Genomic DNA, 69,024 nt, shown 5'->3' on the forward strand with positions numbered 1-69,024 from the left:
GCCCACGGGAAATGAGAAGGTTGGAATATTTAGGGGAAGTAGCATCATGCAGCTGACCCTCAGTTCGTCCCATGAAGGCAGAGGCAGACATGAGTGTTCTGATGGAGAAGGAAGCACCAGCCAAGACCGCCCCATAAGTGCAACAAAAGGGGATCAAAAGCAATGGAGAAGCTGAACCTCACCACTGAGATCACCAAGAAATTGATGTTTTAGCTGAAACCTTCCCATCCTGACTTGCTAGCAATCAGCACAGGCTCTGTGCAGTATTTCTGCAGGGCTGTGGATATATTCCAGCCTCCTGAAGAGGGTCAGGAAGGAAACCATTGATGATACCTGATTCTGCAGTGAGACCCGTCTCTCTGAGTGACATGGGGACAGGTGCACAGCCAGCTGTGACTTTTAGATGCCTCCTGCCAGCCACCTCTCTGCCAGCTCCTCTTCTTCCTGTCTGCCACCACAATCTCCCATCAATCAATGAACCAGATTTTCCCTTGAGTGCTGTCTGGCTGTGCCACTGCTCCCAGCAGGTGCCCTTGGTCATGTTCAGTGGATTCCTACAACTGTAGCACCCTGGGAGAGCAGCCAATGCTGCCCAGAGGGGCTTTGTTTATTCCTCTTGGGACTCTCCTCCTCCTGAACTCTCATCCCACATTTCAGCTGCATCTTTTACAAAAACCTCTCATCTGAAGTGAACAAGGACAGCTTCACCTGCAGAGGGATGGATGCACAGCCACAACATTGGCAGAGGTGCCTCCACGTGTCCAGCTGAAGACCTGAGCAGGAGACTGTTCATCTTGACAAACTCAAGATGTCAACCACCCTTGGACCACATTTCTGTGCCAACCCTCTGTTGGATCCCATCCCAGCAAGTCACAGACCTGAGCACCTCATGCCCAGATTCATCTCCCTCTCTTGTCAGAGCCAACAGGGAGCTTAATCTCAGAGCCCTGTGGTGCACCAAGCCACCCTGAACTCCAGGGGCCTAGGAGAAGCACACAGAGCTCATGGAGACACCCTAAACACTCTTGCTGACTGCTCCATGCCCAGTCCCAGAGTCTCAGCCCAGTCCCAAGCTGTTACCCCAAATTGCAGGCCCCAGCACGCCAAGGACCCCTTCCCTGTCCCTGCAGTGGCCACCCCACCTGTGCCTGCCACCTGCCTTCCTGGAAGAAGATGGCACATGTGCTGAAGAGCTTCCCTTGAGCACAGCCACTGGATTGCTCTCCAGGTGACTGATTTACACCCTAATTGGTGTGGAAACAAATGCCAGAAAGCGCTGGAATACTGAGAAGTGAAGCTCTCCATCTTGGTTTCCTTCAGGGAAATGGTCTTAATTAAGTGTTTTGCAAACAGAGATAATTCCCAGCTACATGTTGAAGCAGGAGCCAGGGTGGAGGGTGCAGATGAGACTGGCATCTTTTTCTTGCTGGATCTGCTTGGCCATTGCAAAGCTGTGGATTCCTCAGACCTCTGTGTCTCCAGGGCCCAGCCAGACCTGCCTGGACCTGCAGGACATCCCCATGGCTTTTGCACCTCCACTAGTGTTCCTTAGTCCCAGGAGCACCTTCCCATTTTACCAGCCCATCCTGTACTGACTCCAGGGGAGTCGACACCATCCCTATGATTTCCACCAGTATTTATGTTATGATTGTTCAAGCTTCATGTCACTCATTAATCGACCTTGAGCTTTCCGCTGGGGCTCCTTCTGTGTGAATTTACTCTGGACAGGCAATTCCATCCCCACTCCCCATGGTGGGTGGTCCCAACCATCCCACACATCTGGCAGCCCTTCAAGCCCTGCCAATGGGAACACGCCAGGAGGGGTTGCACATGCCAAGCAAACTGAAGTGGCCTCGTGTTGCTTTGCTGGGCATGCTGGAGCCCATGGCAATGTGCCAGCACCACGGGAGACACCCAGCAAGCCCTGGCACAGGTGGGAAAGGGACTCTGGAGATGCAGTCTGCAATGGAGAGCTGCTGGACCTGGTACTGCTGTCTTCGGAGCATGGCTGGCATTGAGATGCCCCAGCCCCTTCCCCTTCCCCATGGCCTCGCTGTGCACAGCTGTTCCCTTAGAAATAGCTGTTGCCATGGTTTTCCCAAAGAAAACACATCTCCCCCCCCCTTCCCCACCACCACTCCCCACCGCCTTAACCTTGTGACAGCAGTGATGACGCGGCTCCCTAAGAAAGGCCACTTCACGTAACTATGGTAACAATTAGCTTTCTCTTGGTTTTACCTCGGGGGTGATGCTGGGGAGAAGGGCCCAGAGCTGCTCTCCTGGAGCAGGTGCTTCCCCTGGCCTTGCACCCAGAGCCAGGGCTGGCAAGTGCCCGCTCACTGCTGCAGCATCCCAGGCAGGAGCGTCTCTCAGACACAGGGGTGTCTGCTCCCTGCCTTTATCTCAGGTGCCGGGGACAATCCCCCTGTGTAGCTGGATGCACCCTGGGACCCTACAGGAGCCCTAAAAATATCAGCAAGGCTGTGCTAGCCTCCAGCAGTGGCTGGTGCAGGGAGATGGTGGGAAGCATCTCCCAAGGCACGGGAATGGTGGGAGCATCTGCATTGCCTGGGCTCACTCTAAAAGCGTGGGGAAAACAAGAGTGGGAGGCAGCCGGTTGTGCTGGAGAAGGATTGGGAGCCAGCTGGGATTTTGGGGCTGGGAGCGTGGCAGGGGCATCCACAGCCTGAACGGGAGGTCTGCAATGGTGCCTCTGCTCCCGGCAGCGGGAGGGTAAACACGGTGCAAAGCCGCTCCTTAGGTACATACGAGTCACAGCTGTCGACTGCAGCAACTAAAATAAGCATTTTCCTGCTTTTTATTCCTCTGAGCCCAGCAGAGCCCACTCAGCACCAGGAGAGGAGCTGGAGTCTATTCTTAGCTCTGCAGGGAAGGGAGCAGGAGTCCCTGCGCTGCTGTCGTGCAGGGCTGGGGGCTGCCACATCCCATCCCCTCAGGGTCCCCAGGTGCCTGGCCTGACCCCAGTGTGGCATCAAGGCAGGAAGGACGGCACCCCAACAAGGACAAAGTCCTACTTTTTAGCCAAAGAGGAGTAGGGGAGACAGTGGGAGGGAGGAAAGCCCCAGCACCTCCCTCAGCATCACTGCAGGATTTGGCATCCCTGAAGGAGAGGCTGCAATGCAGGTGGCTCTGGAAGGAGTCCCTGCTTTTGCAAAGCTGCTTTTCTGCCTGGGCATGGGGAGAGTGGGGGACCTCAAGTCACAGCTCCTGCTGCCTCCAGGGATGGGAGTTTTGAGGGGAGTTGAGGAGTCTGAGCTGAGAGTCACCCATTGGCCTGTGCTGTGCCAGGGTCAGACTTGCTTTGCCCAGCCTTAGCCATGAGATGCTGGCACTACCCACTCCAACACTTCCCACCCCAATATTTCCCACTGTTTTCCGGCTGCAGATCATGGTGGCTAGGGGGTCAGGGAGCCACTGGCCACCAGCACTACACCATCGCCACATGGCAGTGCGGGTCCTGCTTCAAGATATGGGGGGATTTGGGGTGACCTCCAAACCAGCCTGCAGGAGCAGCAGGCACAGTGCAGGGAGGAAAGCCTCCATACTGGTCACACTGTGGCCAGTGCAGCACTCAGCTCTGCTCTCCATCCAGCTCCATGAGGATCAGGGTGGGATGGGGGACAGGCAGGGATCCAGCTGTGCATGGGGGACCATGGGGAAGAAGCCCCAGCTCCATAGCAACAGGTACTCTCCACGTAATGGAGTCCTTTCCGCTTGGCCACTGCAGCCGCCAGCCTTATTCACATGGCCATAAATAATTCAATTTTCTCATTCACACACATGAATGCTGCGGGCCGGGACTCTGGGTGCGCTCAGCCTCCATCTGTCTGGGGGGGAAGGGGGAGGCAGGGCCTGATAATAGACTCCAGCATTTGTTTAACATGGATGAGTGTGGCCAGATGGCCTGGGGACAGGAGGAGGGGATGGGGAGGTGGGAGGTGCTACTGGCACCCTGAGCCTCCCCTGGATGAGAAGAGGAAGAGAGCAGGGGACTGTTGTGGGGACAAGCTGTGGCACCTCAAAATCAACTCTGGGACCTCCAAACCAGCTTTGGAGTTGTAGACTTTTGGGCTAAGAGTGGTTTCGGCAAGCTCAGGCAGACCTTCCTCTCACTGTGCCTTTGTTGCATTTCCAACAGGGAAGAAGAAGTGCTGTGCTGTGCTGAGGATTGCCCTGATCCCTGGTGAGACTGGGAGCAGGGGCATCAGCCCATGACTGAGCTCATTTAGCAGGCAATGGTGAAGGGCAAGGGGCAAGGGATGCTGCCAGTCACCATCCTGTCCCACACTGCCAGACAAGGGCCAGCAGTCCCCAAAATAATACCAGAGAATAAATAACAACCCCGGTGATGGAGACACGTGGCTGCTTGCTGGTGCAATTAGCAGGCTCCGGGCCATCCCCTGGCAGAGGGACAACAGGCCTGGCAGGAGAACACAAGGGAATTAGCAGGGTTAAGAGGCTGTGCTGGAAAAGCCTCGGTGCCAAGGAGCCAGTGTCTGCTGCTTGCACAAGCTGAGCCAGGTTGGGAGGTGAGGGATGTTGGCGACTGCCTGGTGGCAACAGTTCCTCACCTTTCCTCCCTGTGGCTTGGGCAGAGTTCAGCCTAAAGCATGCCAAGGATTTGATCAAAGCTGGCACCTTCATCCCCTTTCTGTGTTTGACACAGGCTGTGTTTGTCACTCTGGCACACAGCAACATCCTGAGCCTTGGGTGGGCTCAGACCCGACCGGGAAACACAGACCAGTAAGAAACCTCGAAGGTGGAATTGGTCACTTCATCCTAACTCTCCCATGCCCAAAGGGCTGGGCTGAGCAAGGTCCCAGCTTCATTCCCCACCCAGAGAAATCCCTGTTGGAGATCCCATCCTTCTTTAAGACCCTGGCAAACAGACATTTAGCTTCAAGCTCCTGCACCAACTCCAACTGAAGCTTACAAAGCTGGCAGAGGGAATTTGGGTGATGCCAGAAGGAGGGTCAAGAAAGAAGCCCGCGCTCCGGCAGCGATATCCATCAGCAGCAGCGTCGGAAGAGTTTTCCCTGAGGGAATGGGGGAGGTGGAAGCGCTGCCGGGGGGGAGCTGGGAGCGTAACCAGCTCATGTGCTGGCATTCCCCGGTTCCGCGACGTATTGGGGTAGGACACGTGTGTGTATGTGTATATTTGGGTGCCCTCGCACACAGGCAAGAGTTCCCTCCTGGTTACATGCTGCTCTCGCAGGATTTCGAGGCAGTAAAAGAACGTTGGCTGCATGGCACATCCCTGGATCATCGGGCACAGCCGGCAGCTACTCCACAACTCCTCCCGTGCGCCGTACAACCCCCGCCTGCTCCGTGTGTTATCTGCACGAACCAGACCCCCCACCCCGCGCCTGTTCAGTTCTGCTTGCACCTTTTAGATACACTGGAACAACAGGCAGCCCTCACCGTGCCCATCTAATATTAAATTAGCTCCTGCTTTCCGTGGCTGCTGCTCCAGCAGCGCCTGCCCACACAACCTGCAGCAAGGGGGTGAGCCTGACCTTGGCAGCCAGCCCCCCAACAGCTCTCGGCTACAGACCCTGCTCAGAGCATCTTCCAGGGAGCTGCCCACAGAGCAGCAGCCTCAGCTTCCCCAAAGCTCTCCAAAGGCAGGTGGGTGCACCCGGGGCTGCCCTGTGCCACGCTGGGGTGCTGAGCACAGCCACAGCTCCCCAGTTCTCTGGCTGCACCAATAGCAGCAGGGGGGCCAGAAGTGACAGAGCATCACAGGGGGCTGTGGGTGTTCCCCCCAAATCTCCCAGGCCGTGTGCCAAGAGGTCCAGGCTGTGTCCCTGCACTTCTGCTGCTGCCAGGTGGGCAAACGCCAAGACCTCCCAGGCAGAAATTTCCACCTGTCAGACAATTCATATTTTGCTTCTTCCACTCAAAAACCAGGCCCAGCCTGAGCCCTCTGCATCTTTTGAAGGATGGATGGCAGAAACATGCTGCTGCTTATTCCTTCAGCTCCCAGCAGGAGCAGGATGTGGATAGCCTGGCTCCAGCAGGATCCCAGGGGCAGCTGCATCACTGGATTTGCTCAGGTCCTCAGGGATGGACCACAGAGTCACTGGAGCACTTCCCCACCTGCCCCATGTGCCCAGGAAGGCTGCAGAGGCAGCGTGCTGTGGGCTTTGTCCCAGTTGTTTTGCTCCCATGACAGCCACCCCTGTGGGACCAGGGACTCTGTGGCTGCTGGGGGTCCATGCAGGCTCCAGTGGATCTGGATCTGCAGGCAGCTGTGGGCTCAGAAAGACCTTCCAGGACTGCTTGGTGGGAGCTACCGAGGAGTTTGGTGACTTGCAGGGTCACCAGTGGAGTATGTCCGGTGGGAAGGGACACAGTCTTCCTGTCACTGGGAATACACACACCAATCCCTGCATGCACATCTCCACCCTGCTCTTCTCCAAGCCTCTCATACGTCCCAGACCCTTTTTCTGCCTTGTTCACTGCCTGAACATCCAAGTGACACCGAACAGAGGCACTTACCTGATGCTTGCCTCATTGGAACTGGAAGGACAGTGGGACAAAGCCCTTAGGACAGGGCAGAGTTGGTCCTTTTTCCCCCACCCGGTGAGGAGGGCAGCTCCTCTCCTTCTCTTGCCTGCTCCCTCAGCATGCACCATGGCTCCTGGCATCACCAGGGCCCTTCAGGGCTTGGCCATGGTTGTTTTGGGTGCACGGCATGGCACCAGCTCTCAGGGTCCCCTTGATGAGGACCACAGCAGGGACAAGCTTTATTCCAGGGAGCTGGCATAGAAGCAGGCAGATACCCAGTGCTGGGCATCTTCTGAGGTGGTCTGGGAATGCTGGCTGGCAAGGGATGAAGACACTGCAGACCCCCACACCTCCCAGGCAGGAGCATCCCTGCCCCTTCACGCAGGGAGGGACCTGCCACCTCCGGGGGTTTGCTGTCCCAGGGGCGGTTCTGTCGTTCTGTCCAAGCTGGGGGCACCCATCCACGCTTTGGATTCCCAGGGGTCCCTTGAGGCTGCAGCCCTGGACACTGCCAGCGGCATTTGGGGCTGCAGCGCACCGGGGTCCCCAGCGGGACGGGGGGACACGGAGCGCAGCCTTACCTTGGAGGAGCCGCTACAGGGAAGGGACACGGGACCCAGCTCGGGACGCCCCGGTCCCGGGAGAGCTGCAGTGGTGGAGGCAGGGGATGCAGGGATGAGGTGACACAGACGGGATGGGATAGGATGCGGCGGGTGGGTGGGTGGATGGATAGATGGATGGATGGTTTGGGGGCTGCAGGTTTCCCCGCTCTCAGGTGCGGAGACAATAGCCAGGGCTCCTGTTGCAGCTGCAGACTGTCTCTTTAAACCCCTCATCAGCCCACAGGTGGCCCTGTCACCACCGTGGTCATCCATGACGTCATCGGGAGGGAGGGAAGGGGAGGAGGAGGAGGAGGGGGGAGAAACGCGATCCCCCTCCACAGCAAAAGTCCCTGAGCGCCCATGGCAACAGATTGCAAATGTCACTGCGCATCAGCCGGGAGGAGGCTGCCGGGCTGCCCCCCACGGGCGGCACGACGGGGGGACGGGGCTGTCACGCCACGGGTGGCACGGGGGACGCGGGGCTGTCACCCCCAAGGATGGCACGGGGGTGGGCAGAGCGGTCACCCTGTGACGGGTGTGTTGTAGGGGACAGGGTTGTCGCCCCACGGTGGCACGGCGGGGACAGGATGGTTCTCCCGTGGCTGGTGTATGGGTGGGGACAGCGCTGTCACCCGCGCAGGGACCTGGCTGTGGGTGAAGCAGGGGGGCAGCTCCAGCTCTCACCACGGGGTGTGCAGCCCTTGGGGGTCCCCCCAGCCCGGACACTGCAGCAGGGGTAGTGCTGTGTGCCCCTGCCCAGGAGGTGCTGTCACGGCTTGTCCCCGTGTCCCCTGGGATCCCCGATCCCCAGCAGTGACAGCCACCCCCAGCCATCCCCTGGGCACCCCGAGAGGACCGGGCAGCCCTGTGAGCTCCATCTCCTGCCCCTCTGGTCCTGCCTGGGCTCTGCCCCTACAAGGGGCTGTTTTGCATAAGCCAGGGAAATTTTGGAGGGTGTTTAAAGCAGATTTTGCCTTCAAGCAGAGACAACTGGTGTTGTGGAGCAAGAAAAGGGGGCCCAGCCCTGAACCCACAGGTCCCAGACTGGATGCCAACCACATCCCAGCGGTGGTGATTCCATGAACAGCCCTCCAGTTCCACTCCAAAATGAGCCTCTGACACCAGTTAAAACCAAAGCAAGGGATGTTTTGGTGACAAATAAAGATTTCCTTAGAGCTGTGAAGGTCCACCAGTGCTGCATCCTGCAAGCTTGGCTTTGATGGAGCCTGATCCCAGTGAGACCTGCCCAGTGTGGGGAGAGGGGGGCCCAAGTCCTGGCTGTGCTGGATAGGACGTGTTCACCCTCTATGAAAATGTGTGAATGTGAGCATGAATCTCCCTCCAATGCCGGCCCCAAACGCTGCAAATGTGAATAAAGTCACTCCTCAGGCGTGGGGAAGAATCAAATATTTAATTACACCCTTGTTTTATTGGAGAGACGAGATACACCCAAGGACTCTCTCTGTTTCCTTTGGTCTTTTCTCACACCAACAAGGGTTTTCCCTCAGGTGGTTTATGTAATGATCCTTAGGATCCTTCACCCTAAGAAGGACCCCATGGAGGCAGCCAGTTCCCACAGAATAGCCTGACTTATCCCTGCATACCCTGGGCTACAGGGAGCACCTCAGGGCTGCAACATTCCTTCCCTACACCAGGATCCTGTGCAAACCTCACCCTCTTATTTCACATATTAAGAAAAATAAAAAAAATAGGGGTAATTTTCTTTTCAGTTGCCCTCAGCTTGATGAAGAAGTTGACAGCCACCAAGAGGTGGCTTGGCTCAGGACCTGGAGGGTTTTCTTCCTCCACAAGCATCCCTGTGAGGAGATGGTCCAAGTTTTCCCCCAGGGATTTTGTGTCTGGCTGGGGGCAGCCAGGAAGGGAGCAGCCCACCCCTGTGGCCTCCCCAGCACCTTTCTCCTCACACGCCCTCTCCAGTCCTGGGAAAACAGCCACGGGATCCAGGGATGGGAAGCTCTTGAAAAACAGCCAAAGCAACAACAGCAGAAGGGTCCTTGCTTCAGGAACAGGAAAAAAACATCCAAAGCAGCCCAAATGAGCTGCATTATATTATTATCTTTCTTTCTTTCTTTTTTTTTTTTTAATGTTTAACCCATCTGCTGGCTCTGGAGAAATCATCTGGAGGTGGATGTGGCACTGGCATGGCACTGGTGGGGCTGGCGATGCCGAAGGCACGGAGCATCTCTTTCCTTGGCACACTGCTGAAGGGACTTCCACCAAAGCAGCGTAGTGACATCCAGAGCCAAGGACCCAGAGTGGCCCTGCAAGGCTGGAGGAGCCCTGCAGCCCCCTGGGCCAGCCCCCAGTAGCCAGGGACCCTCAATGCCCCAGGAGCATCCACACCAGCCCCAGGATCAAAGATCGGGGTGTTAGGCTGGGGCTTGCCCCGTTCCTCTGGCTGGGGATGGGCAGAGGGACACCCCACCTGTGGGCCAGCACAGGAGGATGGGCACAGCCTTGTGACCTCCATTGCTGGACCCCAAAGGGTCCCACAAAACGCTGTGGGAGGTGGGAAATGCCCCAGGAGTCCTGAGCCCTCAGCAACCCCCTGGCTGGGGGTCTGGCACTGTGACCCCACATCTCCTGCCTAGCCCCAGGCCGAGATAAACCAGGACTAACTTCGTCCCCAGCCTTGTGCCTGCACTGAGATTTATTGCACGGGATTCCAATCCCTACCACTGGCTGGAACCTCCCCAGACCTCCCCAGCGAGGGTCTTCCGACCCCTCCCCAGCAGCGGGAGGGGGCTGAGCTGTGAGCAGGCTGTGGGATGAAGTTCTCAGCTCTGGGAGCACCAATTGCTGCTGCATTAGCGGCTCTTTTGTCCAGCGAGGAGCTGCCTTTCCGTGGGGCCGCTCGTTTTCCTGCCAGCTGCTGTGTGCTTGGATGTTCTCCGGTGTTTAGCTTGATCCTATTAAGGTGGATCTCAATTAATTAGGCAGGAGGCAGAGAGACAAAGAGGGACGCCGGGGCCATTCGTTTTAGCCTTGCCATCGCGCCCTGTGCCACCGGCAGGCAGGGGGACAGCGGGCAGGGTCGGGCTGATGCTGCTGGGCACTAAACCACTGGGAGGTGGGAGCGGGGCAGGCAGCTGGGGTGGCACTGGGGTCACCCCCAAGGTCCCCGCTGCTCAGGGGTGCCAGGCAGGCTGACACCCCACAGGAAGGCAGCTGGAGCCACTCAGCTCTTATCCCTTGGGGCAGTGGGGTCTGGCTCTGTCCCAGCGCTGCTGAGACCCTAAAGCATCCCATAAACACACGGGGATCCAGCGGTGTGAGCTTTGCCGCAGCACGGGCATCCCCTCTCCATGCAGGTGACACCGTCTGGGTGCTGCTGTCACAGCCCTGCGAGGGAGCACAGCCCCGGGATGCAGGGATGGGATCCGCGGGCTCCCCAGCACCCCGCTCCGAGTGTCCCACAGCAGAGGGAGCGCAGCCCCGGGATGCAGGGATGGGATCCGCGGGCTCCCCAGCGCCCCGCTCCGAGTGTCCCACAGCAGAGGGAGCACAGCCCCGGGATGCAGGGATGGGATCCGCGGGCTCCCCAGCGCCCCGCTCCGAGTGTCCCACAGCAGAGGGAGCACAGCCCCGGGATGCAGGGATGGGATCTGCAGGCTCCCCAGCACCCCGCTCCGAGCGTTCCACAGCAGATGGAGCACAGCCCCGGGATGCAGGGATGGGATCCCCCGGCTCCCCAGCACCCCGCTCCGAGCGCCCTGCCCCGCTCCCCGTTCCCGCTCCCACGCCTGACGCTGGAGTGGCTCCGAGAGCCCTGCGTGGGCTCAGCCCCGGCGAGAGGCCGGCAAATGGATCTCAAGGGCCGCCTGACATTCCTGCTTCCCTGCCTTTGAAGGAGAAGAGCCCCTCAGAGCTGCCCTCGGCGCTAATGCACGGGGCGGAGGGGCGCTGCTAAAAGTCAAAGCTGGCAAAAGGCTTTCAAACCCTTGGGAAGGCCCGAGAGGTGCCCGGGGGTGACCCCAGTCTCTGCTGTCGGTGTTGGGGTGTACCCCAAACTGCTGGAGGGAGGTGTGGTGGTGTCCCATGCGGTGTCCCCCTGCTGAGAGTTGGGGTACAGGAGGTGCAGGGAGTAGTGGGGCCGTGCCAGACCCTTCCTGGGGATGGAGGAGCCCGGGATGCTCCAGGCATGGAGGGGTTCAGGGGGTTCAGGGGCAGGGAGGGGGTGAAAGGTAACGTAGGGGACTTGGGGATGGTGGATGGCATTTGCAGAGCGTGCTGGGATGAGGTGGCTGGGGTGGAGGAGGGTGCAGGATGGGTCTAGGGGGGTACAGGAGGGCAGCAGAGGGTGCAGGGTGGGTGAAGGCAGTGCTGGAAGGGCAGGGGCTGCATGATGGGTGCTGGGGTTCAGGATGGGTTCCAGGATGCAGGTTGGGTGCAGAGTGTATGCTGAGGTTGAGAATGGATGCAGGATGGGTTCTGGGATACAAGATGGATGCTGAGGATCCAGGAGGGGTGCTGGAGTGCAGGATGGGTGCAGTGTGGATGTAGGATGGGCATTGGGATGCAGGGGGGGAAGGGTGGGTGCTGGGGTGCAGGATGCATGCAGGATGGTTTTTGGGGTGCAGGGGGGGGTCAGGGTGAGTGCTGGGGCTCAGGATGGATGAAGGATGGGTTTTGGGGTGCTGGGATGCAGGATGGTTGGAGGATGGGTTTTGGGGTGCTGGGGTGCAGGATGGATGAAGGATGGGTTTTGGGGTGCTGGGGTGCAGGATGGATGAAGGATGGGTTTTGGGGTGCTGGGGTGCAGGATGGATGCAGGATGGGTTTTGGGGTGCTGGGGTGCAGGATGGATGAAGGATGGGTTTTGGGGTGCTGCGGTTCAGGATGGGCGCGTGCGATGCCCCGTGCAAGGGTCCTCCCTGCCGCCAGGGGGCGCGCCAGGCCGCTCGCGGCACTCTGGCCCGGCCAGCCCCATCTCGCTGCTGCGGAGGCCGGAAGCGGAAGTGCGGTGACGCCCTCCCGCCGCTGTGCCGTGGCGGAAAGATGGCGGCGGCCATGGCATGAACGGGACCCGGCGCGGCCCCAGCGGTGAGAGCGGCCGAGACCTCTCCCGGTCTTACACCGGCGCGGAGACCACCGCGGACCCCGGTCCTCTGTGTCCCTTTACCCTTCGGGCCTGAGGGAGATCCCCAATACCTTTGTTGGGCGGGCCCTCAGCTGCCCCCGGGCTTCCCTGGAGCTCAGTCTCTCCTCAGCCCGGGGGACCGGAGCTTCCCTCTCGGCAGGTGGGCCCGGATACATCGCGGGTGATCCCTCCTGTGCCCCCTCGCCCCCAGCTCCCTCCGTTCTTTCCAAGCTGTACCCTGTGCCTGCTGCTTGTCATGTTTGCATTTATCCCTGGCTCCCTGGGCTCCCTTCCCGATGTATGGAAGCTCTCTTTATTCCCTTGGTGTCCAGCTGTGCATGTGCCCTTTCCTGTCTCCCTCCTTCCCCTCCTAGTTCCCCGCTGTGTCTCTGTTCAGCAGGCAGCACTGCCCTGGAGGCATCTCTGGACTGCCCTGGTGCCTCGCACTGAGATCCTTCTCCCAGTCCCTCTCCCTGCTCCCGGTGTCCTCCCGTGCTATTCCCCCCCTCCCTCTGTCCCTTTTAGCCAAGCCCCTCTGTTGGGTGCTGTGGGTCCATGTGAGTAGGTTCCCCGTACCCTGAATTCCACCCCAGTCCCAGGGCACGTGTGCTGTCCCCGCAGGATGAAGATGAAGTAGAGCTCTGACCATGGACCATGAGGCCCCCACCATCAGGCCCCGGCGCATCCAGAACCAGAACGTCATCCACCGCCTGGAGCGCCGCCGGATCAGCTCGGGCAAGGCGGGCACCCACTGGCACCAAGTGCGCGTCTTCCACCAGAATGTCTTCCCCAACTTCACCGTGGTCAACGTGGAGAAGCCGCCCTGCTTCCTGCGCAAGTTCTCCCCCGACGGCCGCTACTTCATCGCCTTCTCCTCGGACCAGACCTCGCTGGAGATCTACGAGTATCAGGGCTGCCAGGCGGCCGAGGACCTCCTGCAGGGCTACGAGGGGGAGATCCTGGCCAACGGCAATGACCAGAGGTCTGTCAACATCCGGGGGCGGCTCTTCGAGCGCTTCTTCGTGCTGCTGCACATCACCAACGTGGCCTCCAACGGGGAGCACCTGAACCGGGAGTGCAGCCTGTTCACGGACGACTGCCGCTACGTGATCGTGGGCTCGGCCGCCTACCTGCCCGAGGAGCCGCACCCACCCTTCTTTGAGGTGTACCGTAACAGCGAGTCCGTGACCCCCAACCCGCGCTCCCCGCTGGAGGACTACTCCCTGCACATCATAGACCTGCACACGGGCAGGCTGTGCGACACGCGCGCCTTCAAGTGTGACAAAGTCATCCTGTCTCACAACCAGGGGCTGTACCTGTACAAGAACATCCTGGCCATCCTCTCTGTGCAGCAGCAGACCATTCACGTCTTCCAGGTGACGCCTGAGGGGACGTTCATCGATGTGAGGACCATCGGCCGCTTCTGCTACGAGGATGATCTGCTGACCCTGTCTGCCGTGTACCCCGAGGTGCAGCGGGACACGCAGACGGGAATGGCCAACCCTTACAAGGAGCCCTTCATAAACTCCCTGAAGCACAGGCTGCTGGTGTACCTGTGGAGAAGGGCCGAGCAGGATGGAAGTGCTATAGCAAAGAGAAGGTTCTTCCAGTACTTTGACCAGCTGAGGCAGCTCCGCATGTGGAAGATGCAGCTCTTGGATGAGAACCATCTGTTTATCAAATACACGAGCGAGGACGTGGTCACGCTGCGGGTGACAGATCCTTCCCAGGTATAGAATCACACAATGGTTTGGGTTGGAAGGGGCCTCAAACATCATCTAATTCCAAGTGCCCTGCTAGGGGTCTGCTAGACCGGGTGGCTCAGATACTGCCTCCCTCTTCAGGCTGCTCATTGTTTTGGGACAAGTACTCAAGCATTACAATGCTGTGGGCTGTTCCTTAATGAGCCTGTAAAGGTTATATAGGATCCCTAGTACCTGAGTCTTTTTTAGTGCCTCCGATATTGAATAACTTCTGTATCTTCTGTTTTCTTAATTTCACTACTTCCTTCCTTCTCACCTGCAAAATGAGAAAGATCTGATGTGTTAGCAAGTTCCTTTCTCCAAGGATTGTTCCCCATGTTCACAGATGCTGTTCAATCCTCTTTCCCTCCCGAAATTCCCAAATGAATTTAATTTTAGCTGATATTTTATATAGTCCATTTAAATTGTAGAGATAGTCTCTTCCTTTTCTCATGTATCTTCAAGCATGTTTTTCAAATATAATAGTCTTCATTTTCCCTGGTACAATTACCATTTCTGTTCTGCCTACGTACTTAGTCTTTCAAGCTCCAGTAAGAGGTAGTATTTATGATCTCTCCAAATTGGAGTAGCAGCTTTTAGATCAGGCTAATGGGCCAATTGCTTCTCTTTTCAATTTATTACTAAAGAAATGGAATTAGAGCAAATGTAGCTCAGTCAGTGCTGGGTCCCTCCAGATGTTTCACAACCCTGCATGTTGATCATCTCTTTTTACTACTTTTAGAGCAGTTGGTCACGTTTTGAGCCCTGTGAAACTAAGATTTTTTTTTAGCTAATTTTTATTCCCTAATCAGCTTGGTTTTATTCTTTCGAAAGTATTTAGCAAGAATTTGTGATAAATCTCCAATGCAGCATGTAGGTCTGATTGTTCCCCAGAGGTTTATTTTCTCTCATGCACTTCTCTTCCCCGCATCTTTGCCAGGACTTAGGTCCTAGAAGAAATAAACAGTAGCTCTTCGTGTGTTGATTTTGTCAAGTTCTTCCTAGAAGATGTCTCTGTTTTGTTTTGTTTTATTTTCCTCTTCTGTGGTGTTTGTTTGGGGGAGTTGCTTTGGGAAGAAATAGGTGAGGCTTTATCTAATCCATGTTGCCCATTGGTGTAAAGCTGAATGTCTTGTCTCAGAAATACGAAGGCTCTGTGGAAGTGGCCTGCAGGGTTCTGCTCATTGCTGGTGTCTGGAATGAGCTCCTGGCCCTGATATAAATGTTTGTGGCTGGCTCAGCTCTGCACTCTGCTGTGGTTAGTAGGGTTCAGTGCCAGGTTTGCTGCAGGGAGCTCTCCACTCTTTTCACCCCAGGGTTACTTTAAGACGTAGTTTGTAGTTTGTTTGCAGTGTGCCTCAGCCGCTGGGTTTTGTGCTGGGGGAAGAAAGTGCCTCATTTCTCAGTTCTTCCAGAGATAATTCCAGATGTGGAGCAGTCTCCACAGACGTGTCTGAAGGTAGGCATTGTGTTAGGGCTTCCTGAATAAAACTTGGCTCACAAAATAACTACAGCTCCCATTTTTCTTCAGTCTGTCAGACAAGGAACGTGAGGTTTCATCCAGTTTCAGGATCCTTTCTCCCCTCTGGCTTCTTTACCAAGAAGGTTGAGGAGTTGCTGTTCATGGTTGTGAGTTATGTGGTTTTTGTCTGGGTCTGCACTGTATCCTTTGAGATCTTTAAGAGTGTGCTCTGCATAGGTAGCTTGGGGGTTTGTTGCTGTTGTAGGCTTGTGTTGATAGGCTTGACAGCATTGCTGTGTGGTTTTTGTGGCACTTAGCTGCTGCCTCCCATGCTGTCATGATGTTTTGGTGGTGTTACAGGTGTTGCAAAAGCAGTGAGAGTTTTCCTGCTCAGTGACATCCTGTAGATGTATCTCTATGCTAACCTGACAAAGAAATTTTTTTTAATTTAAAGTTGGAGGATACTTCCTGCAGTCTTCAGTGATTTAAATAGTTTTTTCTTCTGCTGTCTTCTGTTATTTTCTCTCTGCTCCAACCCTTTATTTCAGAAGGGCTTCCCTTTCCTCAGGCAGTATTCTAGTGAGTAACCTCATCTTGTGTGTTTCGTTTGGACATTTTGGGGGCTGGATTGTATTATCATAGTTTATTTTGGGGCTGTAAAACAAACAAACCTTGTGATATTTGCAGGTGAGTAGGGTGGGCAGAGTTCCTGCCATCATTCCTGAGCATTGTTTGGGAGCAGGAGGTGAAGCATTTAGGAATTGCCTCTATTGACAGAAGATTCAATCAGATGCCACAGGAATTAGTTCCCTTTGAAGAAGGGGACAGGTTCTTTGGGGTGCCAGCACTTCTGTCTCTAATGAAAGTTACTTTTAATGATGAAGAATTAAATATGCTCTTTCACAATGGGATGGGAATGTCATCTCCCTTTGATGTAGCTGTGCTGACACAATGTCACCTTTTTTCCCAATTTCTCGCTCGTTCATGCCAGGATTCATTGCCATTGCCAGTCCACAGCATGGTACAAGGGCCATCTTGCATGAGAATGTCAGCATTAAGAAGTCATCAATGTCTTTCAGATTTTCATTTCTGTGTTGACAGGATACCTGGAGGGCACAGCTTTTTGTGGGCAGTGATGTAGTGCCCAGTTAATAAAAAGGCTCATTTCTGTGTGATGCAGATATTAAGAAGGGGAAGAAAATAATATATCTGTGCAGAAGTAAAAATAATTTAAGGTCAGCTAGCATTGGATTTGAAGTAATTTTTTCAGCAGGAATGAAAATTAAGTTTGGCACTTGAGTAAGTGTTTTGGGTTTGGTGGAGGACAGAGAAGAAGAGAACAGAGTACAGTTGCATCCAGCTTGAGTTGAAAAATTGGAAGCCCGTTAAGTTTTCTTAAATAATCACAGCTGAGAGGTGGGTAATTGGGTACGTGTTGAAGCATTCCAATAGGAGAACAGATTAGTGTGAGGATGTAGGATTCTCCTGTGCTGTGGAGAAATTTGGATAGGGTCTGTGGTGTGATGTAGGGAGAAGGAAGGGACAGCTTCCCCGCCTGTGCTCTCCTGGGTAACCTCTGCCTCTCTCCCCAGCCCTCGTTCTTCGTCGTGTACAACATGGTGACCACGGAGGTCATTGCTGTGTTTGAGAACACGTCTGATGAGCTGCTGGAGCTGTTTGAGAACTTCTGTGATCTCTTCAGGAATGCCACCCTGCACAGTGAGGCTGTCCAGTTTCCCTGCTCAGCTTCCAGCAACAACTTTGCGAGGCAGATCCAGCGCCGGTGAGCCATTCGGAGCATGCTTTATTCCGTATAGACACACGCTCAGCCCCGTCCGCTGAAGGCCAGTATCAAATACCAACCTGAGAAAACCAGTTCCTTTGGCCCCCTTTGCCAGGTGGTGCAAGGGTCAGGACTATACATAGTTCATCTTGCAGCCTGATGCATCTGATTTTATATTCCACAGCATTTACCTTGTTAGAGGAAGGAACAAAGAAGTTGCAGACTGCTGCTTAGAAGAAAGGAAAGGAATTTTGTGAGAAAGATGTTTCTGTCTCTCCTTGAGCAGAACTCTTTTGGAGGTTATTAAAGTGTTACTGCCCAGTAACTTTGGTCCCTGAAGATAGGATTTGTCAAGATGCTGGCATGATCCAGTTGTGTGTATTTTGCCAAGTGACATTCTCTGAATTTAGCATGTACCAAACTCTGTTCTACAGCATTTTCTCAACATCAGTCATCAGCTTGTGGTTATCATCACTGTACTAGGAGAAGGGAAACTCATCTGCTTAGATCTGTTGTGAAAGCTGAACAAAATACCAGAATAACTTGGGTTTCTAGAATATGCTTTAACAGTCAGATGTGGTTTTAATGAGGCAGAGTGTGTTATTTCTCTAGGAAAATTTTGTTGTGACTCAGGATGTTTTGTTCTTCCAGTGACTTGTTTCTCATCATCCAAAGTACTTGCCATCCACTTATGGGCATCAAGCTACTGTTGACTTTAGGCTGATGTCACATAAGTCTGACGAAATTGACTATGTCTGTAACTTTCTAGAGCAACCTGTCAGGAAATCCATAATGCTTAATGGGAGAGAGAATGAGAGGACTCACTGAAGATGCACGAAGAACAACTTCTGCCTTTTGTTAAAGTAGATAGGAGAGTCTTTTCCTCCCCTTGCTACAAGGACCTGTAACAGGAGTGTTGTAACTTCTATAGCAAAGTACCATAGAGCGTAGTCCACAGTGAGCTGGCTTCTGGCTGAGTGTTTACCCTCCTTATTGTCCCTGCAGCTGATCTGACTGTTCTTGCACATGTAAAGTTTTAAATTTTTCTTGGAAAGAGAAATCCAGCCCGTAGTAATCTCTCCACCAGGAAGAACTTTCAGCTCACTGTAGTTTTTGGAGAGCTTTATGCTCCTCATCAAGGTTCTTCTTCATCTAAGTTTTCTCCCTTTATGCATTTAAAACAATGGGTGGAGAGAGGAGGATTGTCAAATCAACATTAAGAGCACTGTTGCTGTGAAAGCCCCCTGGCTTTTGCTCATGCTGTTTCCAGGCTTTGTGGTAAAACTTGGATTGACCGATAAGCTGCTAATCCATCTCTCCCTGTTTCTGATCCTGTTCATTTCCTGTACTGCAGAGCAGCTGGGTTCAGACATTGTGGGTAGGCACATTCTTCTCCTTCTGTCACTCTGGACATTCTGAGTGAGACTGTAATGATAAGGGAGGATGAAAAGGTTAGCAGAACTGGTTGATGTTTGCATCACTGTGATACATCTTTGGAAACGAGCTGCTTTGCTTCTTACACTGCAGCTGTTTTCTCTCCCTGTCAGTTTTCCTGCTTAGTTTATTTAAGATGTGCTGTTCAGCTGTGGCCTTTGTGAACAGAAGGTGTCTCTTGCTTTGCTGCAGGTTCAAAGACACGATTGTGAACGCCAAGTACGGAGGGCACACGGAGGCCGTGCGGCGGCTGCTGGGGCAGCTCCCCATCAGCGCCCAGTCCTACAGCGGCAGCCCCTACCTCGACCTGTCCCTCTTCAGCTACGATGACAAGTGGGTGTCAGTCATGGAGCGGCCCAAGACCTGTGGTGATCACCCCATAAGGTATGGGGAGCTGTATGTGAGGACAGAGTGCAAGGAGTCACTGTAAATCACCTCTGCCATGGGGTATCAAGTGTGCAGAATAGGGAGTAGATGGAAGCCTTTCTCTTAGGGAATCCTTTCACCAGGGGATTTATCTCACAAAACTTGGCCTCTCTCCTTTACAGTAATGTGGATGTGTGGGAGGGCTCTTCATGTTTCCTCGCTGAGCTGCTCTGCTCTGGGGAAGGTTTGGGTGGTGAAGTCTCAGCCTTTTCCATATGAATGGTCTTGTTCCTCCTCCTCTTCTTGCAGTGCTGCCGCTGTGTTTGGGTTGCAGAGTGCTCTGATGTCTGCTTTCCTATGCTGGAAGGATCCTCTCTGAGCATGTGGGTTTAGTTGGCAAGATTGTCTGGTTTGTCCTGTGAATAAAATAGTATCTGGGCTAGGTGTTACTCAGAAAGCTTGTGGTATTGATTGAGCTGTTTTCAGACTTCCCTTGTTTACTGTTCTCACCATGGGAGCTGTACTCCTTGTCATACTCCCTTCTCTCTGTGATCTGTAGGAAATTTCTGTCTGTAGTAGGAATTTTAGCCAGATGCCAGGGCCGTTCTGTGCCTCTTCTGTCTGAGTCTGCAATGCTGGCAGAGGGACTAAGTCTGAGCTTGAGAATAAGGAGGTTTGCAATGCTTCTTAAAGAAATATCAGGACTATTTATTTCTTTTTGTTGGCTGCAGCCATGGCTGCAAGAGGTAGTGGTTAAAAATCCAACGTCTCCAGCTTGACAGGCTCAAAGAGCCTGAGTTACCCAGGCAGAATAGTCTTTCTGCTCCTGGTACTGCAAAAGCAAACCTATGCTCTGAAAACAAAGAGAGCCTTCAGTGCCTGAGTGCTTTGTTTAGTGACTGCACACATGTTGGGGGCTCAGGCAGCCTAGGGAGATCATTCTGGACCGCTTCCCAACTTTATTTTCATCAATGCATTCTCAAAAAGTGGTTTCATATCTCCCCTGGCCCTGACTCAGGTGGCGGGGAACTTCTGATTATTCCTGCGCTCTCAATTCCCAAATTATGTATATTTAATTGATTCTTCTGCCTGTATGATTTGGTTTGATCTCCAGCTTCCATGTTATCTGCAAAGAAAGCCTGCCCTTTTCCCCCTTGTCATGCTTGATGTTGGGAAAACTTGCAGGGTGGCAGTTGTCTGCCAGCGCCAACCTGCGCCGGGCTCCCGCGGACAAAAGGCAGCAGAACCGCAGTCATGTGCTGCGGTGGAGTCTTTGTAGTAAACAAAGCCAAGTGCCACCTTCCCTCCCTCCCCTGAGCAAACCAGCGTTTCAGAGCCAGAGCTTTTAAAGCTCAAAGCTGTGCAGAGTCAATTAGGACTTGAATAGAGCCTCGGAGCAGTGGGGCTCCTGGTTTTTGGAAAGTAAGCAGAAGATGAGGCACTAACCTTAACCATTCAGTAGCTGAAATAGTGCTGCTGTGGTTCTCACATGCAAAACAAAGGGATTAATAAAATAATGCCAGCTGCCTGTTGGGGTTAGAGGGCTTGGAAATGAGGGACCACAGGATTTGTAATGTAAGTCCTGTAATTGTCTGGAATGGAAAACCCTTCAGTAGCTAGGGTTGTTATAATCTGTGTGCAGTTTCCTGGCATGATGTGTGAGCTAGGAAGGCTTCCAGACCTTTTCCACATCAATTCAATATTTCTGCGCACTGCATTCTTTTAACCCTTAGTGCTTTTTTGCATCCCAGAGGGTTCAATTCTGCCTACTTAAGAGACCAGTGGTTGTTTGCTGTCAGGTGGGAAGGACTTTAGGTTCCCCATCACCACCGCCTTCCAGTCTCTTTCCAGGAGGCCTGAAGAGATATTCAATGGGTGAAATGATGGCACTTGAGGGAAGAGGCTCTAACACAGCTCTACCTATAGCAGGGGGTCTCTAAAATCCGTCTAGATGGCTAATAAGGAGCCATTTAACCAAAGAATTGGTCTGCAGATAAATCTTCCATTTTCCAACGGTTTGAAAAGGCTGGTCTTGCTGTTTCTGTTGACATACAATTTTATATTGCAGTGCCTAATTTATCCCCAGAATGAGAGCCCATGGAAATGGCCTCTGATTGCAGAGCACTTTTAAAAATACATTTAAAAATACCAAACTGAGCACATCTTTTAAGATTACAGGGAGCTTCATCTTGAGTAGTAAATTGTTGTGAATTGGGGGAGAGAGGAACAGATGGGGGACTGTGCTTTATTTAAAGAATGACCCTCTGCATACCCAGCCTTGTGTAGGAGGGAAAGGGCTTTTTGAAAAGCCAAATACCAAGATTGTGACTCTCTTGCTGGGTTCTTGTGTGCAATTTTCAGGCAGGGCTGGCTGGCACTTTGATTCAGAGGAAGGGAGAGGAGAGTGGCCCTCCAGGAAGAACATGAGGTTCTCAATAGGCTGTGTTGTTAAAATGTGGAGTATGTCTGCTCCTGAAACAGCATCGCTGGTATCTGTCATCATCCGTTCTTCCAGGCTGAGAGCTGAGTGCATCGTATTGCTGGCGGGGGGGAGATGTGCTCAGACATTAAAAGCATTCTTGGAGTTAAAATCGGAGGAAAATGCAAAATACCCGCATGCACTAAGTGTTGGTGGGAAAGAAAACAGCTGGGAGGCATAATGGCAATTCTGTGCCTGAAGTTGGAAGAGGTCTAATGAAAATGGTCTAACAAACAGAGACAGCTTCAGGGGGAGGACTTGAGTTAGAGCCCAGCTACTTGGTGAAGGTATCACATCCAGAAACCTCCACCACTATGTACCAGAAGCCTTCTCCAAAGTCTTGGGGAGGGTGGGGTCCTCACAGAGAGTTTTGTGTTCTGACAGCAGCAGAGGACAGTGGTGTAACCTGGGCTTATGTCAGTTACACAGAATGTGCAGAGGAGGTTCAAGAAACAAAGAGCTTCCCTGGACTCACCTGTCTCTTCAGCGCTGTTTGTCTCATCCCCCTGAAAATGTTCCCTCTGTGCTGGAGCTGTGTTCCAGAGCTCACCTATTTGGAGATGCATATGAGCTTGACCCACAGGCAGGTGTGTAGGTGACAGCAGAAGATTATAAGGTTTTCCTTGACCTCTGTCCTTGCTGTGGTTGTTGAATCCAATTCATCAGGTACCTTCTGCACAGCCTATCTCATTAATGCTTTATTGGTGACAATCTAAAAGGAATTGCAAAGTGTTGCTTGAGCTGTACACTACAACATGGCACCCTTGAGCAGGATTTCAGTGACTTCCTTGACTCAACAGGCACAAAGGACAGCAGTGTAAAGCCTTCACTGGCAGTACCACAAGGAGGAAAGGGTGACCTGACACTCTCAGTGAAGGCCATTGCTAAGGGAAGGGATCTCAGTTCTGTACAGTATATCTGCCTTGGGATCAAGGGAGTGGCTTGCTTTAATAGAGGACGGAGAGCCAGCACAGGTGGGGCCTGAATCAAACTGACTCCCTCTTGTGAAGTCAGCTTTGTCCATCAAAGTGACAGGCAGAGTTCTCTCATCCCTAATAATAAAATAAAAGCGATGTTTTTCTAGGCAGTGGAAAACAACTGCCCTGAGAGGGACTTCCCTGCGAAGCCAAGAGCCAGGCACCCAGCTAAGGACTTTCTGCTCCTCAGGGAGCACCAGCGCTCGAATAAGGCACTTGTCTCTGCGTGTGAAGAGCCCAGATGGCAAAGTCAATAGCGGGGAACAGCCATAATTGACTTTCTCTTCCTTTCAGATTTTATGCTCGTGACTCTGGCCTGCTGAAGTTTGAGATCCAGGCGGGCCTCCTGGGGCGCCCCATCAATCACACGGTGCGGCGCCTGGTGGCCTTCACCTTCCACCCCTTCGAGCCCTTCGCCATCTCGGTGCAGCGCACCAACGCCGAGTACGTGGTGAACTTCCACATGAGGCACAGCTGCACCTAGAGGGACTTGGGGCTGCTCTCCTTGGCACTGGGCCTCTGCCACAGGTGCACCAAAGCCAGGCACTCACACCTGGGAAACCAAACCATCGCTCGTGGAAAGAAGCCTCACCTGGAGCTCCTGCCAGCGGCATCTCGCAGGGCCCTCAGCCTCAGCTGTGGAAAGCTGATCCACCCAGTTTTGGAGGTTGGGGGCTTCTTCTGACCCTGTTTGTACTGTGGATATCCCCCCGCTGTCCTTCCCTGCTCCTGTTGATGAACAAAGCATAGCTGAGGTTCATTTTCTGTTTTCTCAGAGGCATGGTTGTTTGCTATCCAGTTGTGGGTCTTAGGATGGCAGAGATGGAGCTTTGCATCACACTTGTGGAGCACTCTCTTCTGCACTGGTGCTCTCCTACCGTGTTGGACAAATGACCTGTCATAGAGGGAAGGGATGGGAGCCATGGGGAGGGCTTGGATCCAGCTACCCCTGTTTGTATCTTCAGAATTGCTAGGGAAATGAGATCCTGCTCTCATCCATACAATCTACTCATGTCATTTTAATATGCAAGAGATCAGGAAAAAAAAGGTGTGAGAAATCACTACAGTTGAGAGACATGAGGTGTGTTCCTGACCCTTATGCAAGTCACTTAATCTTTGTGCCTTAGTGAAAGCTCCTAAGTAAGAGGTGGTGTTACACCAGCAGGCCAGGACAGCTGGTTGTGTCTGTAATGCACAAGGAGGTGGGTGCAGGAGGAAGATGGGTGTCTAGGAAGGGTGTGGGGAGCAACAGCACCTCCTTGGTCAAGTCAGAAGGGCTCTTCTGCAGCATGGGGGTTAATCCTCATGGCCATCTGCAGGTTCTGCTGCTGAGAAGAGGGATACCCAGCTGCTGGCCCCCTCCTGTGTGTTGGAGTACCAGAGTAGGATTTGCCCAGGAAGAAGGGTGGAGACCTGAATTCATGTTCACTGCTGTGGGTGGGCAGTCTGGAGATGAACTTGTTGACTTAGGTTGCTTACCTCTGTCTGTTTGATACACTGTTCTCTGTGAGAACCCAGATGCTTTTTCCAGGCTTTAGAGCACAGCTGGCCAGTGTGGCAGTGTTGGCTGGACCATGCTGCTGATAAATTAAGCTCCTGTGTGTAATTACCTGCCACTGTGGGCTGATGAGGATGCTGGCCTACCCTTCTCTCTTAAAAACAGAGTTTTTGGTTGTAGGCCAGCATTTGGGGGTTTTTACATGAGGGCTGGTTTATGACTGCTGCCAGGCAGCACAGCCATCCCAGCATCACAATGTGCTCCATCAGAAGCTGGAGCCTGTTCTTGTCCCATTCCTTTAGGAGGTATAGTGGGGGCAATAGAAAATTGGTGCTAATACACAGGAGACCCTCTCCGTTAAAGGCCCCTGTGGGTGTCTAAATTGGACCAAAATGAGCTGTGGGTGATGTGTTGTGGCCACATGCCTGTGAAGAGGAGTGTTGGAGTCATGCATTCATTTTGCTGGTGATGCACTGGAGAAGAGCTGTGTGGGTGGGGGTGCCTGCTCATGGTATGAGTGGTGGACCTCAAAGTTAAGGGTGCCCTGAGGTCCTTGAATCAGCCTTCGCTCTCTGCCTCACTGTACTTCTCTCCTGGCCTTGCTAAACATTATTTCTAGGCAAGACATTGCATTTCACTGCTCTTTTCCTGGTGTTTGCACTGTTGGTGTTTCAGGTCTGTCAGGAGTGCCGGCGGGTCAGGAGATGCTAACAGAGGAGGTGTCAGTGCTTTAGCTGTAGGTTCCTCTCATCTAATAACACTATTTGTCAAGGTTTTAGGGTTTTATCCTGTGATCTGTTCCTCAAACATTCAATTAAAGCTCCAAGTGGAGAATCGTTTGCACACTGTAGATCATGGATTTACCTCCCTCTGCACCACTCTCACAGCTGTTCGCACTTCAGTATGAGACTTTTTTTTCCCCCCAAGCTTCCAGCTGCTCCATCTGAGACTCTGTTTACTCCTTGGTGTCACAGCCTCAGGAAGTCAGTGCTTACGAAATTAGCTGTCAGATCTCAATTGAGGCTCTTTTTTCAGTGGCAAAAATAAAAACTTCAGCATTTCTGTAGTAGGGGCTTTTGCCAAATCCAGGCTTCCCTGTGTGAAGCAGAGAGTGTGGCATAGATTGTTGGACTTGGGGCTGAGAAAGAGATCTGTTCTTAGCTCTGCTATTAAATTCTGAGGCTGGGGGCAAATCTCTTCCTTCTCCAGCTGGTGTTTTCTTCTCCGTAAATGAGGCCAAAAACATATTTTCAGCTTTTGTAAAACACTTTGAGATTCATGGATAAAAAGTGCTGGATAAGTGCTAAGTATTTTCTTATTATGTTTGCAGACAAACTGATCATACTGGGTACTAATTGCCTTGGAGTAGCATAGCAGATCCTGTGGTCTTGGCTGCTGCATTTTATATCAACAACAGAGTTAATTTTGTTACAGAAATGTATGGAAAGAAAAGTCTCTCATGCTTGAAATTTTGATGCTTTTATTTAAGAAACAAAAAGTGTGTGTGGTGGGGAGGGTGGGAGAAAAGGGGAGATATTTTCTATCTGATATTTTTCCTAGGTTAGGGCAAAGATTTGTTAGCAACACAAGACAAAAACAGAATAAACAGAATTTGCTTTAAAAGTCTGATTTATTGTCTTTGTCTTCCAAAAATCTGAATTATATAGATGGGAATTCCTTTGCTAAGAAGATATGGCAAAGCCTTGGACTGTGTAGACATATCCCATGGGAGCTTGCTGCCTCTTCCTGGCACTTGGAGTACAAGTGTCCTTAAGAATGTTCCCACCTGAGGCATTTCTGTAGTTCCTGCAGATTTCTCAAATTCTTGTCTACATGAGCTAATGCTGGGAGAGGAATTCTTGGTTACATTTTTCCCTTTGCATATTATTACTAGCCCAGCTTGTACTCAGGGACTCTTCCTTTGTTCCATTTTCAGCATTTATCTAATCTTTTGGTCTTTTTTTGCATGATCAAGGGATGAAAGCTTGTTGTGGTTTAACCCCAGCTGGCAGCTCAGCCCCACAGAGCCACTTGCTCACTCCCTCACTGGTGAGAAAAGTGAGAAGACTGGTGGGTTGAGATAAACACTGATTAATGGGTAAAGCAAAAGCCACATGCAAGCAAAGCAAAACACGGAATTAATTCCCACTTCACATGGTCTGGCAGGTGTTTAGCCATCTCTAGGGAAGCAGGGCTCCATTCTCTGTAGCTGCCCCAGCCAAAACCAGCACAAAGCTGAACACACCTTGCCTGGCAAAACAGCCTGTCCACTGCTTTTAGATTGTGCTGAGGCACTCAGGTTTTCGATGTGCTGCTCCCTGCCTCTTTGCAGAACAGTCTGGCTGAGAACTCTGCAGCATCCCTGTTTGTGTTAGTTCCTCTAACCATCTGCATCTTGAGCATGAAAGTGATTTTCCTTTGAACCTTTCCTCCATATCTCTAATGCTTTCCTGTGCAGACCTTGAGCACACCAGAAAGCTCTTGAGCCCGTGGCTTTTCAGATAGGCACTAAGTGAGGAGGAGATGCTTGAGCTGGAAACTGTTTGACTGGCAGCGAAATCCCATCTTTTGTTACTTTTTGTGCTGCCTTTGCTTTAAGAAAATAAAAGTAGTGAAAGTAGGACAGCTGCATCATTTCTTGTATAAAAGGCATTAGACAGCAAGGCACAGAAATCCCATTAGAATCAAATGTATGGATAGGTTTAAGATGTGTCCCTACTAAAGACTCCTATCAATTAACCTTCCAGTGCTCATGGCTGGCCCTGATTTAGCTGCCTGTGTGTACAGAAAGGACCTTCCTTTTGCTTAGGTGCTGCATCTATTAAGCTCTTCCCTTGGTCATTTTGACCCAGCTAGAAGAATCAGATTTCTGATGCTTTAAGAAATCCCTTTGTTTTTCTTCTTTAGGATCTGTCTTGCTGCTTTTCTGCCAGCTGTTCCTGCAAGGATCTCCCAGGGCTGTGAGCAGAGAGATGGTGAAGGCACAGCAATGAGATATGTGGCCCTCTCACAGCTGTTGTCCTTCTGGGAGCCTTTATCAGATAGGTACATGCTGCAGAGCAAATGGATGTCCTATGGACAATTGAACAGGGGTTTTTGGGTTTACTTCAAACTTGCTATGCAAGTTTCAGAGTCTGTGTCCTTGATGTGCCTGAATCTTGTGCTTCCTTGAATTATTACAAGGTTATAGAAGCTTTTCTGGTAAAATAATCCTGCGGAGCAGGGAATGGTGAAATGGCTTATTATTTTTAATTGTTTTCCTTTCTCCCCACCTTTCTCTTTGGCACCAACCTCACTCCCATGCAACTTTTACTGCCTCACCCTGGGTCAGGGTTCTGCTTAGGGTTAGGGTTCCAAAAACCACAAAGCCTAGAGCTCCAAGCACACTACACTGCAAAAGGTGGTCCGAGGGGAACAGAAAGGCAGTGAAACCTAGGCAGTAAAAGACACTTTGGGCTAAGGCTGGCTCAGAGGAAAAAGCTGTGGAGGAAGCCATGTTGTGGCAGTACTGTTTTCTCCTCGGCATGCCTTTCAGAGCTGCAGTGTGCCTGGAGCTCTGGGCTTTGTGGTTTTTGGAGCCCTAACCTTAGGCAGAACCCTAACCCTAGGTGAGGGAGTAAAAGGTGCAAGGAAATGAGTCTTGTGCCAAGGTCATAGGCTGTGGGCTGAGCTATGTAGTGCAGTTCCAGTCACGTGCTGACTCAGGCAGCCCCAGCCCCTGCTTGAGATTTTTGCTGACCATGGTCCGATGTGATTTTTTTTCTCTTGTGGAAGGTCTGTACTTAGTCTTTAAGGAAATAAATTCTTACAAAAATACTAATGTGGGAAAAACACTGAATGGAACCTTTTTTTTTTTTTTAATGATGTTTTGACATAAAAATACTACAGTTTTAAACTAGCAATGTGGAAACTGGTAATTCATGGCCAACTGCTGTGGTCTGGTGTATGTGAGGAGAACTGTAAAGTGACACATTGCCCTTGGTTCCTGCTACTTGGGGCTGTGCTGTAGCATCTGGGTGACATGTGGGTCCTCACTTAACTAATGAGTTGAGGACAGTTATGGAGGAATGTGATGGGATGGCTCATGGATGCCCAGGACCCTTAGATAACACTACGAATTCCCCAGCATTTGCTGCATTCTGCTTTGTCCAGGTATGAATTGGACAACTCCTCCATCCTTCTGTGGATGACAAAACTAGTTTGAGTTCCATCTTTTTAAAGGCAGGAACATATTATTTCTACTTTCCATGGCTGTCTTCTTCCCTTCTACCCAGCAGCTTTGCAAAATGCCAAATGTAGTCCAAAGCAGCCCTGGCTTTGCCCAGAGGACTCCCTAAGCCCCTGTTTTTGGCAGTGAATTGTGCCTCTGAAAGCTCCTGCACAAGTTCATCCTTCCCTCTGCCAGTGTCCTTCCTCTATTCAGGTGTGTTCCAACAGCATCAGGTATGGAGGCAGAAGGGTAGAGGGAGTTGGGTGGCTGAGCACACTGCCTGACTGGTCACCTTGTATGGGGCAGGTGAGGGTGCGCTGGCAGTGCTGACATCAGCCCTGGGCTGGAGCCCTGGGGCTGCTGGAGCTGGGATGTGTGGGACCAGTTGCTCAAGGGGCTTGGAGGGGTGAGAACCAGGCAGGTGGCAGGGAAGCCCTGCCAGGGCCATCTGGCTGCTGTTGGATGTGATTTTAGGGTGTTTTTAATCGCGGTGCGCAGCCCTGCATCCCTGTGAGTGCCTGCTTGCTGCCGCTGAGCTGGTCATTTGATAGCTCCTCGGTGCTCCTCGGAGGCCTAAAATGGAGCAGTGCCGGATTAGATGTACCCAGTGCCCTTGGTGAGCTCCGCGGAGATACGATCCTCGCCCTCCCGCCTCCGACCTGCTGGCGCCCAGTGCCGTCGCCACAGCAACGGGGAGAAGCAGCCCATCCGCATGGAAACGGCCTTGCTGTGCCCGCCAGCCGCCTGGGGAGAGCGGTTCAAATGGCCAGCTCGGGAAGGTGAGGGGCACCAGCACCTCTGTGGCGACCAGCAGGCAGCCTTGGCCCGAGCTGCGGGGCTGCACACACATCCTGTGGGTTACTGCAGTGCTGGCACTGTCCCTGCCTGTGGGACTCCCATCCCAAGGCGCTGGCACTGCCCCAGCGCAGAGCCAGCACGTGCTCTGTTGTCTCTGACCGTGATGGATAATTTTCATTGCTGCTGCCCTATTTTTTGGGGGCTGGTCCTGAAGTCAGGGTAAGATTATCTGTGCTGATACCTGCAGCAGCGTAGGTAGGTCACTGGTTCACCCCTGACTGGTTAGTACTTAATGCTTGTAAAATCCCTCTTTGTAAGGAAAAAGGAGCAACTGGCAGCTAAACAGGGTCTCCTGTAACATAGGACAGACAAATGTCATCTCGACAGCATGACTGAGCAGTGCAGCCTGTCTGGCTTTGGGCAGCAAAGTCTGAGTTAATCTCTCCTCATCCTGCCTCCTACCCCTTAAATCCCCCATTGGCTGCTTCCCCAGAGAGGGCTCAGGTTTGAAGGTGATGTTGGTGCTGATCTGCTGGCTCTGATAAGGGCTGCGGAGAGCAGCTCTGCTGTGCAGCTGCTTGTGGCCAAGCAGGGTTTGTTCCAGTTTTACACGGGCCCTTTGGTGACTGTGTCTCTTGGCTGCAGAATCGCTTGGAACGGGATCTCCTCAGGCAGCATCACAGATTTTGGTAAACAGGGCTGGTTTTACAACCATGTCCAGGGACAGATTGTTCCAGAGCATCTCCCAGTGCTGGAGAAAGCTGCTTTCCAGCCATCAGCCTTACTAAGAAGTCCACAGGGCTGGCCAGTCTACAGTAATTTGCATTTCTTGGTCAGTTTGACCCTGGCAGGTCAGGAAATTACTATTTCTGTGGATTTGGCAGGAGCAAAATGAAAGGCAGCACCCAGATCTTGCCAAGGGGCTGTGTGAGAGCCTGGCTGGCAATTAGGAGAGCAAGGTCTGTGCCTGCAGGCTGGCGCATTTTTTCCCTATTTCCCCTCACCTTGGGACCTGCAGAGGGGGCAGAGGATGGGAAACTGGTGGGTGAAATATCTCATTCTGCCTGGGGCCCAAGTTTTATTTGTTACCTGGAGCCCTGTGTGGGTGGGAAGCCTGGCCTGCTGCTGTGCAGAGAAGCCCCTTGTGCCCAATCCTTTCTCCCTTCTGCTTACTGTTTTGTAGAAAAACAAGTGGTGAGGTTGCTGCTGGAAGCAGCTTTCCCAAACAATGGCTGTTGGGGCTCCAGAGCTGCTGAGATGTTTGGGTCCAGGTGCACAGCCTCCACCCTCAGTAGATGTGGGCACAGGAGGAAGGTTATGGACTCTGGAGAAATTAAGGACCCTGCCAAGTGGCACTAGTGCAGGGGAAGCTTGGAGAGCTCAGCAGAGGAGGTGTGAGTGGTTTCAAAAAAAACAAATAACATCGAGGCTTGGCTCCCCTCTACATCTCCCCAAGAGGACTCTGCCATTCCGCTTCACCTTCAGTGTGGGGACTTAGATGCTCTTAGGCTGTTCATTAGTAAAACCCCTGAGCAGTTCCTACTGCCATTGAGTACCCATTAATGCCTCTTCAGGGAGAGGAGAGCGTTGGGAAAGCAGAAAACCAATCTGAAGGCCCTTTATCTCTTTTTGGTCTGAGAGGCCATGGGCTGAGGTTGGAGAGGAAGAGGGGCCAGGTGGGGATGCTAGGCATGAAAGCAGCACCGTGATTATCTGCCGAGGTCTGAGTGCAAAAACATAACCTGATTTGAACTGTTACTTCTTCAAAACTCCTAGGGGGTGCTTTAGGGTTGTAAACACCTACTCAGTGACCTTCTCTGTGCACATCTCGAGCCAGGTATTCCCACACCAGAGGGAAAGCCAGCAAAACCTGCACAGATGTCTTTAGCAGCTGCAGCCGGGCTGCCGTAAGCCACCCCTGCTGCTACAGTTTATTAGCACTGCAGGGTCTGTCCCTTTCTCCCCCTTCTCCTTGCCTGCCTGTGTGTACAGTCAGCTGTTAAAGGACACTGACATCACTTTAATTGAATCTCACAAAGGGATCCAAATTGGCTGCCTGAGTCTTGTCACTGAGATGCTCATGGAAGAAATAGTAAATCACCAATTCAGCAGATAAAGCTGCAGCTCTGGGCAGAAGGTCCTTGTTGCTGGGGATAGGGAAGTAATTCCTCTTTGCAGAATAATACACTATTAGGGAGATGGCTGAGGGCTATTTTTCTAGGCCACCAGGTGCCATCCCAGGTCCAAAGGAAGGGTAACTAAGTTAGACTAACTCCCCAAGGTGGTGTGGCACTCAGTAAGGGGTAAACAGACCTGAGGCAGCATTTCATCTGTAAGTCAGGAGACCGTTCTGTGTTTTACACAGGGATTTACAGGGATACAGTGGAGAGAGGTCCATGTGACCGTTTATTTAGAATGGAACGCAGATTCCCAGGAAAGGCCAGGGATGAACCAGGGATGAAGCTTTGCAGTCAGCAGCAATTTCTGAGATTGTTTCTCAGAAAAAGTAATCTTTGAATGTAGGGAACCAAAAGTTAGGAGGGAATGGAGAGCAAAATGTCCAAAAGCAACAGGGAAACCCAGAGGGAGAGGATATGACCCTAATGAGAGTGCTAATGCTGTGGCCATGCTACTGACAAATAAAGTAATTGCTGCTCAGGAGGAATGCGAGCCTGTAGAAAACAGCTTTCCACCCAGATGCCAAGAAAAGCAATTAGAACTCGTAAACACCAGTGGCTGACTAAAATCAGGCCCTTAATTAATAGTTTCATTTGAAGGGTAAGGAAATCGTTAAGCACTATTGGTGTCTATTAATTCCCTGCAACACAAACCACAACAGAGTTTTAAGCCTTCTTCCACTGTACAGTGTGTCCAGGAAGGAGCACCCCAGCCCTTGCTTTGTGCAGTTTGCTCCCTCACCTCACTGACTGCCCCAGAGCCCCGGGATGTGTTGCAGGATACAGTGCTGAGACTGTGCCCTAAGTTAGGACATGGTTTTGGGAGTGCTCCATCAGGGCAGGAGAGAAGGTGGAAGTTGTACAGCTTTTTACTGAAAACTGATTTCAGTAAAAAGCTGTACAACTGAAGTACTGTGCTGGGGAGTTCAGAGTACAGGGAGCTGGGGGTCAGGAAGATTTGCATCATACTGTACAGATCCCAGCCACTGAGCCAGCCACTTCTGTCCAGCACAGAGGGTGCTACAGGACTTTCAGTCAAAGGAAGGAGTGGGGGTAGCTACCAGAAATAGGCAGGGCAGGGAGGGAGATAAAGCTTCCCACTGTATAAGCAGTGGTGATGCACTGGCAGACCTCCTAAAACCTTCACAAACACCCAGAAACCAAGAGTGTCTACAGAGGACACAGCCTTGATTTTAAGTGTGGGTAAGATGAAGATTTATTCTTGTTGTTTTCTGACTCTCGATTCACTTTTTACACATACTCTTTCCTGAATTCCAGGAGGACACAGATCTCTTCACAATTTTACTTTTCAATTTGTTCTGCCATCTTCATGTGACTTGGGCACCTCTGCATCGATGCAATGAACAGGCTGTAGTAGAGAACAGCAGTGTTTGGTCTTCTGTGTGTTAGACAAACCTGCTAGCACAGCCTGGTGCCCCTCTTTTGTCAGGCTGGTTGCTGTGCTGGGCACAGACACCAGCCCAGCCTTGCTGTAAGCACATCACACATCCCTTCCCCAGCCAGCTGACTGCATACTCAGAGAGTTCATCTTGGCAGTTTATGGCTGACCTGCTATCTTCTTAAAAAGCAGAATATTAAGTGCTTAGTGCAGCTGTGTTTCTGGAGTGGGGGGGAAACTCTTCTAGTGTGGCAAACATCTATGGAAGAGCCTCTCTTCCTCACTGTCAAATCTGTGACAGCTCAAGGAACTTCCCTTTAAGATCACCTACCCTCCCTTCAAATTCAGAGAGTTGGACTAAAGTAGGAGATTTGTCTGAATCTTGTTTTCTCCTGTCAAATGCAACTCAACAGGCTTTTCTAAGCAGAGTGATTTCTTTCAAAACCTGCTGTATGCCATTCAGCCCCGTGAAGGAGGTTCACTGCCTTGTTGCTATGGTACCCTTTCTCTAAAGAGGAAGAAAATAGTTAACTATGCAATTTAAGAAACTACAGAGGAATGACAGAATGAGAAATAATAGAAAGGAAGATTCTGCATTTGCAATAGAACTGCTGGTTGCTCTGAAATACACCATGTTTACAGGTGAAATACTTGCCCAGAGCACGTTGTATAGTGCCAGGGCTTCTCTGGCAGCAGGGATTTCAGTGAGGTGCCCTTCGCTAGGCACTGTGCCTCTGCCATCCAGCAAATCCATCCTGTAGTCAGTTACTGCTTTTACCTTCCCTGCTTATTGCTCCTGACATATTTCCTTGGCAGAAATTCTGGACGGAGCTGGGACAGCAATAATACATCACAGACCCACAACAAGCTCCTGCTGCTTGTGGATACACAGAGGTACAGTTCAAGACTAAAGTGCTTTGTATCTCCTTGGCAGCATTTCATTATTCCTTGGGCCTACTAACCCCTGCTTGCTTTCCCCAGGACCCCAGAAAATCCAGTTTGTGGTGCACAAGGCAGGGCCAAAGAGACTGCAAGCATCAAACCTGGCAAGATCCCAGCAGCCCCTTTAGAAAGTGAGGTGCTTTCCTTTGCCAAGAGCAGTGGCAGGTCAATACAGCTTGGGCGAAACAAAGCACTGCAACAGATCTGTGCCAGAAATGGATCCAGGCTGGTGCTCTCTGAACAGGGAGAGCTGCCTCTCATAGGGCACATGTAGCTCTCTGAGACAGGGGGAAGGCAAGAGTTACCCCATGCCTTGTTTCCCAATGTGAGCAGTGAGACAAAGAGGGAAGGAAGATGACCTGACCCTGTGCAGTTGTTTACTACAAATGACTACAAGGAGATTGAGATATCAGGCTCTCCTTCTGCTTGAAAAGGGCACTAATGGCATGGAGGGCTAGACAAGAGCCTCATATGGTGGTAAGAGGAAGAGAGCAGTCGAAAGGAAGTAATAAGCCAAAATACTTCTAGGAACACAGCAGGAATGGCTGTCCAAAGACCAACATTTTAATCAAGAAACTTTGTAGACAAGAGGCTTCCCACTAAGGGAATACACGGATTCCTGCTTTCACCAGCAGCTTCTACCTCCTGCATTTTCAAGGCTCAGCATGGTCTCTCCAAACTTCCCTCAACAAGTATTTCCAGGGAGGGTGGCCTTCCAGAATCAGTCACAGTAGCAACATTCAACTCAGTCCCCGGTGAACTGACGTTGAAAGCTGTGTGTCCCTTGCACTGCCCCTCACACTCTCCTGGCTTTCCGTGGGCGGCAACCGTTGTGGGGGACCGGGGTGTTGTCAGTGATGGAGATGATCTCCAAACCTCCCATTGTCAACCCTTTGATGGCAGCCTGCAATGAGACAGCAGATGACAGCTATCAACACACAGAACAGCAGAGAAGGGAAAAAGCTCAGGGCAAAACAGTTTCGTCCCCCATCTGAAAATCAACTTGTTCCAATGCTTGTCACTTCTTAATTCTTAAAAACAAGTAACTCATTCAGAAAACCCAGTTTAAACTTATCTGCTCTAGTCCTTTCTTGAGCATTCCGACTGATTTTCCTACTTTAGCCATAAAAAGTCCCAAATACAGCTTTTATTCTACCTCCAACATGGTATTACTCTAAAATTATAATGACTCTTAAAATGTAATTTCTGGGCACTTGGGTGAGGAATCCTTTATATCAGCTTCAGAAAAACCAACTCAATTAAAACCAGCCTGAGTTTAGAAAACATCCATGATAGCTGAGAAAATAAAGTATGGAAAAGAAACTCCAACACTTACTTTGCGTCCTGGTCCCAGTCCTTTCACCATGACTCGCACGTGCAATACACCCTTCCCACGTGCTTTCTGTGAAAAGAACAACTGGTTAGTGTTCTCTCTGGGTCCCCTGGTTTCTTTCGTTTTCATAGTGGTATTTAAGTAAAAATGAAGATTACGTAGTAATGGATAGAAAAGATATATGGGGATTACTGCAGAGACACAAAGAGCAAACGAGGCTGGGGTATGGCCATGGCAGTTCAGAAAACTTCTGTGCTAGACTGTGAGCTCAGCACACAGAGAAAGCTCTCAAATCAAACAATCTGTGACCTAAAGCCAGAGCAAAAAAAGGACATATCCATGGATACGTGACTGAAGTGGCAAGGGACTAACAATGACTAATTCTAAGTTGTTTTCCCTACTCTAATGTGGCGACTTCTCCCCTGTGAGCAGTGGATTCTTTCTGGAGGGCAAATGAGAAAAGCAGGCAAGCTTTAGATTTGCTGTGCAGGAGTCCACACCTCCAGGGCAAAAACTCTAGGGGCTTTCAAACTGGAAATGAAGAACTGCTGTACAGCACAGCCCTGCTGCCACCACGTGGATGGAGCCACCTCTGGCTCTCTTTCTCTTTGTGCTCTGGTGCAATTAACGTACTAACTACTTCAACAGTGACAGAATCAATCCAAGCACAGCTACACAGCTATTATGAGGCTCCAACGAGCACAGATTAATAGTGAAGATGTTCTTATATCCCTCTGAGTCAACCACAATAAGCTGTTGGCCAGCAGTGGCACCAAACTCCTCTGGCATAAAAGGCTGAAGTGAGTTCCACCTAATTTAGGGTAAGGATTTTCAGTTTAACCTTGCCTCATTCTGCTGTAATGAGGACTGTGGCACAGCCAGCCTCATCTCCTCCACCTGGACACCCACATGGTTTTTTTCAGAAAGTTACAATAAATGACATGCAGCTGGAATGAACAGGTGCAAGAACATCACTTTCTCTGACTAGAACTGCTGGCTGGAGCTCAGTTCTGTGGCAAAGAGTAGATATAAAATATCCAGACAGTAACTACAGCTACTTCTCAGTCCCCTAGGGGCAAAACTTGAACTGCTGCTGATTCAGGGTCTACAGTCCTCAAATGACTGAGAAATGTTCACTTAGGAAAACAGGAGGCTATGCAGACCGGTGCTAGGAAAGGACAGGCTCCAAGTTACAATCACACATTTCCAATCACAACTTGCACCGCTCAGCTCCCACTTGGGGCATTTCTAACAGCTCTTTCAAACACACTCTGTGTGCAAATGAAACCTGGGACACTGCTCCAGCACCACAGTGCTGCCTGCGTGCTCAGGTGCAGGGGCAGGCAGCCAGAGCTCCCCTCTGGGGATCACGGTGGGCACTCACCACCGCCGCTGCCATGGCCGCGGTCTGTGCTGCGATGGCCGTGCCCTTCTTGGCGTTCTGGAAGCCCTCTGTGCCGCAGGACGTGCGGGAGAACGGCTGGTTGTCAAAGCTCACCACCTGGATGTGCGTGCTGCGGAGGGATGGGGGCAGAGGGAAGAAGCAAGCTGGAACAAAGCTTTATTCTCCAGTTTCTCGCTCACCTTACTGGCACAGCTGACTGCAGGACTTCTGTCTCTCTTTCAAAGTATCCCCCTCAAACGCACTGCAGAGACCACCCAGCAGTGACCTGGTCATCTTACAGACCCTGGCAGAACCTTTTTGGAGAAGGTGTACTTTATCTCACTCAGCCCTTTCAGATCTACCTCTCACTGCATTTTATCTATGAAAAAAAAATGCACTAAACACTTCTAGAACTTGAAAGAGCCTTAAGCAATAACATATCACAGGAGCAATCACTGATGAAACACAACTGTCTCATGGAGAATATGGTAATTTTTTCAACACCTGCACAGAAATAGTGCTAGAGCAGTGGGCTGGAAGTAACCTGCTGTTACAACTATCAGCATCTGATTATTCATATCAGAATGTAATCAAAATATATAAAAACAATCTCACTGCTTTTAAGACACTCCAAGAAAACAGGTATGCTCCCTGAACGCCACTAAGGTTTAAATCAGTATCGTCTTCCTAGCCATGAACACCACTACCTTGGCTGTTTTCCTTTGAGCCTTCAGATCAAAATTATGACAGGGCAAACCCTGGGTTCTAAGCTTTGATTTCACACGAGAGCAGGAATGGAGCAGCTCATTTGCTTACTTGTTGTACGTTGCTTTGATGTGAGCAATCGGGACCTCTTCATACACCTTGCCATCCCATCTCATGGAGTTCCTCTGCAGGATTAAAGAGCTGAGGAGCAAAGTAAGAGTTATCAGGCCTCGCTCTTTAAATATCACAAAGTTTCATTTCGTATCGGGAAATAAAGAAAGAAGGGAGCAAACCTCCGAAAAACACAAGCTGCGTTTCTGATTGAGTCAAGCGGCTCCCTCCCCTTCCTCGGCTGAAAACCCACCGAAGGCGATAAAACCTCGCAGCAAGAGGCAGATGGCAGCGCCCTCCCGGCGCGGCCTGGCCTCGGCTCTCACCTCTGCTCGGTCGCGCTCTGCTTCTCCGTCTCCTTGGCAGCCGCCCCCGCCACGTCCTGCAGCCTCGGGGGGCCGGTGCGGAGCCCGCGGCACAGAGCGGCGGCGCGGCCCCTGAGGAGACAACCACGGCTGAGCGCTGGGCCGGATCGGCTCCAGCGATAGCGGGCAGCCCCCAGCAGCCAACCCGCAGCGAGGGGGGCCCTCCCCGCTGTCCCCTCGCTGTCTCCCCGCTCCCCGCAGCCCGTCCCGTCCTCTCGGCTCACCCCCAGCCCAGCACGCGTTGCCCGGCCAGCGCCATGGCCGCGCTCATGACGGCGGCTCCGGGCCGCGCCGGGGAGCGGCTGCCGCGGAGCACGCCGGGAGCGAGGAGGGGACATGGCGGGGCATTGTGGGGCGCGGGCCATGGCGGCGCCCCTGCGGCCGCGGGCGGCGGGCAGCGCTCGGTGGGTTTGTAGCGCTGCCGCGCGGCGCCCGTGGAGGCTTTTTGGGGCGATGTGCTTGTTGAGGCTTCCCCGAATCACGCAGCCTCTGGAAAAGGAGGAGGAAGAAGTGGCGGCGCTCATGGAGCAGGTAGAGGGGGATGTGGGGGTGTGGGTGGGGAAGTGGCGCCCTCAGGCATGAGGGGAGAGGAACATCAGGGGCTGGTGGCCTCGCACGCATCGTCTGTGATGTTGCCACCCCCAGTGCCCTGCGTGCGATTTGCACCACATCTCATGGGTGTTGGTGGTGTCCCCATGGTCACCTCCATGGTGTTGGTGTCCCTGTCACACTCTCCTGCTGCAAGCAGGGAAGCCCTGCTCAACCTCAGGAAATTCCTATTGCCTTGCTTTTGCTGAGTTGGAAATAATTTAATTCTGCTTGTTAATACCTATAGTGCTTGTGGCTTAAGAATTCTTTTTGTTGCTTTTCCAGATAGAGCTGGAGAAGAGCCTCTATTCAGATCATGAAATGCGTAAGCTGGAGGAGGAGGAGCAGCTCAAGAGGAAGATGGAAAGCTTGTATGATGAGGATGAAGCTCGTGGCAAGACAGTCATCATGGCTCAAGACCTGGAGGAGAAGTGGGAACAGAAGTTTCTGCAGTTCAAAGCTGCCCCACGGATAACAGGTACAGCCTGGAGTTCATGGCAGTGAGAACACCCAGTTTGTTTGCCAGAATACAATTCAGTAGAAGGAAGGCATTTTTGGGTCTATATATTTTTTTTTGTTTTGTTTTAAAGGGAGTCTTGACTCTGTGGCAGCACATGTGCAATTAACAGTCTGACAGGGAAACCAGTGTTCCTATGCTGCAAAAAAAGTGTGTTTTCACCAGGGCAAAATGGTGGTTTCCAGACAAGAGAAACGTTTGGTCATTTGGTTCCCAAGCTCTGCTTAGTGCTTTTGTTGATTTTTGTGAAGGTGGAGATCCAGGCTGCTTATTATAGAGTCCTTCTGGATAAAAAACCAGTAGCTGAATCCTGCAATGCCTTCTAGAGTGACTGAGAGCATTCCTGTCTAGATTTCTGCCATATTCCATGTATCCACATTTGTGTATTGTTTCTGGGTGTGAGGCACAGAGGGTTGATAACCAAGGGGGTCAGAGCATGCTGCCAGGAGACTTTGTTTCCAGCATGTGTTGGTGTTTGGCAGATGCTGACAAAAGCAACGATCGAACGTCGTTGAACAGGAAGCTGGACAGCAACCTGATGCTTCTGGTGAAACAGAAAATTGGTAACCAGGAGCTGTGGCTCCTGCCTCAAGTAGAGTGGCAACCTGGAGAGACGCTACGGAGCACAGCTGAGCGAGCCATGGCTACGTTTTTGGGTGTGTAGCTTGACCCTCCCTCTTGTTTGTCCCATGGTTTTCTTCCAGTGCCCTGTCTGAGGGATATTTGCCATCTGCTGTAGTGAAATCTTCTCCCATCTGCTGGGGAAAGGTGTGTTGTGGCAGAGGGCTGGCACACTGGGAGCTGGGATCTCTGGCTGCCAGCAGCAGCAGCGCCATGTCTGGCCATTATGGGCCATTTTGGGGTATCACCAGACACCCCTGAATGTCTGGGATTGCTTTGGGCTTCTCTTTCCCTCTTGTTGCCCTGTAGTAGCTTTTGTGGCAGATGGGTGGTGAAGGCAAACATGTGTCCTTGCTTTTCACTCAAGACTGGCAAAGCTGGATACCCTCTCCTTCCCTTCCTCCCTCTCCCACTCTGAGAGGACTCTCTGGTCTCCAAATGAAGCTGTTTTTTCATGAGAAAAAGTTTTTTCACAGTTGTCAGTATTTCTGCCAAAGAGGGAACAGTCGGTCTAAACCACATACAAGGAGTGGCTTATGCAGTGTTGTTGTTATACAGGGGAGCAGTTATTGTTGTTCTGTGTTCTTACGTTCTCTTGCATTGCTGGCTTCTTGCAGGAGATCACATTCAAGCCAAAGTCCTGGGGAATGCACCATATGGGATTTACAAGTATAAATTCCCCAGGGCCATCAGAACTGAGAATAACGTGGGAGCCAAAGTCTTCTTCTTCAAAGCCTTCCTCCAAAGCAGTGATTTGTCCCAGGCAGAGCTGAAGGCAGATTACCAGTGGGTCACAAAGAAGGAGCTGGGAGATTACCTGCAGTCAGAATACCTGAAAAAAGTCAATAGATTCCTCCTGGACTTGTGAGCAATGGCCTATGCTCCAGCAGATGGGAAAGGTGTGGGACATGGCTCCAGGGAGGAGCACGGCTGCTTATTTGCATGGTCTGGGTGTATGAGATGTTCTCTTGGGCTCTGGAGGATAATTTGCCTTTGCCTTATTTCCCAGTTCTCTTCACTGGCCCTGTACTGAATAAATATTAAAATCTATACTCGGAAGTGAAGCTTTCCTGAGGGAGTTCTTTGCTCTTGTTGAATTCTTCTCCTCCACCTCTTCTGGAAATGCATGTTGTGATCCTTTCCTCTCCCAAGAGTGTGGTTCCCTGGGGCTGTGGTATCCAGTAGGTTTGCTTTCCTCTCCAGACTCCTGCCACAGGCTCAACCTCAAAGGGTTTCTCCTTGCTGTAGCTAATGCTTATCACTGGTACCTGCTCTCTGATAAGAGCAGCACTGGAGGGTTATCTGTGTGCCCAGGTGGGAACAGACTCTCCTGAACACCAGCCAGGACAAGATGGGTTTCTGGGGAGATGTAAGCAGGGATATTCACAACTTATTAACTTCTAGTGTTAGCTGCCTCTGGCCTGGAGTCTGTGATGCACAGTGGCCGTGGAGGACACGGATCCATGAGGAATGGGCAGCTGCCTTCCCACTCACACTGCCTCCCTTTGAGCCTCAGGTCACAGCAACAGACACTGAGGGAGGATACCAGCAACAGCAGCTGCTCTCTGTCTGGGCTTGAGGCTCATTTTTCCTAGGAGGGGAAGGTGCTTTAGCATTGCTGTCTCATGGGAGCAGCCTCAAAGGTGTCTCTAGGGAGTTCTTGGCTCCCATTCCCCCTGCATCAGGCCAGCACTGACCCTATTGCCCCAGTTACTTTATTAGAAGATCTGTCCTGGGCTTACATGGTGCTGTCTTGGCCCTCTGGGGCTGGTTCTGTTGTTGGAGTTTTTTTCTGGTTGTAAATGTGGCTGTTCAGTAGTCAAGAGTGCTGCTGGACCTCTCAGAGAATGAGCTTCCTCCAGCAGAAGGGAGAGAGGGAGGAAATAACTGTCATAAATCATCCAGAGAGAATTTGGACTCGAGGTGGAACTGGAGATTGCTGTATGTACTTTATCAATCCTTTGGGAACTGTTGAGCTCCAGGCTTCAAATTAAAGTTATCCTTAATCACTCTGCAAGACACTGGTGTGGAGGGTAGCACAGCAGCCTTCTATTTTCCAATGCTGGACAGTTTGGGAGCTGCAGGTTTGCAATAAATTACCAACAAAACTTGGCTCCTGGAAGCATTCTCACAGGCCGGGCAAGGAGGCTGAGTCTGCAGCAGAGAGCAGTGGCAAAGAGGAAATAAATGTGGAGAAGAACATATGCCTGAAAGGCTGCAGATTTTTGGCTGCTCTCTGAGGTCAGCATTGCTGAAGGGAGCCCTATTGCCTTCTCCAGGACTGGAAGCTTGAAGCAGGGGGAGGTGAGTCCTTCCCCTCAGGCTGTGGCCCTCCTGGGGGGGAACATGGTGCAGTCAGTACAGGTTTTCTCTGCCACTCTTGTTTCAGGCTGTCACTGGCTCCAGAAGATGCAGCTAAGACCTTGTGGCCACAGGTTTAAGACATGCCCTTAGCTAAAGAGTCTGCCCTTTTTCCCACACCAAGGCAGGTTTTGTATTGCTGGGACAAAACTTTCAAAGCATAGAAAATGCTGTTTAATCTGTGCTTGCTCCCAAAAGACAGAGCACAAATGAAAGAAAAGGCTGTACTGAAACCTTGCTGATCTTCAGACCCAGGCAGTTCCTATTTCTGGATTACTCAGGCTGCAAGTCTTTGGGCATTGTCTGTGCTGAGAGATGTCTAGCTCCTTCAGCAGTGGAAAGGTCGGAATCAACAGCATCCTTCATTTTTTAAAGTTTTTTCCTTGTCCTCAGACCTCCTTACAGGTAGCATGTGTGTGAGAAGCTTGGTCTTTTCTGAAAGCTGAAAGTGTTTTTTCGTCACCTGAAATAAAAATTCCTGCTTGCAACCTGTGTCGGAACAGCACCATCTATTTATTTATTTAAATAATTTTTATTTTTCCTGTAGTTGATTTTATTTAAAGCCACTCAGCCAGTTGCTGCAAACAATCACAGATCCTGCAACTCGGAGGCTTTTGCTCAGCTCTCCTGTGTGGTCTCTTTTATTCCCCAGCCTTGGGGATAGGGAGGCTGAAGGATCCTAGAGGATGGCTTGCATCTTCTCATTTCCTCTACTCCTAGACTCCTGCTGTTTGGATCACTGAGGCTGTTCTTTTCTTTTGGGAACTTGGTGGCTGCAGGCTGTCTTTCCACTCAGCATGAACCTATTCCCAGACTCGGAGCTGCAGAAGTCTGAGCAAGCTGGTGGGATATATTTTGCTGGTAACTGCTGAAAGGGCAACACAAAGCCTGAGAGAGCAGAAGAAACCTGTGGAGTTGTGACTGTGTGAGAGCTGCTGCAGTCCTGCACAAAGAGCAGGGGGAGCATTTTACTTTTGTTGAACATGAAACACAAAACTCCCCTTGCAAATGTGATGGAGAGCCACCAGAGTGTTTGTCTGGGTGTTGAGGGAGGCTGGAGCTTGTTTGCACTCAAACCCTGGAGGGTTTTTCTCATCTTGACAAAGTCCCCCTCACATGAGTTCTCTGCCAGAACCTGAGGCTGCACCAAGGGCCTAGGAAAGAAACTCAAAGCCATTTTTTGCATAGGGTGCTTCCATTCTTGAGGGTCATACACAAAAAGTCTCATCCTTTCTGTCCCCAAGGGGGAAGGAAGCATCTGAAGATGTCCTGACCCTGGTGTAATATAGTCCAGCTTCTGTTGCTAAAAGTCTCCAGTAGCAGACGCCAATAGAAGGAGCAGTTGCATTCTAAAGCACTGGCATCTAAGCCATTGCTTAACCCACCATGTTAGAAGAGAGAGCTGAGGGTTTTCTTTGTGGTAAGTTGACCCTAGCCCTCCCCTCCAGTGTTGAAGAAATAACAAGTCCTAAAAAAACACTTCTCAGCTTCACAGATACAGTTTTCCTTTGACAAAATTGTTCGCTACCTGATATCCATCCTTGTCTCTGTAAGTTTTGGGAGTTGGTGCTCTCTAAGCAGAGCCCTGCTCATATGTTTTGTGATAGTTTGAACTGTTCAGAACCTCACACTTTCTCACATTATAGGAAGCTGCTGTCTGTTGCTCCTTCTGACTGGCCCAAGCAATGAAAGGCTTCAAAATTGGGAAGATAAATTCGTGTGGAGCCAGGAGAGGTCTTTGGAGCCACAGGCTACACCTCTTCCTGCTCTCTGAAAACCTGTAGGAGAGATGCTATTCTCCCAAATACAGCCATGAGCAGGGTTGCATGCTGGGGGTGCAGGTAGCATCCTGAGGCATCCCTGACTGCCAGGCCAGGGGTGAGCTGGCTCAGGGACGGTGGGAATTGTGCTGTCTCAGCTGGTGCAGCCTTTGGGCTCAGTCCCTGTCCTGGAGGATGAATCATCTCCGGCAGCATCTGTCCCTTTGCCTTTATGTTCAAACTCCCATTCTTTTGTTGGAAGGGATCTCTCTCTTTGGAAGGAGTTTTGTGCAGGTGCTGCCCTTTCCTGCTGTGCTCTGCTGCCCGCAGGGGATGCAGCATGGGCTGCTCTGCTCATGGCAGCCAAGAAACCCAGCAGAAAGTTGGTGGGAAATCTGCTTGAAGTCACCAGTGACACGAGTGGACTAGATCCCATCCTTTTGTTTTTGAGGACACCTTTTTCCTCCCTTTTCTTGTGAAACCCCTGTGGGTTGGTATAACCAGAATGTTGGAAAGACACAGAGTGGGGCAGTCAGGAGGCAAGGCTTGAGTGAATCTCTGCAAAAGTAAGAATGGATGTAAAATAAGGATTCTGCTGAGAAATTTGTACTCAGGGTCAAATTTCCCCAGAAGCTTTGTTGATACTACCCAATTCTTGACATCCATCCCTCTAAAAGGAAAGCCAGGAATTTTTGAGGTGAGTGTGAAATGCTGACTGCAGGAACCCCTTTTAGGTAGTTCCAGCTACAGCTTTGCTGTCAAGACTACTTTTCCCTAACAGATCTTGTGGGGTATAAAATCCTTTGTCAGGACTTCATAAGCAATGCTTGAAGACCCAGGGGAATTTCTCAATTGAATTATGAAGGGTCTTTCAGCAATATTAAAATGAAGCTTCAAAACCAAGACAAAGCAATGAAGCCTCTATGGAGAGAATGTAGGGCTTTAGGACTCACAATCACAGCCCACTCCAGGAGCAGGACAGTGCACTGCCAGCAACTGACTCTTTACCTGGCTGCTGAGCATCAATTTCATAATTAACCAATGCAAAAGTTGAGAAAAAGATTTTTCAGCTAACAGTTTGTATTTTAAGCTGAACTCTGTTGGAGCTTAAGGTGAGAGTTGATATTGAAGGCAGATCATCTTCTGAGGGCCCTCTCTTCCTCTCAGGCATCTGGGCAGAGGGAGATTGAGGACATCATGACATGAGGCATGGGCCAGCACTGCTGCTGCCTGCCGGCTTTCTGCTCCCTCTCATCTATCAAAGTAATTATACCCATTACATTTCTCCTTTCAGGTTTTACCCTCCCAAATGTTCTTCCTCAGCAGTAAACCTGTGGGGTGAGTGAATTATTGGGGAAAAAATCTAGGTATAATCCAGGTTTAATGGGCACATAGAAAAAACACACTGGGTTTGGAGGGTGGCTCAGCCAGCGTCCTGCTTCTGCAGGCAAATAGAAATTTATCTTGATGCGTGTATATATCTAGTTTCGTGATCTGTGAGCTCTTAATAATTGGTTTGGTGACCTGCTGGCAGTATTCTCTCTGTAGAGCTTTCCCCAGCCCCCAGTTAATATAATGGGTCACAAATCCCATTTGCTTTTGAATTCCGAGTAATCCTTTTGTTAATGTTGCCTATTGCTTTTCTGGAAGCACTGGAGGAAATCGGAGCCATGTGCTAATCAGTAAATCTGGTTCTGCGGGTTCCGAAGCCGCTGCCCTGCCCCGCCTGCCCTTTCCAAATGCCCGGTGCAGCCCGTTTGTGTCAGACCCAAAGCTCCCCTCTGCAGAACAGCAATTGCTTCCCAAGCTGGGCTGCTAACAAGTGGCACAGGCTGCTAATGTTGGATGAGCTTGGGGAAAGAGGGATCTGGTGGGGAATAGGGAGCCGAGACGTAAGGGGTTTGGAAAGGAGGGAAACTGGGTGTTCAGGATGTCTTATCCCACCAGTGCCCTGTGTGGAGGGCAGTGAGTCCCCCATTTTAGGGGGTGACACCCATGGGGACCCATTTTTCAGCCTCCGCTCCGTCAGCACTCACAGCTCAACATCCAGTCTTGTCCCTCCTCAGGGAATGTGGTGCAGCAGACAGTGCCTTCCACCAGAATGCTGGAGGCTCCGGGACTAGCAGGGGCAGGAGGCAGTGAGCAAGATGGGCATTACCTGTCCCAGATCTTTCTGGATTTCATATCCCTTAATTTTCTCTGCCTGCAAATAGCACTATGGTGAGCTCTATCTATCCTACCTGTTCTCTCCTGCCCTTGTGGGTAGGTAGTTATCTGAAACCTTTCAGAGGAACAAGAAGCTGCCAGACACCCCCTAAGGTGATACTAGATACATCCCTGCTGAAGGAAGGAAGGAGAGCATCAGCTCCCGAGATTGCCAGAAGACAAAGTTAAAATCACCAGCTACAGGGGCTTGGTGGTGACTGTGTTCCTGCTGCAGTGATTACCCATGGATTGAACTGGGTGGGAATCTTCAGAGGTATGTCCAAGCACCAGAACATTCCAAGTCACAAAGTCAGTGTTTCTTGATTACTTTTATTTGTTTCCTTATTTTCTCTAAGTTTTCAGTCTCCTGCACAGCTGATAAGCCTCACCCTTCACCCTTTTCCCTCATCCTTCCATTTGTCTTCCTATTTTTAGCCTGTCTGTGGCACTCTTCACACAATGCCTGTGTGCACTGCTTTGATCAGAGCTGCTGACGATGATGACATGACCTTGAAGGCAGCAGCTTGCAGCAAGTCAAGCTGTGTTGTATTTAGTTAGCTTCTTGTAGCTGGGCATGGTGTCACAACCCAGACAGACACACAGCATCACCTCTCCTCACTCCCATGCTGTTTTCCCTGATAGTTCCCACCAGGGCTTGGGCTATTTGACTCCAAACCCATTCCCTGGCTCTGGCCCAGAGTGAGGAGCACGGTGGGGAATTTTCAGTGCTGGGAGCTTGATGCTCAAATGTCACTGGCTCTCATCTATGAGCTAAATTCCCCTGAGGATGGAGGTAGATGCTGCTTGCTGCCTGTGAAACAGCTCGGTGCTAGGCACTAGATGGCAGGCAGTGACTGGGAAATCCTTCCAGTGGAGTTTTATTTCCCTTTCCCCTTAAAATAACCTCCTGCTCTAGCTTTGGCATGCTCCAGCGTGGGAACCTGGAGCATGGAATAAGGATCAACAATTTTTAACTGCTGCGTTCAAGCTTGTACCTCTCACGTTGAAGGATCCCAGTGATTGGCAGATGGTTGTCTTTGCTCCGCTGAGGTTTGACAAGAAGCAGGAGAGTCCGAGGAGCTTCTAGTGCAGGGAAAAGAGGCAGGGAGCAGGCAGGCAGCATGTGAGAATAGAGGGTGGATGGAGGGCAGGTGCTGAGGTCTGCCCAGGGCACTGCACAGGGGTTAGGAAGGGATAGAGGTGCATCCATATGGAATAGGGATAGAGGCAAAAAATTATTTTGTGTGTTTGATGCAAACAAGGGGGAGTCAAGCAATCTCTAAGGATGAATTTCCTGTAAGCCTAGCTGTGCTGCAGTTGCTTTGGAGAGGACAGTGTTGAGGTTTCAGCCACTAGCTGTCCCTCACCTTGCCAGTGGGAGGGTGGTCACCAGACTCTGGCTGTGGGGCTTAGTCACTGGGGAGGGCCTGATCCTCTCTCCAGACTGGCACAGCATGCCTTTGATTTGCTTGGGCTGGGCTTGGGGGTTTATCCCCAAAAGTACACATAGGAGTGGACTCACCTAGAAGAATATATGTATGCCCTACTCTACCTCAGTGATACAGCAGCGTGTGCTCCCATGCACTGTTAGGAGGCAGGAGTGCAAAATCCCTTCTTTATTGGCCAGGGGTCTATATTCAGCAAGTCTCTGGATCCTGCTGTGTGCTGCTCCCACCTCTGTGAAGCTCAGGACAAGACAGCACCCATGGTGCCAGGTGCCTGGCTGTCCTTTTCCCAGGCACCAGCACAGAGCCACAGCCCCTGTGCCACACACTGGGTGTTGTAGGTCCTCTGTAAGCACCTTCCAACAAAAAGGGGATTATCTTTAGCTTGTTAGAGTCCTTGCAGGGAGGGAGAATAAGGCTCTTTGCTCTGAAACGTTCTCTTCCTTGGGATTACAAGATAATGCATATGAAACGACATTAGCTCAGCCAGGTTTATGGATTATTTGAAAATCAAATTCTTTTAATCTCATCCACCATCTGGCACCAGCGTAACAGCCAGCAGCCAGCTCGCTGCCGCTTCCACCCTGACTGTGTCAGAGTGACTGAAAGTGTCACAGCCAGTGAGGGGACACCAGCATCCCTGGCAGTCACCCTGCATCCTGGCACCAGCACCCAGGCCTGTCTTGTCCTGATTCTTCCCAAGACAGCGTGGAGGGAATGTGTCTCTGAGGAACTGGAGGGAGGCCTTGGCACGCACTGGGAATGAACAGACGGACGAGGAACGTTTCACTGCTTGTGCCTGTGTGACCATGAGACTCAAAGCCAGAGGGGTTCCCTGGCCTTGGGTAAAGGTTAAGGTCAGAGCAGGGGAACTGCCAGTTTCACTGATGTGATTTGCAGTGATCTCCTGGCTGGGCAGGGAGGGATGAGGAGGCAGGATGCTGACGCAGAGTTTTTTCCAGGGAGGTTGTGTTTCCTTGTGGATATTAACTGGGAGCTGCCAGGGTGCATCTGTGCCCAGTGGTGGGGCTGGAGGCTCCATGGGGACCAGAGAGGCCGGGAGCACTTGTGCTGTTTGCCAGGGGCAATACAGGCAGGAATGCTGTCCCTGAAAGGCAGGGCAGGGTGGGACAGCCCACCAGAGGTGCAGCGTGGAGCACTTGTGAGGCATTGCCATGGACAGCACCACAGAGCCCAACCTGGATCCCTCTCCCTGGCTCACAGGTCGAGGAACAGAGGGACTGGAGGGTGGTGAGGGATCCCTTTGGGAAGTTGGAGCTACCAAAACTGGGGATATGTGAATGAGTGAGGGGTGTGTGCTGGACACTGTCATCCCCACTCCAGCTCCATGTCTGATTTTTCAGATGCCAAGCCAGCTGGGGTGCAAACCGGCTTGGTTCTCCTGTTTTTTGTTTCTGTGCTGAGCCTCAATACAACCATCCATCTTCTCCTGTCTCCTCCAGAACACTTCTGTACCTACTACCAAGGAGCGCTCTAATCTCAGTACCCATTTAACATGAATAAAAAGCCTTCTGGGACAATAGGTCACGGTTATACAATTTAGCTCAAGTAGAGAAAAGGCCTTTATGGCTGTGAATACATGAATACTTAAAATATATATATAACATTGGTTAACATCAGGACTTATAAGCATAATATATATATATAGCACTGGGCTAACAGTCTGTGCCTTGACTCCCTCCATAGAAGGCTGTAGCTGTTCTGCCTGTCAGCTCTGGCCCAGTGGCTCTTCATGGCTGGAGTCAAAATTTGCCCTGCTGCCCATTTTCTGCAGGGCTTTTGGTGTGGTGAGCAGTTGTTACAGGCAGTGAGCTCTGTGACTGCTGCTCGGTGGGGATCAGGATGAGGAAGGTGAGAATACAGCACCTCTGTCCACAGGTAAAAATGCACACAGAACCAGGTTGGGAGCTGCTGTGCCATGCAGCAATTTGCTCCCATGATTTGTGTGCCCTGAAGACAGCTGCGTGCAAATAAAAAAAGAAAAAAAGAAAAACAAGAAAAAGAAAAATGAATATCTTTAAAGAAAAGAAATTGTCATTTCTGTAGGTAATTAATTACCAATTATAAATCTCGGCATTGTCTGTATCATTACAATTACTTGGTTTTTCAATACATTGTAGCTTTAATTAAATCAATCCTTAGATCCTTCTTTTTTCTCCTCCTCTGTAACACAAAGTAATTTTTTTTAGTGCCAAAGAATAAAATAATTGTGTAATTAGTGACTTTTACACTGTCACTCCTGAAAGGGTTATTTCCAGGTTGTTTGTATGAAGGGGCTGGAGAATGGTTGTGAAATGTTGTTTGATACCAAGACTCCTGGGAAATCTGTGACTGGGGATGCTGGTGGAGAAATTTGGGGAGATTTGCCAGTGCTGGGGCACAAATGGCAAGGAGAGGATGCTAGGGCTGGATGGAGGAATCTGTCAAACACTGCTGGTTATCCCCTTGCTTATTTGCATGTTTGTGAATAAATATATTTCATTTTGATGCAGAAATGCCCTCTAGAAGGCATCCTCAGACCCTCTAGACAGGAGGTGAATGGCAGTGAAGCTGTGGCTGCTTCTGTGTGCTCCCCCTGCTACAGGTGGAAAGGAAAGGAAGGAAAGGAAGGAAAAGCCTCAGGGGGCTGTGAGCTGGTGGGGATGGCAGGTCACCCCCTGCCCCACCATGTGCAGGGGACACTGCAGATCCCAGGCAGGAAAAGGGGAATTTAGCATGCAGCTAGTGATAGGGATAGATCTTAATAGATCTGCACTTATTATTTGGAAAAGAAAATCAGGATTACAGGCTTATGAAGGATTAGCAAGCATGAATGCATATTTCTGCATATAGTGCTCCCTTTGTAAACCCATTGTGCCATTAGGCTGATATAGAGTTATACCATTACCAGCATGACATCAGTGTATCAGATAGTCTTGATTAGAAGACCCAGCAGCTGTACAAAGGAAAACAGGGCATTCCTGCAAGCCTGCTGATCCTCTCCTGTTTGTACCTCATGGTTTGCCTCAAGAACACATTGGTTTTCAGACAGCATCAACACCACCAGTAGGACAGACACCCTGTGAGCACTGGCCCACCTCCTGGGCCTGTCAAAGTGACCACATGGAGGTTTTTAGTGTTTCAGCTGCCCTGTCCTGTGGGTTTTAAAGTAACAGCAAGAAAATGGATGCATGAGGATCCTCAAGTGTCTGCACTCAGCTTTAATGGTGGAGAGAAATCTTGGATTGCTCAGAAGAGTCTGGATCACTCATGGATATATGTGCAGGGGTCTTTCAGTGTGGCTGAAGCTGCATTTCTGGTTTTAGCTGGAATACAAAAGGATCCTCATAAAGGTGGTGTGTCTGCTGGTTTCGAGCACTGCATGTCCTCAAGGACAGTAGCTGCCAGGTCTTAGCCCTGGGAGCCCCAGAGGTGTGTGAGCTACCTGAAGGTGTAAAGAATTTGATGCAAATGTGGAAAGTTGCAAGAGCCTGCCTGTATTTCAAAGCCTGCAAGTCTTGACCCCCCATGACTGTCAGTGTGTGGGTAACCTTAGCAAACCAAATCCCTTGGCTGTAGGCTTCCCCAGAGATGGTCTTTGTAAGTAGAGTTGTGCTGAGCAAGAAACTTGGATGGAGGAGCAAGAATTGAGTGGTTATGAGATTTCAGAGCCTCTATGTGTATGAGTACAAGTTTTGATTTTTACTAAATATTTTCCCCTTTAGTTTGAACCATTTTTTTTTTTTTTTTCCCAGGGAAATGTAATAAGAGCTCATGTGTTTCTAACTAAATGGCAGCCTGTGCTTAGCAAACAACCCAGGGTCCAGTTTGGATGGGATCCCTGCATTGATGTTGCTGGAAATCAAATAAGTTGAATAAGGCAGCTTTTTCCTGGAGCTGCCCAGAGCTGTTTGTTTATTGGGCCAAAGGGAGTGAAGAGCCCCTGGGGCATCCAGGGCTGCAGGAAGCTCTGTGGGACAGCAGGATGTCTCTGTTCTGCTCTGATGTCATCCTTTCCCTGCCTTCAGTCAGCTGTCACAGCATCCCAGGAATGATCCCAGTGCTGGAGGCAGCCAGCTCCATCCATGGGCTCCCCTTAGCACTCCTGCCTCTCCCTTTGAGGGTGATTTCAGCAAGAAAATTTGACTTTTCCTACCTCTGTGGTCCACAAAATGCATCCACCTAGGGGTATCCCACTTCCACACTGGGATGGAGAGCATCCCTTCAGAGTAAGTGACCTGTTGCTGCCAGAGGTGCTGGTCCCTTGGGCAGCCTCTTCTATTTTGTCTCCTCTTCTTGCTGCAGGTTCCCTCCCCTCTCATTCACTGATCTCCTGCAATTGTCACTTTGCTGACACTTTAGGCTTGAACTGGGACCAGTTTCCTCTTTGCCCTGGCACGGTACTGGTGCCTTTAGAGCTCAGGTCACTTTTGATTGTGAGATTCCAAAATACTTTGAAATACTTGAAAAACAGAGTCCATTTTTTTCTCTCCATCGGAGTGTATGTCTGTGGGGTTTTGTTATTTTTTCCTTGAACATGTTTAAAGTTTCTTTTGGCCATAATTTCTTCTTGTGATGTAAGTGTTCTGACAAACTTGACCCTATGCTGCAAAGCAGTTCTGCATGAATGATCCAAGTAGGTCAAGCAATCTTCCTCTCTGCCTCTTTCCCCTGAAGTAAAAAATGGCCCTACAAGCACATACTCAGTGTGTAGAACCCAGTGCACCCAGAGTTCCTACAATACCAAACCAGAGTGCACACAGCCCTGCTTGATGTGTGCTGATCTGGTTTCAGAGGTACTGATGCTGCTGGTGGTGTGTCCTTTCTGAGGGCATCAGCATCAGCAGCCCTGTTAGCTGTGACATGAGGAGGGTGACTCATGAGCTGCACTGACACAAGCAGTGCCAGTGTCTCCATGGGCCATCAGGTTTCTAACCTGCGTCAGCAACATGGGGGGTGAAGAAAGGAAATGACAATAACAACCAAACCTGAGTCTGAGGGGCAGGGAGCAAGTGAGATGGAAAGTGCATCTCCCTCTGAGCCTGTGTCCCCACAGTCCCCACACCTTACCAGGCACAAGCTGCAGGTGGACCCAGCTCCAGACTGAGAGGTGTGAACTGCTGCTGTTATTTTTAGATGCTGGAAACATTGACTCTGGACATGTTCTCCAACTTTCTTACCATGCTGAGAACCTTGGAGCAACTTCCTCACCTCTCTCTGCAGAGGCTTTTGAGGGGCTGATTCTTGTGGGTTGGCACCTCTGATCTCCTGGTTTTGCCATTAATATTTTGTTTGCTGGTGCAACCCTCCTTAGGTCAAAACTGCAGAGGGAAGCAGATGAGAAGTGCTTAACAGTCCTGAAGCTGAGCAAGCAGCTGAGAAGGCTGGTCAAAGCAAAATTAAGATGCTGTGAACCTCGTTGCAATGATTAATAGCTCTTTTTATATGAAGATGTTCAGAAACTGACATTTACTGAAGAAATGAGAGTGAGGTCTTTGGAATAAACTAGGAAGAGTTGTTTAGGTTTTTTTAATAAAAAGAGATGTTTCAGCCAATATAAGCAATTAAGCATTCCTAGATACTTCTCCCTGCTTGCAGTCTGTAACAGAAGAAAAAACATGGAGAGACAAATAGCTCAGTTTGGATCATGGGACAACTGGACTGGAGCATGACCTGCAGATCACATGGCTTTCAGAAAGTGCTGGATGGGGGCAACGAACTAGCCCATCCTCACCTTGTGTGTCCTTGACAGCTCTCTGAGCTTCCCACAGCTGCAGGACAGGAGATACTGAGATGGCAGGAGACAATCTTAGTGACCATCCCTAGCAGCAGCCTGGCAGCAGCTCCCAGCCCAGCCCACCTTCAGCAGCAAGCAGAGCAGTCAGCAGCAGCATCCTCAGCACTCATCCCTGTACCTGCATTCTTTGGGCCTTCCCCCATCACCACCCAAAGCATGGAAAGCAGCCTGGAAAGCTGGGGGGTCATATCTCCCTAGATGCTCTCAACAGTGCTACCCCAAGAGCAAATCTGATATCACAAGTCAGTAATGAATTGGAGCTGGGCTGTAATGATTTCTAAAAATGTTTTCTAAGGCTGGCTGTCGATGCCACAGCTCAATCTTTAAAAGGATTTCACTGTTCCTAGAGCAGAATCCAAGAGAGCACTCTGCATCTGTTTACCATGCAGAAGAGTCAAAAATGGCTCTCCTCCCTCCTGGGTCCCTGCAGCTTCTCTGGCAGAATTAAAAGCCACATGTGGAGCTTCAGTGCTGGGGTGAAGAAGAGTGGGAACAGAAAAGAAGAATCCTCTGTTTCATCCCACCTGCTCTGTGATGGTGACTTGCCCCGAACAGTCTCAGGAAAATCCTGTGTAAATGGAACATAAATGTTTTATGAATTCAGCCCTGGTGGAGTAAATTAAAGGGTCATTAATGGCCTCATTAAAGAGCTTTGCACTTTGTTCTGAATTATGAAAGCTATCATGCAATGTTAAACTAAATGGAGTTTTCAGTGAGATTTTAAAACTCTTTAACCAGTTCCCTCTCCCCCTCTGTCTCTCTCTATTATTTTCTTTCCCCCTATTTTTTTGGTCTCTGAGAAATGTCTTTTGAGGGAGCTGCCTGTAGTGCTACAAACTAGATTTCAATTATAAATCTTCTTATGCTCCACTAATTGCCCAGAATTTTTCTCAAGAACTGCCTGAGGTTAATGCTGATGAAGAAAGAGCCCTTTTGTCTTTTCTTGAAATGGTGTCTCCCTCCCCCACCTGTGACTAGACATCAAGCAGGGAATTACCTATAATGACACCCAAATGGGATGCAGAGAGCTGCCATGGGGGAAGAAAGACAAATTTGCTGTGGCTTTGCCTTTGATACCTGGGGAAAATCCTTTGGCTCCTCCAGAATCTCCCAGTGTGGCTCTTGGTGGACCCCAGGAGCCTTCCCTGTCTCTTACTCCATCAGAGCTGAGCACTGGCCCTTGCCCTTGGTAGGATATCAGCTGGTGCTCAGTCGGGTCAAGAGACTGTAAGAGCTCACCCTCAACAAGAGCCAGCAGAAAGCAGTGCTGTAAGGACATTCCTGAGAGCTGTAACTGCTGCAGCATCCTGGCTGCCACCACTGGGTCCTTGCCCCTGCCCCAGGTTTGGGGATGAGGAGCACTGAAGCCTCTTCTGCAGCCTGGCTGTGACTCCATAGAAAGATCCATTTTGTGCCTTTGCAGATGTTGCTGTGGATACACAATTGCCAGGTTGTTTTGGATCGGGCAGGAGTTCGCCTCTGTTCTGGGTGTTGGGTGACAAGGTCCTGCCCCTGCAGCTGGGACAGGGGCACAGGAGATAAGGGCAGTGGCCCCAGGTGTGCAAGCCCAGTGCATTTGGAGAGAGAGGCTTTGGAATCCATGTTCAGGAACCAGCGTCCTCATTGCTGTTGAGTTTGAGTGTGTGGGAATAAAGAAACATCCTCTGGTCACCCCTGCCTTTCCCCAGGAAAAAGGAAATCCCAGGGGGATGCTGAACCACTCACCTCAGTGCAAAGAAGGGAGACCCCCCATGTCTGGGGGCAGCAGCCTCTTGCTTCAGATCCAGCTGCACTGCTAACGTGGGCAGAAATTGTTCTAAAACACAAAAAACATTGATTTGCCGCAACTTTTCCCCCTGGACACAGCTATTTCACCACCAAGAGAAGATCCTGAAGCCTGGCCTGGGAATTCTTGTGATGCTGGAGGCAGAGCTGGGTCTCCCCAGAGGACATGGTTGGTCACAGCTGGGGCACTTTTCCCTCCCCAGCCTACCTCTAAGGCTCCTCGCTCGGACTTTGTGACTTAGCTTGCCCTCTGCAAGTTTTTCACACAGCTACACAACAAATTATACCCCTTATTAACTAATTAAGCTATTTCTCCAACCAGGCAGGAAAGAGAGGAAGTTGTTATTATTTCTATTTTAAAATATCTCTGAGAGGCACATGTGCTTGAGCAGAGGCTCAGCCCAGATAAGACACGAGGGGTGGACAAGGCCAGGTGAGAGGCCCTGCTGCAGCAACAAAGCCCATTTGCTGGCTTTGCTGTTTAGTTTGCCACGTCTGGGGCAGATTTGGGGAGTGAAGGTGGCAGGCTCTGGGCAATGCAGGCTGTGATGGGAGCAGCACAAAGGACCCCAGGAGGACGCTGAGCTCCGTCAGTGACTCCAGCAGAGTCCTGCAGGAGCCCAGGGGACCCCCCCTGGCTCTGCCAGCCAGTGCCAGCTGAGCAGTGGGTTTTACCCCCCACACACATCTCTGGAGGCTCAGAGCCTCGGGCAGAGAGCTGACAGCCCACACTTCCCCATGTGGATTAGTTCAAGCCACATTTCCCCAGCGCCCAGCTCCCCAGAGCCCCCATCATCCTTACTCTCTCCTGGGACCACTCACATTTATTTTGGGGGGGGCTTCCTTAGAGATTGAGAGTCACTCCAGAGCAGCCCTTGATGGGACTGGTCCAGCCCTGGGACATCTCAGTGTCTCTCCTGGCCATCAGGAGATTCCCAGTGGGAATGCCAGCCAAGGCTTTGCTGCCACACCAGGCTTCACGTTATTGAGGCTTGCTGGATGCTCTTGAGGAGCATCCTGGCTGGCTCCTGGCAGCCTGCACTGCAGAGCTGCACTGCCCAGAGGCTCTGTCTGCCTCATGGCTCCTTTCCTCCAAGCTGGGGATGCTGTGGCTGCTTCTGCTGCCCAGCATGTGGGAAAGGATGGGAATGTTGCAAGAGCTCTGCTCAGAAATGCTGCTGCTGACTGGCAAGCTCTGGCCTCCTTCCCTGCCCCAGGATGGGTGCCACTGGGACAGGGAGATGCCTAAGAGCTGGGGTCAGATGAAAACCACTGCAGATGAAACCACTGATGTGAGGGCTTTTTGGGCCTGGTGTGGGGGTCAGGAACCACTGGTGCTTCATATCCAGCTTTACGGGGGCTCAAGCTCAAAAAATGGTGTTTGCCCTAATTTATATCTCAATCCAAGTGCTGGGCATGTCCTGGGGGAGCTGAGCAGAGTATTAACAACAACAACATAAAATCAAAACCACCACCACCACCACCACCAAAATGCTCAGGGGTGAGGGGTACTGGCAGCAGTTGGGTTGGTGGGAAGCTTGCACCGTGGCCATTCTGCTTTTTTACTTCATAGAGCTGTGTAGCTTGTATTTTCTTTCCTCTGAGGGCTTTGTTTGCTTACTTGTTTGATTTTATTTTCCCCTTAATGCCTCCCTGCAGGGTGTGCTCCAGGGGTGTGCAGAGGCTGACCTGCTCTCTGGCTGGTGTGGAGGTTTCCTTGCTGAAGGCTGCTCTTGATGCCTCCAGCCTGTCACATCACTGCCAGATGCCAACTTTCCTTTGGTGCTGTTTGCTGCTGAAGGGGATCTCTGAGCATCTCTGACCTCAGGAGAGGGGCTGGTGCTCTGGTGAGGGATGGAGACCATTGCACAGGGTGATTTAGAAAAGCTGCCATGCAGCAGTGGCAGCCCTATAAACCATGTTTATGCTGATAGAATTAGCGGAGCCGTGGCCGTGCTGTGCTGGAGCCCTGCAGCTGGAATGAGCAGCAGAAGGGGCCAAGCCCTGCAGCAGCTGCTCTCAGCTGCCAAATCCCACTGGGGGCTGAGGCTGGGCTGCAGGCAGTGGATCCCTGGTGGTTTGTAAAGAGGGGGCGCAGTGGGCAGCAGGGCTTTTGGGGAAGGTGGGAGGATGGGCTCTGTTTGATGCCTTTGCCTGCTGGTGTCTGTGGACATGGGCTCCTCATGGCCCCAGTTCCCAGAACCTGCTGGGCTATGGGCACAGGCTCCTCTGCAGCCCAGTGCCACCATCCCTGGGGACACCAGGAGTGTGGGGGGCTCGAGGCTGTGGTGCTTGTGGGGAGGGACCAGGCGGAGGGTTTGGGGTCGGTGCTGTGGTGGGAGTGCCTGCAGAGTGTGCTGTGGCTTCAGGGATGCTGCAGTGACCTGCATCCCAAGGACAGCAGTTCCTGTGTGTTTGCCATGACAGCTTCCCGCAGGTGCCATGAAGGAGGGATGCTGAGGAGTCAGAGCTGGGCTCTGCTGCCTAACTCATGCTTGGGATTTGGAGGGCTCTGTTTGCCCCAAGGTGGGCAGACCTGGGGAAGACCAGGGGTGCCTTACCATGGATGAAGCAGCAATAGTGGATGGGAAATGTAGAAATGCCAAAGCTGGTGGGCAAATCCAGGGGTTAATGTCACATATGCTGCCCTTCTCCCTGCCACTGTCCCTGCAGGGCTGCTGGGGGTGCAGTGTGGCCATGCTGCCAGCAGGGAGGTGGGAAGGATGTGGCTGGGGTGCAGAGAGCATCCTGTGCCATTCCTGGCCTGCACAAATGGAAGATGGAAGGGCAAAGGGAGCTTGACAGCTCCTCAGGCAGGGTGGTTGCTGTGGGCACACCCGAGGAGCTGCAGAAATTCTTTGCACTGTTTTCAGCCAAGTGACTGATGGGGACTAGGGAAGAGGGAAGGATACGGGTGGGGAGCAGGCCTAGCAAATGACTCCACCGTTGGTTAAATTTCTTCCACACTAAAACATTGCAGGATCTGGGGAAAGAAGGACAAGTCTGCCATGAAAAGAATCCCACATCCAGCTGTGGCCAAACAGTGAGGGGAAGGTGCTTGCAAAGTCATTGATGATGCAAAGCCACACCAGGAAAACGTGGGACAGGGCATGGCAAATCCCACCTTGTGCACACGCCTGAAAGAGAAATCTCTTTCCCCTGTCTAATCCATTACCACATGCTTATTCCTATAACAAATAACTGAGTCAGCGGGAGAAAACCAAATTCAATTTATATCTCAATCCAAGCAAATATTAAAAGGCTGCCAAATCTGACAATAAAACTGCAGTGATCTCAGATGTTTTCCTTCTATATATTAAGAGAAGGGGAAGCAGAGGAGATGTTGGCCATGTGGCCATAGGTGGGGTAGCAGAGGGACTGGTGGGATGCCCCAGTCTGTGCTCAGGTGATGAGCACAGCTTTTGCTCTGAGGGACACCTGCCAGATGTGCTGGTACAGATGTGGCTCCAGAGCTACCCTGGGGACAGCAAGGAGCTGGGAGCAGGCTGGCACTCCTGTCACCTTTCTGAAATTGTCTGAATAATCTCTGGTGGTAAAAGTGGAGGCTTCCCACATCGTGTTGCTCCTACTGTGTCTCTGTGGGATTCTCAGAGGCATCCCCCTTCCTGCTCTGCAAACACTACAGCTGTCTCTGCAGCCTGAGGGCATGAGGATTTTTCTTCAAAGTTTGTCAAGTTTGCCAGCCTTTCCGTGAAAGCAGAGCCGTGCAGTGAAGTGCTCTGTGCCAGGGGATGCTCTTTCCCAGTGAGGGTGGCAGCAGCACATTGCCCTGAGTGCCCGGGGGCTCCCCTCTCTGCACTGCCCAGTGTGTGATGAATGTAAATCATTGCTGTCCCTCTCGAAGGGAGAGTGCATTGTCTGTCCTCCAGCCAGCCTGCTCCACGTGACTGGGATTTCCCTTGGAGTGAGGCAAACCTCTTTGCAAGTCCCTTTATTCCCATCTGAGCTGTCCCATGGGTGGGGTGCTCAGCTCAGCTAGTCCTGGCTTGGCTGGAGCCTGGTTTAGCTCCCTGCTGCACCCAGGTGTGTGGTGGCCCCGAGGACATTTTGCAGTGGCACTGAAGGGATGTCCACAAAGGCAGTGGCAGAGCTGGTGCTCACACTTGCTGCTCCTTCCTAAGCCAGGTGACTTCTCCAAACTGAGCCCTGCACCCCTGCCCGCTCTCTCTCAGGTGGTGCCCAGCTTCCAGTGATGGAAGTAGGAACAGATGGGAAAGGGAGAATAAACAAAGAGTCAAAATAGACACTTTGATTAACTGTTTTCCTAGAAGAAGGCATTTAGCAAGCTCAGCTGAGCTATTAATATCCTATAATGTTCCTCTAATATGTGAGGAGAGCTGGGGAATGGGAAGGGGGGGATTTTCTTCATGTAAACAAATGCAGAGAAAATAGTGGCAAGAGGAACAAAAGGAACTAATGAATTCAAGTCAAACACCCTGCTTTGGCTCAAAGTTGAGGCATTTCTTGGGCAGCCTGTGACCACATCCAGGCAGTTCATTAGCCTCTCCAGAACCCAAACTTGAGACTCTTTGTTCCCAAATGCTGGGGGTTTGGTGCTTGCCATTGTTCTTCCTTCTTTCTTTCTTTCTTTTTTTCTTTTTTTTTTTTTTTCTTTCTTTAGCATAAGAAACAAGTTAAATAATGTGAGAATGAAATTAAACATTTCATGTTGAACAAGAATGAGTTTGTTTGGTTTTCAGCCTGAAAAGTTCCCACTTTGTGAGCATTGCACAGGAATAAGGACTGGATTCAGTCCCTGGAGAACAGACAGAGGATGGATGATGGGGGAATCCATGCAGGGAGCAAGTGGGGACACAGACACCTGGGGCAAGTCTCTGTTAGACCTGTACTTTGCTCAGGAAAACGTTGTGCCTTCCCCATGCTAATTTGCTTTTTACCCACTCAAACCAGAGAAGAGCAAAAGAGCAGGGAAGGAATTGCTGTTCCCAGGCTATGCTGGGAACAGTTTTGTCTCATTAAAATCTGCTTTCACCTGCTACTAATTTTCCTCTCATTACAAAGGCTCGCAATGATTTGTTTGTTTGTTTGTTTGTCTGAATGAAGAGTAAAAAAGAGCTGTTAGAGGTTAATGGTGAGGAAATGACAGCCTGTGCTGGTGGGGGCATGCTGGGTTCTGAGACAGTGATGGGCATGGGGAAAAAATTGCAGCAATGAGATCCTTCCTGGGCTTTCACAGCAGCCTGAGTAGGGTGGGAGAAAGTAGAAAGTTTCAGAGGGAGCTGTGCTGCCTCCTCTGCCAGTGCAGGCAGGGATGGGGGCAGTGGCTGCTCCCTGGGGCACGTAGGAGCTGCAGTGGCATGACTGCAGCTCCATGGGTGGTTTGCACAGAGAAAAATGTGCTGCTGGAGGATCCAAAATAGGACCGGCTCCTGCTGTCCTGCCTTTCCCCAGCTGTCCTTAATAAGCACTAGTGGCTCAGGGTTGGGGACATCTCTCTGTCCCAGGCAGGGGATATTTATGATCCTAAAGCACTGCTGAAACACTGCTCCCATCCCTGTGGCTGGCAGAGGCTCCCTCCAGCAACACAGCCCTGGCAAGAGGGGCCCTCCCAAGGGGTTTGTGCGTTGCTTTAGGGAACAGGGATGAGGAGATGGGAACCAGCAGGTGCGTGGGGAAATGACCTCAAGGGCTGAAGGGTGGGGATGTGTGATGCCGAGTCTCCATCCTCCCTGCAGGCTCGTGCATCCCGCTGTCTGTCCTGCCAGCTCTGCTGCCCCTGCCTGGGCCAGGGAGCACAGCACACGAGGGCTGTGCCTCGTTATTGTCACAAGTGATTAGGGTGACGCAAGATGCTAAAAAATGACTTTATTAGGCAAAGACAGCCAATAAACCTCCCGGAACAACCAAGTGCTTTAAACATCTTCAACCCCTGTGTGCAGGCAGCTGCTCTCCCTCCCACTCTGGCCCTGCTCATCCAGACCAAAGGAAGATTTGACACCCAGAGAGACATTCCCCTGCTTTGCCTTAGCATCCCACCAGCTGGTGACATCCCCTAAAATAGGAAACTCAAATTGCAGCAATGACCAGGGATGGGTTGAACCTTTTCTCTCCTTCGTCCCCCTTTGTTTGACACCATCCCTTCCCTAGAAGCTCCCCAAAATCTCCCCTTTGGGGGGCATGGGGCATTGTGGTGGCCTGGACACAGCTGGCAAAGCACTGCCTGTGCCTGCTGTTGGCATTGGCCAGCAGCCCTCTGGGATGGGCTGAGTGTTAATAAATCCACAGCGACGGTGCTGCTTTAGTGTGGCTCTAATTGGAGCCATAAAGTTAAACTCAGCCTCTTAGGGTTCTGCTGGGAGCTGGGGCTTCCATTTGCAGGTTCCCCCGTGCCGTTAAAGGGCACCGTGCTGGCTAATAGGTGTTAAATTGGAGCATCACTTTTTAATAAGCCTCTTAATGGCATCGTGCACATCCTTGGCAGCCTGGGGATGAGGCTGTGTTAGGATACCTGCATGCAGGGAAGGCGGGGCTGACAGTGAGGGCTGGGGAGGCATGAGTGACATGGGGAGCACTGGGATGACCCACATCCTGCTCTGCTGCATCGATCCAGGTCACTCCAGGAAATACAGAGTGTGGCCTGGTCTGGAATCTGGGGCACAGGGACAGGCCTGGAGATTGCACTGCCCACAGCTGTGGCACAGCATAGTGTGGCGTGTCTGGTCCAACAGCATCTGCTTTTGGTTTACTGGGAGGTCAAGCAGCATCACCTGGAGCTGGACACAGCAATGGCACTGCCCTCTGTGATTTGTTCCTTTGGCTAATGCCACAGCCAACAGCTGTATTTTCTTCATCAGGACCTTCCTTTTGGGATGCTGCTGCTAGGGTGTCACCTCCAGGTGATGCTTCTTGCTGCCCCTCACCCCCGGAGATTGTGGTCTCTGTTTCAGTGCTCTCACAGCAATCTCACTGCAGTATTTCTCATTTACTGGTAAAGTTTCATAATTTCCCAAACCACAATCTCCCCCTTGCCCCTGTCCCAAGACAAAGAGGTTTCTCTCTTCCCTCTGTGGTTGCCCACCTAGAAGTGACATCCTGGATGCTATCAGGAACTGTCCTGCAAAACAGGCACTGAAATCATCCAGGCTGCTTTCACTTGGGTAATGCTTAGAGAAAGGACTAAGATCCCAAGAAACAAGCACACTATTTTTATCTAATCCCTCTGCTTTAATAACTGAGAGTTGGAGGGCTTTCATTATTCGTAATTCAGATGAGGCTGTTTTGAAAAGTCCCTGGTGGGTTCTGTCTTCTGCCTCCAGCTCTGCTCATGCCTCAGTCTCCTCCCGCCATGTGGGACATGAGGAAGCATTTGCTGAGCTCATGATCACATCCAAACAGCTCCCCACTGCCCAAGAGCTTGGTATGTAACCCCACACTCACTCTCCAGGCTCATCGAGGTCTAACTAAGAAACACCCACCGACAGAAAACACTTTGTCAAACTCAATCCTCACAGCACCATCCCCCCAGCACAGGGCGGGATGGATCCACTGTGCTCCAGGAGGGAGAGAGGGTGGGATTTGTCACCTCCAGGCCAGGCAAATTTGAGGCCAAAGCAGTGGAAGAGAATGAATACAATTTTTTGTCAGCTCCATCCGTGCCGGCAAATGCAGATCATGAATTACACACCCGCCAGATGACAGCCTGACATTTTAGCTCCAAACATTCTCCTATAATTAGAGAATCTAATGCAATACAGGGAATGGCTCCATTTTACACACACATTATCGTAATGCCTTTAAATAAGATAATTGATTATGCCTCTGCATAAGAAAGTAAAATATTCGGTGTAATTAAAACCGACATTCAGATTTTGGCATGCTGACAGGTGAGGCCATGTGTCATTTTATAAATCCTTAAAGTGATATTCACACCCACATCCGAGTTCCTGAAGTTTGGGGAGAAGAAAAAAAGAAGTCCTTGTCACTGGGTTGCTTTTTATCCTGCATTCAAATGTTTATTGAGGAGGGATTTCTCTTCTTCTTTTACTCTCATTTATCTTCATTTCAGCCTCATATCATCAGCTGACAGAAAAACCCGAAGTCGTACTGCTGCGAGCAGGGCTGTTGGTAGATCCCATCAGATAAGCAGGACTTGGCCAGCTCTGTGCCTGCAGCAGCCCCCTCTGAGGCACTCACAGTGCTGAATTGGCAGGCGGCGCCTTCCAGCACGTGTCTGCCCCGATGCCGAAACTGCTGCCGCTCTTTATGGGCTCTCCTGGAGTGGAGACTTCACACAGGAGGAAAATGCTCCCTGGTGCAGCAGCTGCCAAAAAGCTGGAGGTCCTTGCAGATAAGGGCTGCCTGGGAAATGTGTCCTTGCTGAGATGGGTGGATGTGTGGGGTGGGGATGAGGCTGAGGGCGCGGGTTGTGCTGAGCCCAGGGAGCTGTGCTGGAGGGTTCAGTGGATCCTCTGTCCTTGCTGGCTGGGCTGAGGGATTCTTCCTCTGGATTCTTCCTCCATCTGTGCTTTTATGGCAAAGACTGAGCAACACTGATTCCTTCTCCCACCCATTTTTAGGGATGGAGCTGCCTGTGAGGACTGTGTTTCTGATCCAGAAAGTAGGTGCCAAAACCTGCTTATAGCCCTCTGTAAAAACTCTTGTTTGGGACTCTATCCTGCTGCTAATGGATGAGGTTTATGTGACAAATCACCACTGCTGCCAGGTAGTGACACCTGCCACTACTGGTCATGGTGTCAGTGATGGGGTTTGAGGTCTGAGGGCTTTTGAAGGGATTCTTTAGGCCTCAAGAAATCCTCTTAGTCAACACGGGTGCTGCTCTGCAGCCTTGACATTTGCTGATTGTTATGCCTTGAATCTTTGCAAACAAAGGTTTGAACACCTTCAGCATCCCTAAATTTGTCCCTGTTGTCCCGTATCACATTTCTGGTGAGATCTGGGAGGGATCTCTGTCTCTGTCCTCTGTGCTCTGGATCCCTCCCCATCCCCATTCCCTATGAAGACAAGGCTTCTCTAATAAATGGTAGGGCTGCTACCACTGAACCCACGTGTCTGCTAGCATGAATTTGAATTGTAGAATTGTTTAGGTTGAAAAAGACCTCCAAGACCTTCAAGTCCAGCTGCCAAGTCCACCAGTAAACCACGTCCCTAAACACCACACCTACACATCTTCCTGCCCTCAGTTGCCAACAGCTGCCACTTCCCTTCCCTTCCAAACAACCAGAAGTGGTTCCTCCTCTCCAGCCCAAGTTACCTGTCAGTGAGCTGTGTCTTCCAGCATCCCCATTCAGTCTTCAAAGGCTCAGGAAATCTTCCTGAGTTCAGGAAATCTTCAAAGGCTCAGGATGAGGTGATGATTCCAGCCCCTTGTAGGGTCTGCCTGGCGAGGTTTGCAGAAGGAAAGGTGCAAGAGGGTCCCATTGGATGGCTCTACCTGCCTGTGGATGCCCAGTGTGCAGCATGGCCCATGTTAGGTGCATTTCAGTGACACTTGCTCTATAATATTGCTCCCAACACCTTCAGCAATGACCTTCCCTGTTCTGTACCTGCCGGTCCAGCCGCCTGCCTATCACTCTTTTCCCCATGGGCTCTATCCAGTGCACAGGTAATTAAACCCTCAATCGATTAAGTGGTTCCCAGTCTCCAAACTGGCTGAGGAGGCCTGATCCTGCTGCCCTCCTCACTACTGCAGGACGTTGTGTCCCTGAGTGTGGCTCGGGTGCAGCCAGCAGGGCAAGCACAGGGAAGTGAACAGATCTGCTGGAGCAACTACCGGTGGGATGCGGGGTGGGATGGGCTTTCCCTGGCGTGATCCTGATCCTCCATCCCCATCGGGGTCTCAGGGAGTGTGATCTCCTTGGGGAAGAGAGAAAACCAGACCTTCCGAGCTCCCGCTGTGGGCTTGGCTCTCGCGTGGGGAGGAGCGCAGCGCTCACAGCTTGCTCCACTCGGCTCGGCTCGGCTCGGCTCGGCACGGCTCTCCTTCCCGGGCTGCTCCGGCTCTCCCGCCGCTCCTCAGCCCATTCCTGCGGGCTCGCCGGGATGCCCTTGGCAGCACGGCCGCCGGCAGCTCGCCCCTTCCTCCGCTCTTGAGTGGGCTTGTAAAAATCAGCCTGAAAAACGGAGGAATGCTTAACCGGGCTGGTTGAGGGAATGCCTGCCCCCCTCGGGACAGCCTCCCGGCAGCCGGCTGGGTGACAAGGAGGTGCAAGGGAGTGACAGGAGGGGACAAGGACTGTCCTGGCCACGTGCGGGTGGCAGGAGCATGGCAGGATGGGCAAAAGCGGGCAGATGTGGCACGAGCCCCCGGGACCAGAAATGATACGAGGTACCAGCCCGAGGGGAGAGCAGATCCCAGAAGTGTCTCAGCTGTTCTGCCTTGCCCGCTGATGTTTTCTCCTGCGAGAGAATCCCCATCTTCCAAGTGTGCCTGGTGCTTCCATCTCCTCCAGGTCTGTGCCCTCACTGCACTGGGTGAGCAACATCCCACCTGGACATCCCTTTGCATCCCCAGCTCTTAGTGCGCCCGGAGAGGCGACCTGGATGCCCTGCAGGTCCCCGGGCTGTCCCCGCCTCCCAGTGTCCCAGGCAGGCTCCTGCAGCCCGTCTCACACTCCGGCAAAGGCGCTCCCCCCGCTCCGAGCGCTCCCCGCACCCTCGCACTCCCACGGGCCGCGGCGATGCGTGCGGGGGGAGCGCTGCCACCGGCATTACTCACCGCGCCCGTGGGAGGAGGCTCGGGAGCGCAGGAGGAGGAGCAGAGCCACAATGTGCAGCGGGAGCACGGTCCTAGCGACAGCCACTGGCTTGGAACCTGTCACTGCTGACTGTCCTGCTCCTTGTGTCAGGAGCCGGAGGGGACAGGGAGCTGCCTGGCTGGGGACTCTGAGCAGGCTGTTACAAGGCACCGAGGCTGACACGGCTCCTATGGAGTAGGAAAAGCACCCTGGAGCATTGCAGCTGGCCAGGAGGGAAGGGCTAGGTCATGCATGGAGCTGCTGATGTGTGTCTGGAACTAGGTCCGGAGAGGGGCAGATTCACAGAAGTGTTTGCCTGCAATGGCACCGACACATTTCTGGGCATTCCTTTTTGGGGAGGAGGAGCTAGGTTTGAGTGATCATGAGGACGGATGGATAAAACTGGAGGAGAAGCACGGGAAAGGGAAAAGCAGAGCACCCCAGCGGGGTTTGGCTTAGTGATGTGAGTGAGAAAGCAGGGCAGGGGCAAAGCAAGGCAGTTGTAGGGATCTGAGAACCCTGTGTGTGTGTGTGCATCAGAGCCTGTTCCTGCCTTGCCCAGTGTTCACTGGGACACTCTGCACACCTCACTCCATGCCTATTTATATTTTACCTTAGTCATTCACTACATCTGGACTTCTCTGCTTACAGCTGTGAGCTTTGCTTTCATCCTATACATCATCAGGTTGTTGGGATTACTTTCCCTGTGGTGGCCTGGATCGTGGTGGGATTAAAAAGATCATCTAGAGTGGGGGAAAGAAACTGTGTTTTGAGGATTAGCTGTTGCACCAAACTCCGGCTCTGTTTTATTTCCTACCAGGGTTTAGTTGCCAGGTTCCTGCTGGCCTTTTCTTCCTGAGCATCTCCAGCTTGCCAGGACAGATGAACAGAGGGCAACACCAGCTTTCAATAAGGGCTGTGGACCCTGGAACACCGATACATCCATAGATGACTAATGAATCACAACCTCACTTATGCATTAACTTCTTTGAAATGCAAAGCACTCCCTTGATATTTCAGCATTTTCCACCTAGTCCAAAGCAAAACCCAACAGGCAGAAGGAGACAAGTGGAAAGCTGAGCAAGGTAATGTTTCCACCTTGTGTCTGTTACAATGATTGCATCAGCTTTAATTACAAAGGGACTTTCTGCCCTTTAAAGCAGCTCAGCACACATCATATTCTCAGCTTTCCTGCCTCCGGCAGGCTCCAGCTCTGAAACAGTTTCTTTCATGCATTCAAAACAGTTTGTAATTAACAATCTCATTGTTTTCCTTTGAATATCGACGGAGATACAGAAAGCAGAGATTTGGAGCTGAGGTGCCGATATGACTGAGCATTATTTTGCTGCCATGAAATAACTTTTCTAATTTTATAGCAGATTTTGTGCTGATGAAAGATTCAGGGTAGTGGAGAGACTTTGCTCACTAGTTGGCCTTGAAGCTTGGGAAGCTGGCTCACACATCTGGAAAATTTCCTGCCATATCTATGAGAAAGACGGAAATTTGGGGCCTGCTGCCCTATAATCTTTGGCCCACGTTCAGTGTGTGCCTATGAAGAAAAAATCCCTGACACCATTGCTGCTTTTATAAAATATCCCTTAATGGGAAACCAGCAGAAAAAAGTAAGTAAAACCAGGAGTATCTCAGCTCCACAGCTCCCTGAGCTACTCAGTCAGACCAGAGGGGGCTTAATTTGAAGCCTTGGCTATGTAAACAAGAACCAGATTACAAACTTCTTCAGTTCTGGAGCAAAGCTTGGATGGGAGGATTGTTCCCTCCATCTGTTCTTCTCATTGACAATCTGCCTTTAAAGCCATCGCTGCATAAATCTGGAGGAAGCGTAAATGCAGGAGCACCTGAATATTGTTTAACAGATGGGGACACACATTTTTCAAGCAGAGATTTCCCTTACATTGCCCCATTTATTTCAGAGGGTGTTTTTCAGTACCATCCTTGCAATGCCATGCCTGCCTGGGAACAAGCTGGCATCCCAGTCCGAGGCTCGTGGCTAGCCAAATTGATTTTCAGGAGGAAAGTTTACTGCATGAACACTGCTGTGACATTTTTGGTTTGCTTTCACCCCTTTCAGTGTAATTCCCTTCTGACCAAACTCACATTTTCCATCCAAGCCTTTCAGGAGGACTGTTAGCTGTGAGCACTCCTTGTTTCCTGCTCCCACCCTGGAAAGGCTTGAGGAGATCATCCACGCACCTCGCTTGAAACTCATTCTGGCATAAACAAACCAAAGCCCGCAGGAATAAACACAAAATCAAGTTTTGAACCCTCTGGATTCCTGTTTCGCAGATCCTTCTCCTCCTTCCCTGACAGGCAGTCTGGCAGCTCCCAGCCTGTTGACAGGGCTCTCTCTTGTTCTTCCACCTTCCATCCCACAGGATCCCTAATGCATTTAGCACCGTGGCTTTCAGCTTCGTTAGCTTAAGGGCCACTACAAGTTTTCTGGCAGCAACACAGACGTGGACTGTTGAATGTCAGAGAGGAAATTACTTTTCTTTGCAACCTTTTCACAAATCCCTGCAGTCACTGGACCTCTGGGTCTCAAGGACCACGGGTTGAAAGCCTCTGACTTACCAGGCAGCACATGGAGTTCACATCAGGTAATGTCTCCAGGTGGGAACGGGCTGGCCATCAAATTTAGCAGCAGCATTTTATGCAGATACAGGAGGGAATAAGAAAGCTGTTAAAATTGCACTGGGACTTTGGATATTCCTGATGGACTCTGTGCTACTACAGTGTCCATCCTTGTAGTGAGCAGAGTCTTGGCTGGGAGGCACAAAGATCTGCCTGAGGAGATGAGCCTGGGTCCTTCACCTGCTCTCCAGCACAGAGGCACAACAGATGCTGCACTGCTGACCCCAGACACTCAGAGTTTGCCAGTCTGGTCTCTGAATTCAAACAAAGATATTAAGTGCTGTTTTCTTTTCACTTGCCTTCTGGCTCTGTAACCATTAGGTTGCACTCAAATAGCACTCACAGCTTTTATTTATTTTTCCCCAACCACAAGAACTAGGACTTTTCCTTTTTAAGTTTTTTTTCTCAGTGTAAGCCAAAAGCACAGAGTCTTGCTGAATCACTTGTCTCCATGAACTGGGGCTTTAAGGGAAGTATCCAGTATTGGGAAGTGTGCAGTGTGTGTGGGAAACTTGGCAATGCCACCAGGAGACAAAACCCAAAGATGATGTCATCCAGCCATGGTGGGAAGGACAACATGGGGATTGTGTATGGGGTGTAGGTTCAGCCCACGCTGGCCTCCCCCCTCCACTACCCTGCTCCTGCCATGGGAGTCAAGGTACAGATCACATCTTCCAGGAGAGATGGGCAGTGCTGTAGGGTGCTGGACCAGCAGCAAGGAGATGTAGGACACAAGGTGGATGGTGCACAAAGGAAAAGAAGATGAGGGAAGAAGGGATAAGGCTTGGAATTGGGAGAAACACACGTGGAACAGGCAGGTTGTCCCCAAGACAGCCTGAGCTGTACCTGAGCACCTGCTTGTTGTCTCACTGACCCTCATTCCTGCTGATCCACTATCCTGGACTTGGGGAAATGCAGCAGGAAACATAAGGCAGCTCCCTGTGCTTAGTTATGTGGTGGAGCATGCCAAGGGGAGAGTCCTGTTCTTCCTGGGCCATTAGATCTCAAAATCCAGCTACCAGGAGAAGTCTCAGACTAAGGAGAAGGGAAAAAAAGAAAAGAAAATATGGGCATAGATGATGGTCCCCAAATTTCTCAGCTTTCATATCACATCCCCTTCCCCCTCCTTCTCCCTTCTTCAGTCGTTGTATTCTTCTTGGG

General features: G+C 51.0%; 3 protein-coding genes across 4 annotated transcripts; 2 read left to right on the forward strand and 1 right to left on the reverse strand.

Annotated features, from left to right (window-relative positions):
- The first annotated feature begins 12,101 nt into the window (after positions 1-12,101).
- Positions 12,102-25,598, forward strand: DET1 (DET1 partner of COP1 E3 ubiquitin ligase). Of its 2 annotated transcripts, none has more exons than XM_059858546.1 (5): positions 12,102-12,197; positions 12,856-13,964; positions 17,031-17,221; positions 18,848-19,039; positions 22,772-25,598. In XM_059858546.1, exons 2-5 carry the CDS (start codon positions 12,882-12,884, stop codon positions 22,959-22,961), a joined length of 1,656 nt encoding a protein of 551 aa, XP_059714529.1. In that variant the 5' UTR covers positions 12,102-12,197; positions 12,856-12,881; the 3' UTR covers positions 22,962-25,598. The 2 variants fall into 2 exon arrangements, with proteins under 2 accessions (XP_059714529.1, XP_059714528.1); XM_059858545.1 differs by having other exon boundaries at positions 12,115-12,394.
- An 8,445-nt stretch (positions 25,599-34,043) lies between these two features.
- MRPS11 (mitochondrial ribosomal protein S11) lies at positions 34,044-37,707 on the reverse strand. Its single transcript, XM_059858549.1, has 6 exons — positions 37,624-37,707; positions 37,361-37,471; positions 37,035-37,124; positions 36,219-36,348; positions 34,838-34,903; positions 34,044-34,405 (listed from the first exon to the last, which is right to left on the reverse strand). The coding sequence occupies exons 1-6, from the start codon at positions 37,668-37,670 to the stop codon at positions 34,298-34,300; spliced, it is 552 nt and encodes a 183-aa protein (XP_059714532.1). The 5' UTR covers positions 37,671-37,707; the 3' UTR covers positions 34,044-34,297.
- A 13-nt stretch (positions 37,708-37,720) lies between these two features.
- MRPL46 (mitochondrial ribosomal protein L46) lies at positions 37,721-40,184 on the forward strand. Its single transcript, XM_059858548.1, has 4 exons — positions 37,721-37,930; positions 38,273-38,465; positions 38,987-39,160; positions 39,743-40,184. Exons 1-4 carry the CDS (start codon positions 37,736-37,738, stop codon positions 39,991-39,993), a joined length of 813 nt encoding a protein of 270 aa, XP_059714531.1. The 5' UTR covers positions 37,721-37,735; the 3' UTR covers positions 39,994-40,184.
- The last annotated feature ends 28,840 nt before the right edge of the window (positions 40,185-69,024 follow it).

This window comes from Haemorhous mexicanus, chromosome 13 (genome assembly GCF_027477595.1).
Source record: "Haemorhous mexicanus isolate bHaeMex1 chromosome 13, bHaeMex1.pri, whole genome shotgun sequence".
NCBI lineage: Eukaryota > Metazoa > Chordata > Aves > Passeriformes > Fringillidae > Haemorhous > Haemorhous mexicanus.

Bases quoted from the DNA above. Each gene is read 5' to 3' on its own strand.
- DET1 (XM_059858546.1), top strand. From the start codon at position 12,882: ATGGACCATGAGGCCCCCACCATCAGGCCCCGGCGCATCCAGAACCAG. The intron at 13,965-17,030 runs GTATAGAATCAC...CTCTCTCCCCAG, and splicing joins GGGTGACAGATCCTTCCCAG to CCCTCGTTCTTCGTCGTGTA. The intron at 17,222-18,847 runs GTGAGCCATTCG...GCTTTGCTGCAG, and splicing joins GCGAGGCAGATCCAGCGCCG to GTTCAAAGACACGATTGTGA.
- MRPS11 (XM_059858549.1), bottom strand. From the start codon at position 37,670: ATGAGCGCGGCCATGGCGCTGGCCGGGCAACGCGTGCTGGGCTGGGG. The intron at 36,349-37,034 runs GTAAGCAAATGA...ATCCCTCCGCAG, and splicing joins ATCAAAGCAACGTACAACAA to CACGCACATCCAGGTGGTGA. The intron at 34,406-34,837 runs GTAAGTGTTGGA...GTCTCATTGCAG, and splicing joins GACTGGGACCAGGACGCAAA to GCTGCCATCAAAGGGTTGAC.
- MRPL46 (XM_059858548.1), top strand. From the start codon at position 37,736: ATGGCGGGGCATTGTGGGGCGCGGGCCATGGCGGCGCCCCTGCGGCCG. The intron at 38,466-38,986 runs GTACAGCCTGGA...GGTGTTTGGCAG, and splicing joins AGCTGCCCCACGGATAACAG to ATGCTGACAAAAGCAACGAT. The intron at 39,161-39,742 runs GTGTGTAGCTTG...GGCTTCTTGCAG, and splicing joins AGCCATGGCTACGTTTTTGG to GAGATCACATTCAAGCCAAA.